The 72089-nt window shown below is 43.9% G+C and overlaps 1 protein-coding gene across 1 annotated transcript; it reads right to left on the bottom strand.

Annotated features, from left to right (window-relative positions):
• Positions 1-37506: 37506 nt before the first annotated feature.
• On the bottom strand, positions 37507-62721 carry LOC148041027 (4-coumarate--CoA ligase-like 7). Its single transcript, XM_087675589.1, has 6 exons — positions 61492-62721; positions 38837-39026; positions 38526-38671; positions 38226-38293; positions 38036-38138; positions 37507-37834 (listed from the first exon to the last, which is right to left on the bottom strand). The coding sequence occupies exons 1-6, from the start codon at positions 62506-62508 to the stop codon at positions 37721-37723; spliced, it is 1638 nt and encodes a 545-aa protein (XP_087531715.1). The 5' UTR covers positions 62509-62721; the 3' UTR covers positions 37507-37720.
• Between the last annotated feature and the right edge of the window lie 9368 nt (positions 62722-72089).

Genomic DNA, 72089 nt, shown 5'->3' with positions numbered 1-72089 from the left:
TTTCCCAACATTCAGAGTTGCAAAATTACATAAAGCTTGTGAAGCATGTCAATTTGAAAAGTAGGCAAGACAACCATTTTCGTATGATAGAGATGTAAGCAAGAATATACTTAATATTGTTCTACATATAGATGTTTAGGGGTCTACCAAAAATGTATCTCTTAGTGGCGATAAGTATTTTATTACATTCATTGATGATTGCTCTAGAAAATTCCAGGTATACTTCATAAAGGAAAAGAATAAAGTGCTTAAGCACTTCAAAACTTTCAAGGCTATTATTGAAATAAAAACATGCTTGAAAGTTAAGTGCTTGAGGTTAGATGGAGGGGAGAGTACCTCTCTAATGAGTTTAGTGATTTTTGAAGTTTTCATGGTGGATAAAGCAACAATTTACATGCAAGTATACCCACAAGAAAATGGGGTTTCAAAAAAGAAAAAGTAGTTATATTGTAGAAGTTGCAAGGGCATTGATAGTAGCTAAGAAAAATATGCCCAAGAATTTTTTGTCTGCATGCATCAACTTGCCCGGTTCAAGTAAACACAAGCCACCAGCACACCTTAAGCCACTCCAACCATGACAATCCATTCTTAAAGTGGCATCCAATATGGCCATGGACACAAGGGAAGACTTGGCTACGTGCATCCGATGGTTGGATTTAACTTTCACACTATTTGCTCTAGAATTATTAACGTCTAGATTGAGGTCTACTTGACGACCCATAGTAAACGAGGTACCTTCCTTACTATGTTCTTGGGAAGAATACGAATTCATATATATTAAGACTTCCACTATTACAAATGATATGATTGGCAATGAAATCTTACGAGAAAAGGCTGTGAGGAGCCAATGCTTGATAACATCCTATAAGAAAAGTAAAATTTCCATGCCACCAGAAGAGCTTTCTAAACTCCAATGACTTGTTGAATCTGAGTCCAATTTCTTACGCAAGTTGTATAATTTGCACCTTTCATGGGCTCAAGAAGGTTAGAAAATCATGAATAATGCAAAGCAATGGCATGCCATCAAGACTTCCTAGTACAGATCCAATTAGCCTATCATCCCCTACACAAAAGAGGTATACCATAGTAGCAACTGACTATTTTACAAAATGTCGACAATAGGATAAAGCCAACATGCCCCCCTTCTTGAAGAAGGAGCATAGAAGATGTGGATTAAACATGGAGATCCGGGCATCCAACCAATTAAAATATCGTAGCATTTACAATCTGGAAGGAGCAGCGACATCCTAGGGGGCAGTGGCATAGATGATGGAGCGATGTAACCTTACCAAGTACCTAAAAAAACAGGAGCAAGAGCAAATGCATGCATTGTGGTGGGAGCAAGAGCAAGTGACTACCACCCTAGCTTGGTACCAAAACCAAGGGTTAGAGCAATTGAACAAAAAAGCAAAAGAATGGGCAGCTAGGAACAAAGATCAAATAAAAAACTTAGCTTACAAGCTGGTCCATTCCGAGAGTGAGCACCTCCTAGCAGAAAGCAAAGCTGCGACTATCGAGACATGAATGTTGGAGTAACAACGTGCATTCTTAAGCACAATATTGAACGTCATGTAGGTGGGAGGAGAAGAGACATTGAAGTAACTAATAAAAAAACTAGAACTAACAAGGAGGGCCCTGCAACATGGACTCCATGACAAGGCACCCAAGCCTAGTACCACATCTTGGGAGTAGGAGGCACCCAAACAAAGGAGGGAAGCAGATCCTATGTGAGCCAAAGCTATTGCCTAAGACAACAAGATTTCCATGGAAACAAACAAATAAGATAAAAAGAAGCAATAGTCAATGGGCTAGCAAGGCCAAGTTTTTGGTAAGGTTAAAATGTCATTAAGTTACTTTTATTGTTGTATTCCTTTTTTGCATATGATTGCTTTATGATTATGCTTCTGGTTCAATTGACAAGATCCAATCATAATATAATCATTGGATCCATGGGACCAAAAATGTTATTAGCGGTAGTTGCACTAGCCTTGAAGTCCAACAAGAATCTCAAAAGGTAAGATGAACCAAAGAGGGCAATGCTCCAAGGTTGAGAGCCATTGGTGGTGTGAAAGGTCAAGCATGTTATCACTTCACCACCTTAGGTAGAGGAGATTAGCAAGTCTCCAAGCAAGTAAATCTCTTGGCAACCTATGATAGTAATGGAGTTGGTTGTGAAGTGACCCTTCTTAGATGGGTGTTAAATTTTCATTAGAGTGATTGTAGAAATATCAAGGTCGATCTTGGTGGGTAGAAGCCTTACTATTTTACTTTGAGGCAAATTTAGAGACCACCTAACCATTTAAGTCTATGAACTCTAAGAGATCTGAACATTGTTGGTTGTGAAAAGGTATCTAGATCTATGCATTCTAAGAGATCTGTTGGTCATGAAAAGGTTTCTAAACAAATACTAAACATTGCATTTTCTAGCCTAGCTAGCGTGGGTACTTTACACACACACACTCACTCATTCACTCACTCACACGCGCACGTACATGTGCACACTCACAAACACACACACGCTCGCTCTCTCTCTCTCTCTCTCTCTCTCTCTCTCTCTCTCTCTCTCTCTCTCTCTCTCTCTCTCTCTCTCTCTCTCTCTCTCTCTCTCTCTCTCTCTCTCATGACTAGATGGGAGGAAGAAAACTTGGTGATCGTGAAGTCGCCAAATGAGGCAAGGTGGTAAGGATGAGAGAGGCTTGTAGGAGGAGTTTGATGGTCAATGGTCAAGAGAAGTAAGGAGGAAAATCAATTAAGTCAAGAGTTAATAGATTCAACTATTAACAAAGTAACGCAACGTGGCAATGTTTAAAAACACACATGCTAAGATAGAGAAAATGGATTACGAATCAAGTAGTTCTAGCTTAGTGAAGGCACATGACTTGGTAATCATAGAACCTCATAACTTAGATTAGTATGATTGATGGTCAATGAAGATAACGGGAATAGCGTAAATAATGTAAATTAAGATAACTAATTGGTAGATTATCTTAATTGGTAAATTAATGCTCAAGGACAAATGCAAGTAGTTATAATACAAGTAGAAGCAAAATGCTTCATGGAAGAAGAGATCATATAAATGCCAAGAGCAAGAGATTTGATATGTGGAAATGTCATATAGTCATAGCATGCATCATTATGTAGAAATCAGGTAGGTGATTCCATTCAACGTCAGTATTTTCGTTTACCAATCTATATCTATAGATTAATGGAACATTAGGGGTATAGTATCAATGCAAGTAATTGATGTTAGCAATAATTTAGATGTGCCAGTGATGATTAGTTTGATATGAATGTTCCATCAAGATGGGGGGGGAGGGGGGGACTTAATTGGTCTTGCATGTTTCTGCCTAAGTAAGTTAATATTAATATAGGCTTCACTTTAACACTTTTCTCTTTCTATGGTGGAGAGGTGTAGTAGCCTCTCTCTCTCTCTCTCTCTCTCTCTCTCTCTCTCTCTCTCTCTCTCTCTCTCTCTCTCTCTCTCTCTCTCTCTCTCTCTCTCTCTCTCTCTCTCTCTCTCTCTCTCTCTCTCTCTCTCTCTCTCTCTCTCTCTCTCTCTCTCTCTCTCTCTCTCTCTCTCTCTCTCTCTCTCTCTCTATATATATATATATATATATATATATATATATATATATATATATATACATGCATACATATATAGATACACAACATTGATGAAGGTAATGGGTGGAAATGTGGGGGATTTGTGATTAGAACCATAGCATTTCCCTTTAGGTTCTCAAAAAGGGTAGGGAGGGTGGGTGGCACGCACACACATGCACACAGAGATTGGAAAGAAAGTAGAAAGAAGAGAGTAGAAATAGGAATGGGAGGGAGGAGAGAGAGAGAGAGAGAGAGAGAGAGAGAGAGAGAGAGAGAAAGAGAGGATAACAAGGGAGAGTGATGGGATGGATATCTCCATGCGTGAGTGCACGTGCTCACATACACACACATACACAAAAACACACACACACACATGGATAGAGTAGAAAAAGATAGAGATATCCTCAACCTCCAAAGAAGAAAACATTAGGTGTCAAAAAAAAGTCTACTATTTTCCAGAAACTTCTAGAAGCTTTTAGACATTTTTGAAAGATTCTAAAAGGATTCCTAAAGAGATTTTAGAAAAACACTTACATCAACTACTACAACAATATTACTTACATCACTATTTGTATCAATAATACTTATGTCATCAATAATATCATCATATGTTATGTCATCTCATATCTAGAATCTTTCTTTTAACCACCTTAACTCTATTATAAATAAGGGTCTTGGGTAAACCCAACACCAACTTTGAGGCTCTTGTGAGATGTGCCCTCTCAAGTTCTAGTTTAAGCCTTGTATTGTTGAGATGGTAAGCTCAACATGCACGGACATTGATTATGGACCACTTAGTTAGAAGGTTTTGCACATCTACACTTAGCACATTGGTGGTCATTACGACTCTTACATAGCCACTAACTTAGTTATAGTGCCAATCAATTGGTATAGCCAGTTATGCACTATTTGACTTAGTAGGTCACTTTTCTTTGTCTTGTATCTTATATATACTTTACATACATTGTATTTGTGTAAAAAAGAAGAAAATAAAACTAGCAAGAAAACATTTTGGTCTATCTCTCTTTTTATGTTCTTGAGTAAGCTGACCCAAGCAAGTCCCCCCATGCATCTTGGGGCCAATCCCCTTGATGTAGGAGAGTTGTAGTGAGGCCACGGTGTTTCAGCCAAGAGGTTGCCTCCTATGTATGTGATAAGAGGTATTATACCTATATGTTATGGGATCTCCCTCTGAGGAGAAGGGAAGGTAAATGTTGGAGTGTGTCCTATTACAAATGCAAAATCGATGTTAGAGTTTAGTGTAGTGTGAGCCGTAGACGCTCCTAGCCGCGAGGCCATGTGGGGTATCTTCTATGTCCTGGAGGTCCGGCTAGTGCTAGAGAGCCAATGTCGGGCCCATTTTAGGTCATGATATTCCCACATTTTGAGTCTCTCTCTCTCTCTCTCTTTCCCGCCATAGCTCTCCCATGCAAGCTTCGATCCTTCTCACTTTTCAACTGGTATCAAAGCATGGTTGCTTGAGCATTCGAATTTGGTCCGTGACTCCTTCAGCATTCATTCGAATCCCTACACCATTGGTTCTCACTCTTGGCAGCCATATCCGACTCCCTCGAGCTCCAATCACTCCCCGACTTCCCAAGCGCCTACTTGGCCCATTTGGGCACCCTCAAGGCATTCCTTCAAAGGTATTGAAGCATTCTTTTGAGTTTTTATTTTAGTTTACAGGGTACAGCAGGAAAGGGCAGCCATAGCTCCAACCATTGGAGCTCCCCCATTTCATATCTTGGCTCCTACATGGTTAGGTTGTATAGGCCTTCTTTAGGCCCTACTTGAGCCCCCCTTCCACCCCATTAATGCCATGTGGACCAATAGCATACCCAACAACATCAGTCCTATTTGCACCAACTTGAAGACCTACAAAAATTCGTTTTTTTTCCTTCAGCCCTCCCTTGGCACTCATTGGTAGCTTGAAAACACTTCATTTGGCACTTGGGAACACCCCCTTGATGCTCAGCATTGGTGGTTTATCATTGGCATTGATTTGTGGACTGATTTACCTCAATCTAGGACTATTTTCCACGGTCCACAGGTAGCCACAAATAGTGTTACATCACTTTATGTTTATGCTTGGATAGCATTGACATTTGATGCCTAGTTGGTTTCGAATGGTCCCCAAATGTTAGGGGAATGCATGCCTATTGATTGGTCATCATTTGGAGCTGATTTAGTGGTCTCAAGTACTCATTTTTACACACTAAATCACTACGTACACTCTAGGGATGAAGCTTATTTAGTCACTTTATGCTCTGCCTATTGGTCATTCACGGGTGCTTCCCAGTTGTTTCATATGACTATTGGGTGCAAATGAAGGTTGGAAAATGCTTTGGATGGTTCTGGAATGTATTTTGAGCCTTTTTTGAGCTCTGTATTGGTTGAAATTTACTTGACATTGGTCTACATTGGCATGATTTGTGACAGAGGTTATACCTATGGTCTATGTATGACCTGTGGGTATATGCTTGATGCTTATGTTACCTACACATGCTAGCTACATTGTTTGGACTTGAATGCTACTGAAGCTTCATTTGGGCTTGACTTTGGATATTCTGGAGCTTATTTTGGTTCTTCTTTGGCTTTTCAGAGATTGATTGGTATTGTCTTCATGACATTAGATGCTATCATCGGATACTTGACCGCTCATATGTTCTAGACGTCTGACTGATGTATGATCTTGGATACTTCATCACTGGTGCTCTTACATGGTTTGTTTGAGCTTATTTTCTTGACACTTATAGCTTTTGTGCCAATGGGAGTGTCTTTGTACACTTATCAGACTAAGTAGTGCGGGTTATGCATATTGAGCTTTTGGATACTTGAGACTAGGATCTCCTTGTGGATGATGTATGATTGATATGCCTTGGTCCGTGTAGATTTACTTGGGTGATTTGGCTTTGTATTCACTGAGCAGACACTAACATGTATCAGGTCTTGGCAATGGTATGTACATTTTGCCTTGTTTATTGGGGACTTTATTGACAAACTTTGTCTAACATGCTTGGGTGTTGGCTCATGTTAGGTTGATAGTTACATGCTTGTTTATGCCTGCTTGATGCTGGTTTTACATTGACAATCAGTGATTGACTTTGAATATTGGGCTTTGCCTATTGTCAGCTCTCATTGTACACTGCTGTCATAAATTACAACAAGCATATATCTCTAGACTATCATGTATTTTTCATGCTGAATCATCCTGGCTTGATGTACTTTTGATGGTGCTTGGTGGGTAGCATCATTATATACTCATTTCTCACCATTTTTCCTTGGTTTTGGTGGTTTTTTTGTCATTTTCTACAGTTTACAGCAAACGGATTTGAACTGTCTGGGCAGTTTTAGCTTGCAGTATGGCATCTTCTTCCACACTGATAGTGCTATCTTCAACATCACTAAGCTTGATGGCATGAATTATGCCTATTGGAATAGCTAAGTTTGGCAGGTACTAATGGAAAAATTGCGAATAAAGCCACTAAGGTTGAGTGAAGAGTAGCATGAAACTATAACTAATGACGAATGGATGGAGCTTGATGAGTTATGCAAGTCCACCCTTATCTTGTCTCTCACTGAACAAGTGCATTACAATGTGGTTGAGGAAGCATAGAGTGTTTGGCAACTTTGGGATAAGATCAAGGACCTCTATGACAAGAAGAGTCCTACAAGTCAAATGTATTGGTTGAAACAACTTATGGATCTTCGCATGAAAGAGAATGTGACCATGTCAGCTCATCTGAGCCACTTTCATGCTATTCTTAAGAACTTGGTTTCACATGGCATTGATTTCAAAGAGGATTTCACTCCGTTGTTTTGGCTTTGAACTCTTAATGAGTCTTGGGATGTATTCCGCACTGCCTTATGGGCTTCTGCCACTACTCTGAAGCTATCTGATGTTGAGAGTTATCTTCTGCAGGAAGAGATAAACCGTAAGAATTTGGATGCCTCTCATGTGTCCCATGCTTTGATAGTTAGAGGTCGACATGATGGAAATGAAAATAATGACCATGGTAATGGTTGTGGACAGGATTCGCAAAAATCTCAATCCAAGTCACATGGCAAGTCGCGCAGTAAGTCTCATGGGAGAAATGCAAATCTGATTTTTCATCATTGTGGGAAGAAAGGCCACATATGGCCACCATGTCATGAATTGCGTAATGAAAGGTGCAAAGAAAAGGGAAAAGAGAAAGTGTAGGAAAATTCTTCTGATTGTAGCATAGTATTGCTAGGTCAAGTGTTAAAATTGAAGAGATCAATGTTATGCAGCCTGAGGATTATATCCTTGGAGCAGCTTCATCTAATGCTTTGCAGATGACAAAGATACACTCTATGTATGCACAATGTTGGCTCTTAGACTCAAGTGTGTCCTTTCATGTGATATCTTGCCGTTGAGAGTGTTTCCATTCATACCATTCTGTTTCAGGTTGTGTACTCTTGGGTGGTGACATGTCTCTTGAGATTATTGGCATTGGTGATGTTAGGCTGCAGTTTCCTTCTGGCAACAATTTTGTTATGCACAATGTACACCATGTACTTGCATTGACACGCAATCTCATGTCCGCTAGACAGCTTGATGACACAGGATATCATGTATCTTTTGGAGACTCTACATGGAAGATTACTCATGCCAGGCTTGTGCTTGCGAGAGGTGCCAAGGCTGGCAGCCTCTACCCATTAGTTGTTTCAAAATCTACAGTTGATCATGCTTTTTCTGTGGGGTCTTTACCTCATGTATCTCTTTGGCATGCTCGTTTGGGGTGCATGTCCATTAAGGAAATGAAAATACTTTCTAGTTTTTGCAGTACTTACCGCCCCTTGCCTATTCTCATTTTGATTATTGTGATCATTTTCTTTATGGCAAGCAGACTAGGTCTACACATAAGAAGTCTAGTATGACATGCATGAGTGAGCCCTTGGCTTTGGTTCATTCTGATATCTATGGAACCATGACCTATCAATTTATGGGTGGTGGAAAGTATTTTGTTACTTTCATAGATGATTTTTCACGTAAAGTATGGGCTTATCCCATAAAGCATAAGTTCAATGTATTGGCAATTTTCCAAAGATGACTTGCTTTGGCAGAAAACCAATCTGAGCATAGGCTAAAATTCCTAAGGGCAGATAATGGGGGTGAGTATGTCTCACATGATTTTGAGTAGTTATGTGATGAGAGGGGTATCAACAAGCATTAGTTGACAGCCCCCAACACCCCTCCCTAGAATGGTAGGCGGCTGAGTAGATGAATAGGACAATCCAAGAGAGGATTGGTATCATGCTTAGCCATGCAGGCCTACCCCAGCACTTTTGGACTGAGGAAGTTATGATTGTCATACATATCATTAATAGATCGCCCTATAGTGCCATTGATTTCTAGGTTGCAGAGGATGTATGGGTAGGAAAGCCTCCCTTTTTGCACATTTATGTGTCTTTGGATGTGAGGCATTTTGCCATGTGTCCAAGGATAAGAGTAACAAGTTGGATCCAAAGAGTATTAAATGTATATTCCTTGGCTATGGAGATGTAGGGAGAGATGGGTTATCATCTATGGGATCCGTAGGTGCGAAAAGTCATCCACAGCCATGATGTAGTCTTCCATGAAGACAAGATGCATAGGCAGCCTGAGAAGATAGTGAAGATATGTAGGGTTGTATTTCAAGAGGAGCCATGAGCTCCCGTACAGTTAGCTGGACAGCTAGCAGCAGTAGGAGGTACTCATGGCCAAGGTATTGGATAGAATGTTGGGCAGGAAACAGAGCATGTAGTGTGGCTTTCTACTAGAGATAGATGTCCCCTTGATAAATTTCAGCCCTCGATGCATTATGTCTTGGTTACAGATGCGAGAGAGCCTTTCACTTATGATGAGGCTATGCATTAGTTTGAGATAAACTCCTTGCATAAGAAAGAAACTTGGGATTTGGTTTCCTTGCCTAGTGGCAAGAAGGCTCTACCATGCAAATGGGTGTACAAGTTGAAGAGTACCCCTAGACACCCCAAGACAGCTTATAAGGCAAGACTTGTTGCTAAGGGTTTTAAACAAGAGCATGGAGTTGACTTTTATGAAGTATTTTCTCATGTGGTTAAGATGACCACCCTCCACTTTGTTTTGGCCTTAGTCACACATCTTGACTTGAACTTGTATCAGATGGATGTCAAGACAACATTTTTACATGGGGATTTGCATGATGAGATTTACATGGAGCATCCTAAGGGCTTTGCAGAGCCTGAGAGGGAGTACCTAGTCTGTAGGTTGAAGAAAAATATGTATGGCTTGAAGCAGGCACCTAGGGAATGGTACCATAATTTTGATGCTTTTATGCAGTCACAAGGCTATAGCCGTAGTGCTATGGATCTGTACTTGTACATGAAGAAAGTCTGTGATGAATCTTTGCTTATTTTGATACTCTATGTGGATGACATGCTATTAGCAGGGAAAGCTCATGATGAGATAAATGCTCTTAAGGGTCAACACAAGAAGAGCTTTGAGATGAAGGATTTGGGACAAGCCTCTCACATACTTGGTATACACATTAGACACAAACATGCATCACGGACTCCTTTACTTGTCACAAAGGGAGTACATTCATAAAGTCCTTGAACGCTTTTGCATGCAGGACGTGAAACCTATTGGCTGTCCATTGCCTTCTTATGTGAAGGTATCAAAGGCCGATTGTCCTCCACAGACAGACGAGAGCAAAGGGCCGAGATGGCCAAGATTCCCTATGCATCTGTAGTGGGTAGTCTTATGTATACCATGATAGCCACTTGTCCAGATATTGCATTTGCAGTTGGTGTTGTGGCGCGCTATATGGCTACACCTGACAAGAAGCATTGGGATGCCATGGAGGGTATCATGAGATACCTGAAGGACATTGCAGATATGTGCATATACTATGGTAGCCAGGATACGGGAGTCATGGGGTACACTGACTCTGATTATGCATGACATGCTGATTGTAGGAAGTCCATTTCTGAGCTATGCCGGAGGTGCTGCCTCTTGGATGTCCATGGTACAGAAGTGCATGGCTCTTTCTACCACTGAGGTCGAGTATGTTGCAACCATTAAGGCTTGCAAGGAGGCCATATGGTTAGGTGGTTTGGTTCATGACCTTGGTATTGATGGTATCCCTACATTGCATTTAGATTCTATGAGTGCTATTCAGTTGCCAAGAATCTGGTCTTCCATGTGAAGACGAAACACATTGAGGTGAGGTATCACTTTATACGTGGGGTTTTTTAGGACAAGTCTGTTGACCTTGTCAAGATCTTGACTGACTAGAATCTTGTAGATCTGCTCACCAAAAGTCTCTCTATGGAGCGCTTTGCCTCCCTCAGGAGATTGATGGGTGTGGGATGAGATGATGTCTTTCCTCATCTTGTTGTACATGTGTACATGTTGTATTGTCTTTTTCACTCCTCACTAGGGCATATTTGCCTTCAAGTGGGAGGTTGTTGAGTGTAGAGGCGCCTCCACCTAGCCGCTTGTGTATTACTATACTGACAATACATGTGCCTGCACACTGTAGGTGGCAACCTCCCATCACCGTCACTTTATTCTTTATTCTTTTAGTGACATATGAATAAATAAAAGGCCGGTCACACATTGTGACTGTTTGAGTTTTCACATTTTGAGTCTCTCTCTCTCTCTCTCTCTCTCTCTCTCTCTCTCTCTCTCTCTCTCTCTCTCTCTCTCTCTCTCTCTCTCTCTCTCTCTCTCTCTCTCTCTCTCTCTCTCTCTCTCTCTCTCTCTCTCTCTCTCTCTCTCTCTCTCGTGCAAGCTTCGATCCTTCTCACCTTTCATGACCAAACCTACATTTCCCTTTCTCACATAAAGTGAGCAATCAACATCAGAAACATAAAATCCAATGTTGATAAGATACTCTCTGATCTTGTTAGACCATGCTCTAGGTGATTGTCTCAACCCATAGAGCAACTTCTTTAATTTGCATACATATGTGGGATATTGTAAATTGTCATAACCTGTTGGCTTCTCCATATACACATCTTCTTGCAATTCACCATGTAAAAAATTCTTTATATCCACTTTTTGCCTGTAAACTCCAACCTTTCGATGTTGCCAAAGCAATTACATATCTAATAGTTGCCATTCTAGTAAATGGATTGAAGGTCTCTTCATAGTCTATGCCATATGTTTGAGCATAGCCTTTTACAACTAGCCTAGCCTTATACATGCTAATAGAACCATTTGTATTATGCTTAATTTTGTAGACCCACTTAAAGCCAATGGCTTTCTTGCCTTTAGGAAATGGTACTACATCCCAAGTCTTATTGGCCTCTAATGTAGCCATCTCCTCATCCATTACTCTGCATCCCAATAACCATGACCAATAACATCTTCAAAAAAAGTGGGTTTAATATTTTCAACCATCTTTACCATATAAGCATAATTGTGAGATGCATAATATTTAAAACTAAATATTTTGATAGGATATATGACCCTACTAGACCTACGTACCATTGGATCACTTGGTGGAGCCTTTACATTACCTTGTGCTCTTTATACACCTGGTGTCCTGATTGAAGGAATACCACGCTCATCACCCAAACTCTCTAAAGCACTAGAATATCTATCAAACCCCAAATGACTAGCAAATGCATCATTACCATTTGATACTTTCTTCCTCCCTTTGTCTTTATCTGCAACACTAGTAGATGCACCTAAAATTTTGGGATTTCTTCTTAGTCTCCCAAATCAAGGAGTAATTGTAGATGTAGTACTAGATGATGTTTTTGATCCACTAAGTCTCCATTATTCTTGCTTTTCTTTTTGCATATAACTATCATAATCATGATCATTATCCAATGCATTATCACCAGATGCATATCAACTATTAATCTTATCAAATATAACATCCTTGCTCACTTTGAACTTACCTGTGACATAGTTATAATAGCATTATCCTTTTTTCTCTAGAGAGTATACAATGAAAATACATTTTTTACCTTTGGATCAAGCTTTTTTTGCAGCTCATTTGGCACATAGACATGTGCAATACAACCAAACAATTTCAAGTATGACATATTAGGCTTCTTGCCTAAAAAGAATTTTTTGGAGGTTAACCCATAAACTGTAGCTGTGGGAGTTCTCTTCATAATATAGACAGTAGTATTTTAAAAAAATTAGATTAAAAATATTTTGAAAATTTCTTTTTAGCTATCAATACCCATTTAACTCTTGCAATATTCCTATTTTTTCTTTCTGCAATCCCATTTTCCTGCAAAGTAAACTTGCAAGTAAACTGTCTCTTTATCCCGTGAGACCTCAAAAAAGCCATTGAAGTTATTAGAGAGGTTCTCTTTCCCTCCATTTGACCTTAAGTACTTAATTTTCATACGTGTTTATGTTTCAACAATAGCCTTGAAAGTTTTGAAGTGCTCAAATACATCACTCTTTTCCTTCATGAAATATATCCACAACTTTCTTAAATAATCATTAATAAATATGACACAATATTTATTGCCACCAAGAGATATGTTTTGTATAGGTTTCCGAACATCTATATGCACAACATCGAGTATATTTTTACTCACTTCTCTATCATGCAAAAAATATTGGCTTGCTTGCTTAGTAAACTAATATGCATTATATACTTTATGAAATTTCACAACTCTAAAAGTAGCCAACCTTGTAACCAACCCTTTGGACTACATTAATTTGTTGGCAACCACTCCTTTGTCTTTAGCATACATAGTAACATTCATAATAGGAATTCCAGCATCTAAAGTGAACATGTAGCCAACTCTACTTCCTTTTGCAACCAATCTACACTTCTCATTAAAGTCTTTCACAAAATAACCTTTTGCATTAAATCAAACCCACAATCCTTGCTCTACCATTTGGCTAGAAAACATTAGATTCTATATGATAGATGGCACATATAATACATCTTATAGACTTTTAGTGACCATCATGCAAGGACAAGGTAAATTTTCCAATATGTGAAACTGGGTGGCATGAGTTGGCACATAACTTGGATTTTTTTAATCATGTATCTCTTCAAACCATTCAACATGGCTAATCATATGATTAGCTACACCTGAATCAACATACCATGCATCATCATGTATCCCATTTCTTGTAACAACATTCATCATATATGTTGCATAACAAACATACTCTCATTTTTATCTTCATTCTATCATAAAGACAATGCATACTTTCCTTGTTGTAATTTACCATTGCAAATATTATCCTTCTTAGCATAACACTGGGCTACAACATGACTTGTTTTGCCATAATAATGACAAACAATACTAGAATTACTAGAACATTTGTTATGTTATCCACCTCCTTCTCTAGAGCTCCTCCTATCTCTAAAGTTTCCATGGCCTCCAAGAACCTGCATTTTACTGAGCTACCAATTTAACCTATTTTGCTTCACCAATATGTCCCATACCATAGCCTCTTAAAGAAAATCCGCCACATCTCTTTCGTGAACTTGAGTAAAATGCTAAGAATTGTTCACCACTTCTTTTAGATGATTCACCTTGTATTTGATCTCTTCAATGATCATGAGAGAGACCAACTCATCAAAAGTTGAAAACGGATTCTATATATACATAGAAGTGGTAAACAATTTCTAGACCTTTTTATTATTAAGTCTACCCAAAGTAGATGAAATCAAATCCTCATCATCAAGCATTGTATCAATAGCTGCTAAGACATATACAATGCTTCTTACTTTCCAAACATACTCATTTGCAGTCATCTTTCCTTTCTTTGAAGTATCCAATATATTCTTGAAGATTGTCCTAGCTACATTTGAAGTCTCTACATTTCTTTTATGCCCTAACATAGTGTTATCCAATGACTACAGATAGCCAATGCATTAACTTTTTATCTTTTGTATTCCATTCCTTCCACACCTTTAATTCTTATGTAGTCACATGATTACATAGCTTTGGCTCATTTTCTTCACTGAAATAAACTAATAGAGACCTTTTGCAATAAGGAAGTTTATCACACGGAACTTCCATAATGGATAGTTGTTCTTGTCCATCTTCTCAATGATGGGGTTTCCATTGTGCTCTACCATTATCACAAAATTAGTCCAAAATAGCAACCAAGTCTTTTGCACCCTTTTATAACAAGTGCACAACAATATACCAAGCAACCTCTTTCATTGACTGCTCAATAATACATATAATCTATAACATGTTTATAGATAAAACTTGTGTTTACTTCCTGCATCTCTTAGAACTTATAGATTCAAAATCTATAACTTGTATACCCACTTTCGATTGACACAACCAAAATCATAGTATACCTTGAAATTGTAATCCATAACCTTAGGGTCTAAAATGAGGCCCAAAACGACCATTTGCAAAATATACAATGCTCTTCTCATGCACCAAATCTCATATCAATATGAGATTTTTTCTTTGCCCTGTGTTATCGTGTTTCCCACAGCACAGAGGAGCGGAAAACGGAAAAAAAGGAAATAGCAAAAAAGGCGCAAGATAAAAGCAGAAAAATGCGCCTTCACCGGCAACCAGACCCTGAAAATTTTAAATGTTCGGGCACGACCCTCAAAAAGTTTCAGTGTCGCCCCGAGGCAACAAAAGAGTAAAAGGCGCACCATTAAATATGGAAGCGCTCCCGAATCCTGGTAAAAGAGCGCCAGGCTCGCTCCTATGAAAATTGTACGCATTAGTTGGGAATAGGATGAAATTAGAGTGGTGGGAAATGGGAAAAAGGGCCTAGGCTACGGCCAGCCATGTAAAAAAGGGAAAAAGGGGATGACTGCCCAAAAGGGATTTAGGGTTTTGTATATAAAGTTGAAAAAGTGAATGAGAATGTCATTCTTTTGGTGTGTGGCAAAAAGAGTCTTCTTCTTCCTCTCTTCTTCTCTCCTTCTTGCTTGTGTGTGCTCTTAAGAGAGGGAGTGTGAGAGTGTGAGGGAGTGAGTGCGTGTGGGAGTGAGGGATCAAGAGGGTGAAGCTCTTCACCATCTCCTCTCCTCTTCTTCTCTTCTCTTCTCTTCTCTTGCGCGCGCGGCTATGGAGGATGGAGCTTGGAGATGGAGGGGGCTTGAGGATGCTTGAGCTAGCATCGAGAATCATGGAGCTTCCGGAGTGCAAGAGAGAGGAGGGTACTCGATCAAGCATCAAGGTAAGCTCATACACTCGTAGGATCAACGGCGCATCGGCTAAGTAAGAGATAGCCATTAGAGATCACTTGGAACACTTGAAACAATAAGCGGTCCATGGGTCTTGGCGGTTGAGCGAAAGCTCCTACATTTTGGTTCCATTACTGGGACCAACGGATTCAAGCTTGAGCACTTGCGTGCCTCATATCGAGCATCGAAGTAGGGGATTCATCCCCGAAACGGAGCTTGAGATAGGTAGGAAGTTTGGGTGTTTTTGATCTTCAAAACAAGTAAGTATTTTGGGATATTTTGGTTGTTTGATGATTGGAAAGCATGGAGAATCTATTTCAGTTTTTTGCCTTCGATCTTTGTTGCATATGGCGTAGGTTAGAGTTAGGAAATTGAACCGGAAAAGGGTAGGGTTTACTGTTTCAAAATAGGGCAAAACAGGGCAAAAATCGTGTAAAATATGTAAAATGCTCGCTAGTGATGCCTAAGATCGGCAAGTGAGTGATTGGGGGCATCAACGCCACATTTGGGAGGGCATATAAGAGCCAGGAGGCCAAGGGAGAGGTCATTTGTGTCATTTCACAGAGAGAGAGAGAGATAGAGAGCTCCAGCCCGTATCGATTCAATCGCATCACCGACGCACTTACCGGCCCGTTCAGGTATACAAACCTCTCCCTCTACTTTCCTAGATAGGATCTGGAAGTGCATGACCATGGCGCCAGCTTACATTTGGTGAAATAATCAAAATCGCGTTCGTACGGGTTACGCGCGCCACAGTCGGCCCGTCCGAGTGACCCTTCCGAGTCTCAAATTCGGCCCTCGGCCAAATCCCAAATTCGGCCCTCGACCAAGCACTGTTCGGCCCGTCCAAATCACCCTATCCGAATTCGCCATTTGACCCATCCGAGTCAAAATCATCCGAGTCAAACCCGAAAATTCGGCCCTCAGCCCTGTGCCTCGGCCCGTCCGAGTGACCTACTCGAATCCCGCAATTCGGACCAATTGTTCTGAGTGCAACCTTTTATCAAATTTGTCAAAAATTTAACCTAACCCAGCAGCGCAAACTGTCGAAACCCTTCGGGCGCTCAGAACCTGATTCTGGCACACGTGATAGGAGAAATTGTAGTGCGCAACCGCTTAGCGGCTAGAAGTGGACAGTTGCGAGACCCAAGGACTTAGACGTGAGCCACTGAGCCATAAAACCTGATCTACCGAAAACGAACAAGGCAACATATGAGGAAACCCTAAACCCTAACAAAATGGCCAAAAAATGGACCTACAAGCCTATCAGGCCTAAATAAGCATGAGTGTGTAAGACGCTGAGGAATTGCTTGTTGCGCTCACATTGAATTTTCGCACTTGAAGTACACTTAAGAAAGCTGAAAGCCTGATTGGGCACAAGTGCACGAGAAACGACACACTCACCGAGTGACCATAAATTGAGGTCTATATTCAATAACCAAAGGAACTCACTCAGATAAAATACTCAAGGAACCCACCAATAGGAGAGGACCCAAGATATTGACAAACCATCAAAGCACAGAGTAGGACCAAGCAAGGAATGCCAACAACGAGGATCTGTCAAGTCTATTCAACCTGATCGATAGCGTAGTGGAGCGCAAGAATTCGACCATGACGAAAGAAAGCTCAGACCATCACTCTAATGAGGAGCTCGATTTGAGTGTATTTCTAGATGCTATCCAGTAGAAGCAGCTGGTGAGCAGTTACGACGCGCAGGCTAGGTACGAGCACCGCGACAGGATAGCAGACGCAATCATTGCAAATCTAGAGGAGGAGAGAAGGCTAGCCCGTAAGGCATTGCTGGGAATAGCTGAGTATAATAGGGATCAGCAGGCTAGGAGCCAAAGGCAAAGCATGGAGCTGCATGAGGTGCAGCGAGTGCTAAACTTGGCTGGCCGAAACCGAATGGACCATGAGAGAGCGCTAGAGGGAGACTTGACGTTGAGCGAGCTCCTCATGAAACGGCTGCTCGATAACACCACAGTAGAGCAGAGTGCCACCGCACTAGCGACGTCGCTACTTACAAGATTAGGGGCAAACCAAGGCTCAAAGAGCTAGGCCAAAATACCGATTGTTGCCAAGCAACTCAATAAATACCAACCTCATGACAACCCCTACAGCTTTGTTGAGCAGTTTGAGGAAGTCTGCGAAGCCAACGGCCTCAACGACCAAACTCAATGCTCGCAAGCATTCGGGCTTTGCCTAGGTAATAAGGGTAGGACGTGGTATACGAGCCTAGATGCTGCAGAGCGAGCCAACTTCAATGACCTTAAGGATCTCTTCATCAAGCGATTTGCTGAGCCCGATTACTCCAATAACCTGCTTGTACGCTTGATGAATGTCAAGCAGAAAGAGAAGGAGGACATCCGCGACTACGTGACCCATGTGAGGAGTCTCTTTAAGAGAATCCCTCTAGGCAAGCGACCAACTGATAGAGCAGTTTCGACTGTATTCATCAGCGGAATTCAAGACGAGGAGTTGTATAAGACTCTGGCACGCAATTCAAGCTTGCAATGAGACGCGGTGGCTAGAGTATTTGAGGAAGCCATCCAAGTCGATGATCAGCTGAAAGAGCGAAGCTCTAGGAGCTCAAATCTAGAGGAGACCAACTTGCGAAGCTCAGAGAGAACGTTACCCCCTAGCGAGTGGTCAATCCCATCGTCCCAAGATAAGGGGAAGGCCACCAAGACAGACCAAGGCTTGGCTGAGGTCAAAATGGAATTAGCCAAGTTACAAGACATGTTGAGACGACCAATGCGTCTGCACATCCAATGTGTGTACTGTGGCGGAAGCCACTTGCCGGTTGAGTGTCAAGACCCTAGGTCATGGCCTTGTGCTAACCGCAGTAGGTTCGGCCATGATGTCACGCATTGTAAATTACCAAGAAGACTTCCATACTCGCAACCCTATGGCCAGCCTTATCTAGCTAACAGGCCGCAGCCATTCTCCGGAAGGGGAGCCCCATTGGCTCTTCCCGCACCTAACGATATGAAACCAACCATCCCTAGAATGGACATAAATCCTACATGCATTCCTAGACCGCCTGGTCCTTACGTGACCCACCCACTGAGCGATACTCCAGTACACTACGTGGAGGAGCCAAACAATGAAGAGACCTACATATACCCTTACGTCTCGCATGACGATGAGGGCAACATGGTCCTCATGGATTATCGACCCGTGCCGGTGATGGCGTTAGGACAAGGACGAGGTAGAGGCCTAGGAGGGCAGCCGCAGGATCCAGTCACTTGTTGGAATTGTGGTTACCCCGGTCATGTCTCATCACGCTGCCCTGAAAGAGAGCAGCAAAACAGAGACAAGGCTGACCAAAGGTGTGTAGAGTGCGGAATCACCCATCTTTTCATAGATTGCCCAAAGCAGAAGCCATCCTCTAGCTCAGCCAACTTTCCATCTGTCCCATTGGGGCCATTTGGTGTAGAAAACCCCGATGGGGAGGCCACACCTATTCCATTGTGGGTCATGACCCGAGCCTAAATGAAGCAAGCCGGCATCTCTCTGCCAGGACCTAGCAATCTTGACGCAACCTCCATAGGGAAGAAAAGCTGCAAACAGAAAAAGAGGAGATCGGAAGCTAAAGTCGCACTAAAGACCGAGAGTGCTACGACTCTCCCTGCAGAAAAGAAGGTTTAGGGAAGTACCCGCATCCGAAGCGATAGTTAGAGGCCATAGAGAAGGTGAAGGAATGGGTAAAGGAGACTCAAGAGCATCTCAAAGACGTTGAGCCCATCATAGGGGACGAGATCGATGATCTCTCCAATGTAAGCACACCAATATCACCACCTCAACCTAAGTCGGCAGAAGCAACTGCGCCACAAGTAGTGCCGCTAAGACCAAGCCTTGACAAGACAGAGGTGCAGATCAGCTGCCACAGCCATTGGCCTGGACAACCTAGGTTAAGGGAAGGACGAGTATCCAACGATCTCCTGACCATGCTAGTGACAGCTTGGGAGATCTTCTTAAGCAGCATCCTACCCTATGGCAAGATCTTAAGCAATGGGCCGAAGGGTCACAAGAGCGGGTCACGGCAAACCCTCAAAACCATGATGCAGAAACGCAATTACCAAGTTTGACGCTACACTCCATACCTAAATCCTTGCACGTCAATGCCTTTTGGGAAGGCTCTGAGATGCACGCAGTCTTACCGATCCTAGCCCTAGGCGACACGACAAGAAAGGGGATTGTAGACACGGGAGCTGGGGTTAGTGTGCTTAGCCATGCAGTGCTTTAGACTTGGGGAAACCCGCCTGTCGAAGCTACTAGGTTTAATGTCACGCTAGCAAACGGTATGAGGGTGAAGCCATTCGGGGTACTAAAGAATTGGCCAGTGAAGATCGCAGGTTTCCAATTCTCTCTCGACTTTATAGTCATAAAGGGAGTGGACTACGATGTCCTATTAGGCCAACCCTGGATGCCCAACACTAGAGTCATCGAAGATTGGGGTAATGCCTTGATCTTCCTTGGCAATAGAACGGACGCCGTAAGAATAGAGATGGACACTTGGTCGACCTAGATGCCATCTCTGCTATGCTCAAGGGGAACACTCAGGTCAGGAAGCCCTATTTGCCCTTGACCAAGTATATCCCATGCCCAGAGGATGAGTAGGATTGGATGCACATTCTTGCTACAATCGACCTACCATTCTCAGATTAGGAGGCATATGAGCAGATCATCAAAACGATCGGCAAGTCTAACGAAGCACTCTCTACACCAGTCTGCATGATGGCAGGAAGCAGTTGGGGGAAGCTTGAGCCTGTCTCCTTCCAAGTACCATCCAACAAAAGGGAACTCCAGGGGACACTGGAATACCTAACGAACTAGCTAGCTGGCAATCTAGCTACAAATTTCAAACCACTCCAGGATCTCTTAGAGGAATCCAAGTGGTAATGGACTAGAGTGCACGATTTAAACCTCATGTATAAATGGGCCCTAGTCCCCGACCAACGGCATGAGATATACCAAACCCTAGGAGACAACGAGCAGTTGGACGATAAAGATTCTAGCGATGAATACAAAGACTGCCAATCCTTCAGTGATGAGAGCAAGGGTGAAGTGGATACCATAGAATACAACACTGAAGGACAAGAAATTGAGCAGATACGAGCAAACACCAAGCCGCAGAAAAGGCAAGCCCTTAGAGTAGAGCGAGGAATCATGCACATGGAATGTGATCGCGCTTGGTTGGAATGCATAGGAGCCATAGACCTTGAGCAAGCAGGCCTAGCCCAGCCAGGAACGACATCAATACTTAGGACCGAATCGCCATCTGAACTGCGGCCACCAGGGAAGACCACCTCTTCTAGCAAAGATGGAGGGTTTGACTCTAAATCGGAAGTTACTTCGGATAGTGATCCAGAGATCCCTAGGCCGCCCATGACCAGACGCACCAAGGGGGACCTACCCGTCCACCTGAGGCGCAGACGGTTAAGGCAGGAAAAGGCAAAGCAACCCAGGGATACACGATCAGAAGAACAGCAAAAGCCGCAGGACCTCCCTAAATGCTTTACGAAATTCAAAAAAGGGGATAGGGTAGTAGTTCCGTTAGGTGCCAAACATCAAGGGCAGACGAGCAAACCAATCGAAGGACCAGCCAAGGTCAAGGAGGTAGACCTAGCCCAGCAAGGGGAAACACCCCGATCAATATTCATTGCCGACGATCGGACTGGTGAAGAAGAAACAAGTCTTGTTGCTCTCTTGCGAGAGTATATAGATGTGTTTTTCTGGTTCTTAGAGGAGCTACATGGGGTAGATCCGAGTGTTGTGACTCACAACATACCCATGACATCTAACGCAACGCCGGTCAAGCAGCGACCGTACCCTATGAATCCAAAACACGCTCATGCTGTCAAAGAGGAAATTGACAAGCTGATGAGAGCTGGATTCATTTACGAAATTGAGCACACAGACTGGGTATCACCCATAGTCATTGTAATGAAGAAGAACGGAAAAATCCGAGTGTGCGTCAATTACAAGAAAGTGAACGCTGCTACTAAGAGAGACAACTATCCATTGCTGTACACCGAGCACATGCTTGAGAGGGTGGCAGGCAAGGAAGCCTACAGTTTTCTAGATGGCTTCTCAGGATACAACCAGGTGCAAGTGCATCCTGTAGACAGGCACAAGACCGCTTTTGCCACTGAGTGGGGCGTCTTTGCATACATAGTCATGCCCTTCGGGTTGACCAATGCCCCCGCCACTTTTCCACGTCTCATGTGCACTATTTTTAAGGACATGCTTCACAAGGAGTAAGAAGTCTTTGTCGACGACCTGTGTGTCCATTCGACCTAGATCAAACACTTAGATAGGCTCCACACAATCTTTGAACGGTGTCGCCTATATCATCTCTCCTTGAACCCCTTAAAGTGTTAGTTTTGGGTAAAGCATGGATGCATCTTAGGACACGTGGTGTCGAAGAACGGCATTGCCACTGACTTCTCGAAGGTCAGGATTATTGTTGACCTTCCACCCCCAATTAATTACAAGGGAGTTCAATGCTTCTTAGGCCATACAGGATACTATTGGCGGCTTGTACTGAACTACGCGCTAATCGCCAGACCATTGTACAAGCTGCTGATTATCTTCGAGTGGACCGAGGCATGCCAACGGGCGTATGAAGAATTGAAAAAGGCTCTAACAACAACACCAATTCTACGAGCCCCAGATTAGACCATTACCTTCCACGTGCACATCGATGCTTCTAAGTTTGCCGTGGGGGCAGTGTTGTGCCAACCTGGTGAGCACAATTTAGATTATCCAATGAGCTTTGCTAGTAGACAACTCACTGAAATGGAGATGAACTACTCGACAACGGAAAGGGAGGGATTAGCCATGGTGTTCGCTGTGAAGAAATTCCGGCATTATCTATTGGCCACACCCTTCACCTTTTTCGTGGACCATCAAGCCCTACTCTATTTAGTAAACAAACCTTGTGCTACAGGGCGCATAGCTCGATGGCTCCTCCTACTTCTAGAATTCGACTTCTCCGTGGTAGTACGAAAGGGAAAATAGCATTACATGGTCGATCACATGTCACGCATCCCCACAGGAGAAGCCGTTGGACAAGGCATCGTTGACGAGTTACCCGACGCCCACCTATTCCACCTGTCCAACAAGAGAGATTTATTTAAGGCTGATCTAACGCCATATTGGGTGGACGACATAGTCCAAGTGCTCGAGCACGGAGTACCCAAGCGACCAATAGAAAAAGCCCGACTTAGGCGCTTGATCTTGAAGATTCAGCCCTACTAGCTAATTGTAGGCCAACTCTATAGGTTGGGGCAAGACGGATTGCTTCATAGATGCGTGTGTGAGCATGAGATGCACGATGTGCTCTCAGAGGCACACAACAACATCGCAGGAGGACACTTTAGTGGAGACACAATGGCACGGAAGGTGTTGCAGTCTCAACTATGGTGGCCCACACTTTTCCGCGATGCCAAGTGATTCGTCAAGCATTGTGATGAGTGCCAACGAACAAAAGTCCCGATTTATAAGGATCAAATGGAGCTTACCCCAATTATTGCTCGCCAACCCTTCGAAAAATGGGAAATCGACTTCATAGGGCCCATCAGTCCTGCGGCGCAATACTCACAAGCCAAGTACATCGTTGTGGCCACAGATTACCTCACAAAATGGGAAAAGGAAAGAACCACACGAAAAAACAACGCTAGGACAACTGCCAAGTTCTTATGGGAGCAAGTGATCTCGCACTTCGACTGCCCCATCGAACTAGTTAGCGACCAAGGCACACACTTCATCAATGAAGTGATAGCACATCTCCTATCCACCTTTCTCATTATCCATCGCAAATCCTCGCCATATTACCCTCAGGCGAATGGCTAGGCAGAATCAACTAACAATATTCTTATCAATATCTTGACTAAAGTAGTCTCAGCCTCACGCAGTGACTGGGACAACAAGCTTATGGCAGCCTTGTGGGCCTACCATACAGCATATAAAATGGTTGTCGGCCAAACCCCCTTTAGGCTAACCTATGGAACTGAGGAAATTCTACCATTAGAATTCTTCATTCCTAGCCTAAGAATAGCACTTCAAGAACGATGGGAAGGGAAGGAGGCATGGACGCAACGCCTCGTCGAGCTTGAATGCCTATCAAAGACTCGTCTTCTAGCCACCCACGCGCTTATCTATGAGAAAGCCTGACGCAAGAGCTGGTTTGACAAGCATGTCAAATAGCGCAAGTTTGAACAAGGTGACCTAGTGCTCCTTTACTCAGTTAAGGGGCATAAGCAAAAAATGAAATTCAGAGGTCTCGAACCCTTCAAGGTTCGTGCGATCAGCTGAACCGGCAATGTCAAGCTTGAGACACTAGACGGTGAGGAAATAGGCTTCTTCAATGGCAGTCGTGTCAAGAAGTACTACCCTCCCACGCATCCTTTGTATGAGCTGCCATTGTTAGAACCTCTGGTCAAAGTACGAGTAGCCACAATCACTGAAATCCATGAAGAGGATGAGGAAGTTGTAGAACCCGCTTATCTCCGTATCACAGTCACTGCCAAGCAAACATGCGCTTTCAACGCCTTAAGCGACGAGGGAGCAGACTTCAACATCTTAACCCACAGTCATTGGATCGCAAACTGCTACTTCAACCCACAACTGCCAAATTAAACCCATACGGAGCCCACTCATACGCACTTCTTAGCAAGAGCAGAGTCACCGTTTCTATCGAGTCTGAGACTGTTCCAATGTTTTTTTACGTATTACCAAGTGCCACGGATGCAGGCACGGAGACACTATTGGGGCGAACCTTCAAATATCAGACTCACTACAATATTGATTATGAGTCGCAGCGCATCCACCTAGCAATAGGCAACGTGCGCATTGTCATAGCTTTCAGCTAGGGCTGCACGACACCATCACCATCCGAAAAGCCACCGATAGAATCAACCATAGGCAAGACTAAGGAGGGGGATAGTGCATGGCCGCCACTCCCCGACTCCCATAAATCACAACCCACTACAGCCGAAGCTAACACCCCACAGCCTCGCCTTCAATGGGTGCCTAAACAGCCGCAACCACCGCCTAGGAGTCGACACTCCTATCCTCAGAAGACCCAAAACTCTAAACCTAGGAGACCAAAACACATTCACAAGAAGCGCCGCGTGATCAAGCTAAGATGGGTCCCTAAAGCCCTCTTGCATGCCCAAAGCTACTACGAGGGAAATACCTGGCTGTGGATCCCAAAGGTCCCCACGGCCAAAGGCACTATTCAGACACCACCCTCAAGCTTGATTAGCCCACGTCCCCCAATGCCTCAAAACCATAAGCCGCAATGCTCTCCACAGCCCCAGCCATCTGACTCATCTACGCTTTGGGCCAAAAAAGTCGCAAAAGGCCTATCGGCCCAAACAACAGCCACCGTCACAGGAGGCATTGTCTGACCTAGTCAATCCGACTCCCCAAAGAAAACCTAAATGTAGCAATCCATCTGTTGTGACGGACCCTAACCCACCCATATTCCACACAACCAAATTGCGGGCTCAAGGAAACTCCCAACCGCCCATTTTCGTTGTCAAAAGTGCTTATTCTGTCAAACCTCAACCACCTGTCGGCCTTATGCCCTCCTACGAACGAAAATCCTTCCTAGTGCTAGCCGCTGACCTTGCGGAGGACACTGGGGATGACGTGGTGGAATGCATTAAACGACTCGATGCCACCTTCATGTCGCTAGCCCTCAGCTACAACCGCTTGGACTTAGGTCTATCAGAAGAACCCTTTGCAACAGAAGTGCGCAATATGCCTTGCTCCTGGGAGACATTTGAATTTACATTTGCAAAAGCTTCTCACTCCGCTGCTGAATTGATTCGCAGCGAGATCTCCAAGGAGCAAGCCATCAAACAGTGCCTTATCACGTCATACGATCCATGAACCACTTCTGCTATCACCGACCAAGAAATCGCGGAGTTATCACACCTTGCTGACACTGGATCACCTTTCTTGAGGTAGTGGTACGCTCTTAGGCTGCAATGGGAAGTTGAAGGATATCGCATAATGACCAACGCCAAGCCATCAAAATAGCAGAGTATGACTCCACTTACGTCGTGCCCACCTCGTACAGAGTGTTAACCACTCTTCGGGGCTGACCCATGGACGAGCACATAAAGGGGCATCCCTACCTTGATCGCCTCTTAACAGGGGAAGAACTCCACATTGTGAGTCAGGTCAACTCTGGTGACTTCCTCACAGATGTTCTCACATACATCACGCACGTGGGAATTCGACCCTTTGATTTAGACCGCACCGCTCAACTGGAATACAATCCAAATTTCTATACTTGGCTCCTTCACAAGTAACTCCCATCCCAACATGCCGAAAGCCCTTAACCTTTTGACCTTCAATCCTAGGAAGGCTTCTTTTCAAGATGGAAGGGAAGGGGGTAAGGTGGAATGAGGTGGAATGAATCAGATGAGAAAGGAATCAAAGGGGATAAATCAAAGTAAAATTAGCAACAAGCATAAATAGGTAGTATGAAAAAACGGACGGGGTAGGAAAATGGGCAAGAAAACTTTGAAATAAAGGGCAAAAAGTCCAAGTCTAAAAAGGAAAATCTACATGGCTTCCTAAGGAATTCATTCAAAAAGCATAGAGTTTTTCTTTTTCCACAATCAGCGAATTAACATGTGGAAAATACTAATGAAAGTTACGATTTATGGCAGGAGCATAAAATGTCGCAGCAAGACCATGCCCATCGACTCCCATTCACAGACGAGGAAAGGGAGCAATACCGCATCCATCTAGAGAACTGCGCCTTCAGCCAGCTCAAATTTTGAACCATCCACAACATAGAAGTCGTGGTGGACAAGGAGGAAGCAGCCAGGAGGGTGGTGGAACAATGCAGCCTCACAAAGTATCCTGAAAAGTTCTCGCAGGAGCCGTACCACCTAAAGTATGTGGAGTTCCTCAAAACATACAACCTAGACCAAGAATGCGGTATTGTAACAATGGGCAGAGGAGAAGGCGCAAAGCGGGTACATGTCCGGTTACATCCAGCCTTGGTGGAGAAGGCTTTGGAATTGGTACCAAAGATGGAGAGGAAACAAAAAAGGGATGTTTATGCCATGCTGAAAATGAAGAAGGAAGATGTGCTTACAAATGACGGCATAAGCATCCAGGATATCCCTGACGCAAAAGCCAGGATGCAGGCCAAGCTGATACATGTGCTCTTCTCCAGCCAGCGTTACAATTCCTTAATGCATCGAATTAGCGTGCCGGTGCTGGAGAATGTAGTAGCCCATACCCTAGATGAAGTAGATTGGAATGGGTACGTGCGAAAAACGATTGATTAGGCGGCCAAAGCATTGGCCCTAGGAAGTGTACCAGGAGAATCTCCGGCTTCTAAAGTTACGGAAAGAAAGAAAGCCTCCTCCAAAGTCTCCTTCATCGGGTATGGAGGTGTCTTGACTGCACTCATCCAAGAGGCAGTGAAGGAAGCACAGGAGGCGGAAGAAGGAGAAGGAGAAACGCCAGAGAGGTCGCCTCCTCACTAGGACAAGGATAGGTCCACCGATAGAACTGAGACAGAAGGAGAAGGGGAGGGACTGACTAGCAAAGAGACAACTAGGAAACCCAAGAAGAAGACGACGCAGAGAAAGAAGAAGGATGACAAAGGCAGAAAGAAGGAAAGAGAAGACTTGGAAAGGGCAAAGAAAGAGTCCCTAAAAGAAGCCAAGGAGAGAGAGAGGACGAAAAGACAGGAGGAGGAGAAGGAAAAAGAAGAATTGCAGAAAGCAAAGAAGGCGTCGAAACAAGAAGCAGAGGAGAAGAAAAGGAAGGAAAAAGAAGAAAGAGGGAAAAAGAAGGAAGAGCATAGAAAAGCGGAGGAGGAAAGGAAGAGAAAGGCGAATGAGGAAGAGGAAGAGCTGTGAAGGAAGGAGGAAGAGGACCTAGCGGAAGCCACACGCCAGTCCATCAAGCAACAGAGCCGAGCAGATGAACTGGGAAACCTGAGCCCGCATAGAGAAGAGGGGCCAGGGTCTAGCACACAAGTGTGAGAGTTTGTGCCACCTCCATTCCCTGAGGGCAAGGGCAAGGCCCCGATTCATCCAATCCCTACCCTCCTGGTGCCTTCCGCTGAACCCACCACCATCACCCCTAGCATCCCGACCAGTGCCGACGTGCCAAACTTCGTAGTGTGGATGTAGTACTTCATCAACAAGGAGATGGGCCATGGACAGAGCACAGAAGCCACGGCCACAGGACAAAAAAGGCCAGCTACGGATGCAGAATCGAAGCAAGAGCCCAAAAGGCAGAAGGTAGAAGCCTCAACCTCGCCCATCCACACAACGATGATGCCATCGACTAATTACGACGAATACATCGCCAAGATGCTCTCCCAATTGGAGAAAGCTAAGGAGGAATGCAAGATAACCGTGGCTAAGTTGGCAACAGCTGAGAAGGAATCAGTGGCCACCTTCCAACTGGATAAAACGAGAATGATAGCCATGCAGCAGAGGGAGATAGTAGATCTCAAACAAGAAATGAAGGCTAAGGATGAGAGGGAGGAGCATTGGAGACAAGAGCTAAAAAACGAGACACATGAACTAGTCAAAATGCAAAGAGAGCACAAGCTCCTAATATTGCAATATCAGGAGCTCGCTACGAAATCTGCTCAGGTGGATGCGCTTGTGGGGGCAAAGTTGAATGACAGGGACAAGGAGAGAAAACAAGGCATAAAGGAGCAACAAGAGGAGATCGAGCACCTGACAGATCAACTAACCTCTGAAAAAGAAGAGCAAGAAAGGCTGGTTAGGGAGTTGGAAGACTATGAGCAGAAACTCGTGATGCTAACCCTAAAGCAAGGAGAGAGCTTGGAAGTGATGAACAAAAGAGCAGAGGAGTGGGCTGCACACAATGAAAAGAGGGTGAAGACACTGGCCCGGCGCCTTGCTCTAGCAGAGAAGGAGAAAATCATCGCAGAGAGCAAGGCAGAAGCAGCCCAAATGGCCTTCAACACTCAACAGAAGGCCTTCCTCGACACCATCCTGGACGCCACCCACGCAGCTCAAGGAGAGTCATTGGAGGTGATGCAGAGAAAGCTTGGCATGGCACGAAGAGCCTTACACGCTAGATTGCAGATGCCACCCTTACCTACGGAGCTTAGGCTGAGCTTGGATGAGCAACGAAAATATCTATTGCTGGCCGGCCTAACCCCCGAGGAAATCGACGCCCTCGGATTCGAGGAGGAAGCAGCACAGGGAGAACGGCAGGGGGAGGAAGCAGAACTGGAAATCGACATGAACCGATTCAGGAAGGATGTAGTCCCACAACCCCCCTCGTCGCAGTCTCAAGAGCCACCACAAGAGGACCCATCTACGGAAAGAAAAGCCGCCTCTAGGGAAAGACACAGGAAGCTAGCGGAGGAAGCCAAGAAACAGTTGAGAGCCAAACCAACCGTGCTACCATCCGCACCCCTCCCACCATGCCCTGATGATCTCCCCGCGGGATTCCACGCAGAACTAGTGTTGTGGGAGATACAGGAACAAGGAAATGATCCATTCACCTTTAGTTTCCTCCTACCCAACAGTCTGCGAAGGGTCCTGCCGCTCAAGGTGATGGAAGAGGTAATCGCGGTCGGTGGCCGATTGGGGCAAAGATGGCTAGAAGAGCGAGAAAAGACCCCTACCTCTTGGGGCACAGAAGCGGCTGACTACTGGAAGAATAAAGTTTTTGAAGTCCCACACACTGTACAGGGCTACAAAAGCTAACCCCTATGGAGGAGGCGAGTATGCGACATCAACATGCTCTCCTGGATGGCGTTTTGTAATACCCTGCCCTTCGAGCGGAACAACCCTATATACATGGCATACCCTCGAAGGGTAGGGGTGCATTTTGATACCACCCTCCACGGGCGGTACGACTTCCCTATTATTTATAACTCCACTGTAGTATCCTTCGAGCATGCCCTTCTCTTTACCGCCCAAAGCCTAGATGAGTCTATGACGTGCTTTCTTGCGGATTTCTCCTCATGCCTTGACCCCGCTTTTGTAACAACCTGTAATTATCTTAGGTTACTTAGGCTACTCCTTAAGCAGGACCCGACTCCACAAGAGTGCGGCCTACCTCCCCTATTCTTTGACCCTAACGCTATAGACAACTGCGCCATGGCTCGTCTTATGATGAGGGCTAGTCTCCTTCCCTCTTTTTGCCTAGCCCTCCTAGAAGATATGAATGATAGCCAATTTACTAGGTGCAATCACCCTTTCCTCTCCACCACTTCTCTTCGTGTCCGTATGAATCTGAAATATTACATGCAAAATCGCCAGTTTTTGAGCAAATCTATCTGACCCCCTTCCCCTCCTCATTCCAATGAAGACAATTAGGCCTGGTTATCATTTCAAAAAAAAAAAAAAAGAGAAATGCACCACAGACACTGCACCTAGGGCCTTCCCTATTCCCCCTCCCCACTTCACACTTAGGGCACATCAAGGGCAAGACTTCCAGACCTATCACCCTAAGACTTGCACCGCACCTCCAACGACACACGAACTGGGTCCTCAAGTGTGGGACATTACCAAGGGCTAGACCCATCTCCCACTTCCACTGCCACGGCCACCACACACTACACGAAGAGGCAGACACACCCCTTAGGAGGGCACAACTTTTCTTACAGGTTATGTTCGAGTTTCAAGAACTGGCTACTCCGTTGAAGAGGATCACCCATGGCATCCTTTAATGACCAAGACTTTTTCCATGTGCCGGTGTCCAGCCACCTGCCTGCTGATGGCTACCATGATTGAACCAAGTCAAGATAGATCTGCCATTGGCAGAGATCTTGGAACCTCATCTTCCAAAGATGCATGCCCAACACCTCAAGATCTACAGATCACTTATTGATTCCACAAGCCTGAAGAATTTCAATGCAAAGTTAAAGATCTTCAACGCAGTACTGAAGACCTTCAACTCAAAGACAGATCTTCAACTCAACGACACAGATTTTCAATGCGGAGACAAACCATATCTTTGTCAAGACCGAGTTTGGGGGGGCTTCTCCAGGATGAATCCCTCCAATACCATCCTCCTAAGGGATTGCTTATTGCTTCAAGCGTTTCTGATGCTCAAGGGACGACCGGCTACATAACAGACGCCACAACTGTGTGAAAGATGCCGAGCATCTTCATGAAGCCTAAAGCACACCGGAATCTCTCCTGGTCATCATCACTAAACTCCATCAACTCTCATTCACACAACCACCTTGGAAGCGATGTCACCCACCCACTAGTTCTGTCTAGCAGGAAACCTAACTAGCCACTACTTCCCATCGCAGTGCCATGGGACTGGCACTTGGCTAGGAGGGGGTAATGTTACCGTGTTTCCCACAGCACAGAGGAGCGGAAAACGGAAAAAAAGGAAATAGCAAAAAACGCGCAGGATAAAAGCGAAAAAAGGTGCCTTGACCGGTAACCAGATCCTAAAAAATTTAAATATTCGGGCACGACCCTCAGAAAGTCTCAGTGTCGCCCCGATGCAACAAAAGAGTAAAAGGTGCACCATTAAATATGGAAGCACTCCCGAATCCTTGTAAAAGAGCACCAGGCTCGCTCCTGTGCAAATTGTATGCATTAGTTGGGAATAGGATGAAATTAGAGTGGTGGGAAATGGGAAAAAGGGCCTAGGCTACGGTTGGCCATGTAAAAAAGGGAAAAAGGGGATGACCACCCAAAAGGGATTTAGGGTTTTGTATATAAAGTTGAAAAAGTGAATGAGAAGGTCATTCTTTTGGTGTGTGGCAAAAAGAGTCTTCTTCTTCCTCTCTTCTTCTCTCCTTCTTGCTTGTGTGTGCTCTTGAGAGAGGAAGTGGAGAGTGTGAGGGAGTGAGTGCATGTGGGAGTGAGGGATCAAGAGGGTGAAGCTCTTCACCATCTCCTCTCCTCTTCTTCTCTTCTCTTCTCTTCTCTTGCGCGCGCAGCTATGGAGGATGGAGCTTGGAGATGGAGGGGGCTTGAGGATGCTTGAGCTAGCATCGAGAATCGTGGAGCTTCCGAAGTGAAAGAGAGAGGAGGGTACTCGATCAAGCATCAAGGTAAGCTCACTACACTCGTAGTATCAACGGCGCGTCGGCTAGGTGAGAGATAGCCATTAGAGCTTGCTTGGAATGCTTGAAACAATAAGCGGTCCGTGGGTCTTGGCGGTTGAGCGAAAGCTCCCACACCCTGCTTCCAATGTCTCCATAAGCATTATCCAAGAAAACAAGTGGAAGAATGGGAGAGCTTCTTATCCATTTCTTAACGCTTAGTGGGTCTTTAAAGCACGTTTAGAACCCGTCGATTGCTTGTTGCTTAAAATCGACCCAATTGCCTATGCTGCCTTCGACGAAATCCAAATTTTCCTTGAAATTCCGATTTTCTTGGCAATCTTTGAGCACTTTTCTAGGGCAAAAATCCACCGCTCAGGGAACTCCAACAGTCACAATGTGTGACCGGCCTTCCCTTTATTCATCTGTCACTAAAAGAATAAAGAATAAAGTGACAGTGATGGGTGCCCAGCCGCTTGCAGTGTGCAAGCACGAGTACTGTCAGTGTAGTAATACACTGGCGGCTAGGCGGAGGCGCCTTTACCCCCAACAGGTCATCATAGTCATCTATATGGATGACTTGATTATTACATAAAATATGACAGTGACAATGGAATTGCTAAAGTCAAGGACATTTTGAAGAAGTTTGAGATTAAGCAATATGGTTTGGATATATTGTCCAAGTATGATATATGATAGTGTGTAAGCCTCTTTCGGTGTCATTGGAGCAAAATGTAAAGTTGAGTGTTGATGTTGGGGATAAGATAGAAGGCCCTACTATGTTCAGGAGGATAGTTGGGAGTTTGATTTATATGATTATCATAAGGCTAGACTTGAGTTATGCTAGTAGTCTTGTCAATCAATTTATTTAGATGCCTAAAAAGCCTTTTTTGGATGTAGTTAGATACATATTGAGGTATGTGAAGTCCACTTTGCATTATGGACTTTTTTATGAGGTAGGTAAGAATAGATAGGTGTTTGGATATACACATGAAAATTTGGCTAGTAGCATGTCGAATAAAAGATCTATCAGTAGATTCATGTTTTTTCTTGGTAGTGCAGCAATTACGTGAAGTAGAAAAAAGCAACCTACAACTACTTTATCAAGTACCAGAGGCTAAGTACAAAGGTATTCCTATGGCAGCATGTGAGATTGTATGGTTGCAAAAGTTATTGGGTGATTTGGATATACACGAAGATAGTCCACTTGTCATTGTGACAGCATGAGCAGCACACAGTTAGCTAGGAATCAAGTGTTCCATGCTAGGATAAAACACATTGAGATGCATTACCATTTTGTGAGAAAGAAGGTGCTTATAGGAGAGATTGCCTTAGTATATGTTAGCACAGAGAATCAAATAGCTAACATTTTCAAAAGGCATTGAATGTAGAGAAGCTTCGAAAATTTTGAAACTTGTTTGGAGTTGTAGAGATACAGTTAAGCTTGAGGGGGGAATGTTGAGATGGCAAGCTCAACATGTGCAGACATTGATGATGGACAACCTAGTTAGAAAGGTATGTATGTCTATATTTAGCATGTATCTTATCTATACTTTGTGTACATTGTATTGTGTAAAGAAGGAAAAACCAACAACAAAACATTTTGGCCTTCATCTCTCTTTTTGTGTTCTTAAGTGAGTTTCCTCTTGTGTGTATGGTGTGTGTTTGGTGTAGTAGCTCAAGCAAGTATTCCCACCATCATGCGATTTATAACATGTATCTCTAATTATTGTAGTGTATCATATCTAGTCTAGTATTGCATCAAGATCTTATCTTGTATAATGAATATAGTATTCCTATAAACATAATTATATGAATTTGCTACTAGAAAATATATTGTTGTATTCCATCTTCTTCCAATAAAGAATCAAGTTCTTTTGCATTGTCCTCTTCAAGTTATTCTCTTGTAAGCTATGAGGCGGCAATCCTTGTCCTTGCCAAGTTCTTGTCACCTTTATAACATTAGGTCCCCCACATGCATACATACACACATACATGAACCAAGCAAAATCTTGAGTCCCCCATGAGAGAGAACCTTGGGTTCCCCATGAGAGAGAGAGAGAGAGAGAGAGAGAGAGAGAGTGTGTGTGTGTGTGTGTGTGTGTGTGTGTGGAGAAAAAAGAGATGCATAAAGAGATAAAGAGAGAAATGGGAGAGGGGAACGAAAAGAGACTAAAGAGCATCACACCCAATAAAAGAAAACATTAGATCCCCGTCACATTAAAACTTTGGCTCCAAGCATACTAAAACCTCACTCCCACGGCTAAGTGCAACACACACAATACTCATGTGCCCTAGTTGTCCCCACAAAAAGTGAGTCCATTGAACAAAACCCTCTCCAAGGAAAAATATATATATCCCCCGATTGAAAACTTACGCATGTTACCCACACCAAAATCTTAAGCCATGCACGTTAGTCCCCCCAATTGAAATCTTTTAGATTTCACCAACCTTGAAAACTTAGGGTGACCGTAAGATCCTAAACTTCCTCCAATTCTATTACCTTACAAACAAATGCACATGGGCATGTGTATGAATATAGTTATGCAACTTACTCCCCAAGCAAAACCTTACCCCCTCCTTAAAACACACACACACCCACCCCTATATAAACTAAAGCAAAGGAAGCAAAGTTTCTATGTGGTAGCTTGCCTTGAAGAAACCTAGGGTTTCTTATGTGATAGTCTAAAGAATACATAACACTTTATAATATTATAAGTATACAACAATGCTTCGAGTATGTGGTGAATACAATGCTATATTTCTAAGGAATTTTAAACATTTGATGTATATTTATTAAAATCGTCCCTCATCACCTCTATTGTAAGTTGGGGATGTGTCTAACAAGTATTTGCTCAAGTAATAATGTGGCATTGTAGATGATGCAAAGTTTTGCATTTAATTCCTTCACCACAACTCACATATCAAATACCCAACCTATCTCGGAGCATCATTCACTTGCCTAATACCTCCTTACACTCAACCATTGATGGTTATTATGATTATTTAAATGCTAATACTCCACAACTAATGATTATCATTGATTGTCAACAAGCCGAACAAGTCTTTGAGAGCAACCAATTGGTCTTCCCTAACCTAGTATGCTCATGATACATCTACTTGATAGATATTTATGTTGTAAACTAATGAGATAGTGTTGTTGTTGCCCCTATTCAAAAACTTGTCTATAAAGGACCCCTTTGTACAATCATCTTTGAAAAGCACTATGGAAAAGAACAATGCAATAGCTCATGCCCCTTGTTGAAGGATGAGAAATCCAACCAGACTCAATTGTCAAAATTCCTTTTCAATCCACAAACACAAAGATTCAAAATTCCTTTTCAATCTACAAACACAAAGATTTATGTCTTTTCAACTAAAATCTATTATCCCATTGCTACAAAAAGAGGAGAAAAATAGAGCAAGTCCCATTATGTGATCAAAAGTTACCTTTGGTGTTCCAACATGAAAGCATACTCTATTACTAGAACTCTTTTTTGTCTTTTTAGGTGCACATGAATATGAAACTACCTTACTTGAAATGATTTCACACTTTTTTATAGGATACCATTTAAAGTTCAATTTCTTGTAAAGTATCATGCTAATATAAGAGTATTTGAAAAAGATGGGTTTGCTTCATTCTAAAGCTGGATAGAACTTTGCAGCAATTAAAAGTCGAAGGCGAGAACAGTTTTAACGAGGTAGGAGCAATCACAAGATTCCTTGAAGGCATATCCCGCAATACAAGAGAGGCTCAAATGGGCAGTTAATTAGATAAAGAGCACAGCAAGTGGCCAAAGGATAAAGTTAGATGGAGGAACTACACCACAATGCAACATCTATTGACAACATTTGATTGCTGCTTTGAATGTTGCCAATGGCCTATCTATTAGATGGATGTTAAGGTGATGTCACAAGAAATATTTAGTATAAGTTGCATGTGGCACCTTGTTTAAGCTTCATATGTGCTATAAAAAGGGCTAAGTTTACATATTAGAAATTAGAATGTTAAAAGTCCACAAGGAAGACAAGGGACCAGAGGGGAAGAGAGTGCAAGGGAGACCAGAAAGCATAGAGAGAGACCAGATGTGGAAGTTGGAACCACAAGTGTATCAATTGAGCCCATTAGATTTGATTATGTAGAGGGGACCAAAGGTACTAAATATAAACACACTATACTTGGTGCAACAAAAAGTCATGCCCACCACCCTACAAGAGTTCATGGACAAGTGAATGGAGAGAGACATGTAGCAACTGCCTGAGGCCCCTCGTGTCTGCAAGCTCCATAAGGCAATCTAAATACAGGAAGATTACATAATTTCCAGCCAACAAGAAGATGCATCAGGTTGTATCCCAACACATAAAGCCCATTTGCAGCGGGGTAGATATCAACGTAAACATGTCAGTGTGAGCGAAGCACATCATCTTGATCAAGTATTACACTAGAGGCTTGCTTCAAGGTGGATCCTGAGATGACAGATAGAGGGCCATTATCTTACTGTCTAGGGCTAGACATACTTGGCATGCTTAAGAAGTTCCCAATGACAAATTCCAACCCCTTCAACCCCGTTGAGCTTGGGTTTCACCTCAACAGCGATGGAGATATTTAGCCACATATAGACCGTACCAGCCTCTGATTGGAAGCCTCGTGTATGAGAACGTCCACAGTCGTCTGGATGTGAGCATGCCTGTCTGCCCAACCCATGTACCTCAGGCAGGCAACCAATGACAGTACTGAAATACCTTGGCCATACTATCAATCATGGGCTCGGTTATACAGCTACAGCTGCAAACGCAAGTAGTTTTAGACAAATCGCCACTATAATTCCCACATTGTGAATTACGACAACATCATGAGCTTATGCGAGGGCGGGGAGGGACACCATACCTAGCTAGGTGCAATTCAGGGCAAGGGACGAGAACCCTGACCGCACCTAGCTAGGTATGTTGTGCCTCTGAGTAGAAGCTCGTGATGTTGACCTGGCCCAACAACCCCCTCTGCCCCAACCGCACCTAGCTAGGTATGCGGTGCCTCCTGAACAGCTCATTATGTCGAAGACTGTAGGGAAAATCAAGGTTAAATTTTCCCACATGGGAAAATCACAGAGAACTATGTTGCTATTCCATTGATCTTCTGGATATGGTCTTTCCACTATCATTGCTCTGTTGACACTTCCCTTCCGAGTCCCCAGACACATTCTAAGTTTCGGGATTCATAATTTCTCAACAAAGAGTCCCATGTTGTCTTGGCTCTGGTTTCATGCCTCACGTCACCAAGGCTGAGGCATTTCAGCACATAACCATCCTTTTGAATTCAAAAGCTCCTGCTCCGACTCTTCTTCAAGTATGCGCTATTCACTGGTTACTAGTCCATTTTCTCCAGGGACTTAAATAATTCCGTTGTTCTCTTTGGACTGATTTTTTGTGAATCCTCATCTAGTGTGCATAGGAAAGTACTCATGTTTAGAGGTGTTGTTACATCACGTTGTGTATAAATGGATTCTACTCCTAAGTGATTCATTGCATGCATGTCCTTCACGTCGGTAATTCGATTGGGGCATGTCTGTCCATCCTACACCAAGGTTGCTATCAACATTGTACACAGTCAGGCCTTCTTCATTAAGTTAGGGCAACATTTCTCCATCCAATTTCAGCAACACAAACTTGGAAGAAAGTGGATCTATGTTGCATTTATGCAAACAAACAGAATCATTCGGAAAATAGTCCTAGACTCGTTTTATGGGAGATCAGAGCCCAAGTGGCCCTTGCAAAAGGTTCACATACACATGGAGGCTTGAGACACTTAAAAGAGTTTTAGGAAGAAATCTTAGTGCATTAGCACAAAGATCAATCAATAAGTAGGGTGAATATATAAATTCAGGTTAATTACAACGATGCTGGCAATTAGATTGGAATTTCAAAGTAATTACAACTTGGAAACTGCTCCTTGAGTGAGCTCCCGCCGCAGGATCTTTCCTGAGCTTGATTTGGGAATGACGTCCACAAACTTGACTTTCCTAATCTTCTTGTAAGGTGCTACCTGTCACATAGCAATGTCAACAGGGTTGTTAATAGATTTAGCATTTTATCTGACAACCCAGGTCTTCTGCAGACATAACAGGAGAAAACATACATGAAAATTGATACTCAGAGGTAAATGAAAATAAGATGCTTTCTGGTTCCTTGGGGCCAACCACAGACACACAGAGAGAGAGAGAGAGAGGGAGAGAGAGATCAGTACCTGGGCTGCAACAAATTTGATAATGTCATGCTCTGTTAGAGAGCTTCCTGCAGACCGGACAACAAATGCCAATGGGATCTCTCCACATTCATCATCAGGAAACCTGCAGCTCAAACAATTAGGAAGAGAAATCTCAAAGTGCAAGATGTAACATATCAAACTTGTACTGGAAGGCTCAGCATTTGCTTACGGTACAACAGCTGCATCTAAGATCTCAGCATGTGACACCAACAAAGCCTCCAGCTCAGCGGGTGCAACCTGCAGACGGCCAAAATTGGAAGAATAAAACATGCTTTCCCTAAAGATAAAAAGCTATCTGGCAAGCCACAAATGCTAAAGACTTGCAATCTTATGTCTTGTGTCGTTTGCTTTTCAAAACGAGTAATTGGTGTGGAACTCTAGAAGACTCCATTGCTCCTCAATCAGTCCACAGCAGTTCTGAATGGAAAGTGAAAGAAAATGAACAGCAAAGGAATTCTTTCAATCTTACCTGCAGACCCTTGTACTTGATAAGCTCCTTCAATCGATCCATGATGTAGAGGTTGCCATCATCATCAATGTAAACAAGATCTCCCGTATGCAACCATCCATCTTTGTCGAGGGTTGCAGCAGTGGCTTCAGGATTATTCAAATAGCCTACAGAAAGTCATCTGAAATACTTAGGTTGATCATGACAGGACCGCTAGGAAGTGGCATGATAACAACATTCACTCTGCAGATGCTTAAGTGTGGTTAATCAATAAGCAGATGAGGTACAATGATAACTTTGTGAATCATGATTGAAAGGCCATGTTTACATACCATCCATAATATTGAATCCTCGGACCCATAGCTCCCCTTGCTTGTTTGGTGGGAGGCGTTTTCCAGAGCTTGGATCAACCACAACAGCTTCCATCCCAGATACAAGGGGTCCAACTGTGGCATAATTCTTCTTGGGTGTCTTTAGAATGGCAATGGATATAATTCCAGTAGTTTCTGTCATGCCATAGCCCTGTCCAAAATAGCAATGGATCAGTTCAGAACTTTCTGCAACTCATAAGCAATCCCTGCATGCACCCAATCATGGCAGTAAAGCTCCTATTTTGACCAGACAAGCACATAAGCTAGGAGATTTAAAAAATGCACCACCAGTTTTGCTGAAGAAAAACAAAAAAAAAAAAAAAAAAAAAATCAAACAAAGAATACCGGGATCAAAACAGAAAACAAGCATTACTATTGCTGTGCAGTTCTGTAAGAAAGCATAACCCACTTGGAAGACTCTTGGATTTACGGCTTATTACACTATTGTGAGGAGGTTCTAAAATTTTGTCTAATTAAACCTTCATAACAAGATCACATTCAGTTTTGGATAAGTGGCAACTCTACATAAATGTGCACTAGTCTAGACTAGTATTCAATCCAACACTCCACAATAATATCAATCCATGCTTTGTATAGAGCATCATCATCCATATCAATCCTCTTAGGCTCCCTAAATTCTGAAGCAACATCATCCATCTGATCCCTCTGAGAATAAGCAAAGCAATAGAGGCAAAAGAACACAACTGTTGAACATTGAGAAGAATGAACAGTGAAAGAGAGAAATGTTGAGAAACCACTTCTTTAGTTCACACACTTCATTTAGGGTTTCGCCCTTATAGCCCCAAAAAGGGCTGGTGTCCACATTTTGGTCACTTTTTCAGTGGGCGCCCACACAATGGTGTGCCACCCTAGGTAGTTTATGCCTATAAATAGGCAATCACTTCATTCATTCTCATCTCACTCTTCAGTCATTCTTCACCTCTCTTCCGCCGTCATCACACACCCTTCCCTTCTCTCACCAGCCCCTTCCATTGCCCTTACACGCTTTAGGACATTGCGGTTCGTGGCTCGTGGCTGCCTTCACACTTCCTCTTCTGCTTTAGGCACCCTATTTCAAAATCAAGCTTTGCGTTTGGAGCATCTTCCACCGGCATCACCATCATCTCCTTGGCGTCAACACCCTTTTCCATGAGGCTCCACCTTCACTTGCATTTTTCAGGATGGAGATCTCCTCATTGCCTGGGGTCATCATCTCCAGCTTGGAGTCAATATCCTAGCCTCTGGCAACAGTCTACATCACCGAGCGTCGGCGATTTCATTACTCATCTATCATAGGGGCTGTTGGTGTTAGAGATTGTCATCCCCTGGACAGGCATTTTCATCAGTTACACTGTGTACATATGTATTTTTCCAGCCGGGCAGTCATTCAATAGTGTTTTGGTGTGTGGAGCAGGTTTATCATCTGTCACTGCCACATCAGCAGTGCCACATCAGCAGCCAGCTATGCAGGATCCAGTCGGCGGACTGCCACACGGCAGTTCAGTCAGACAGTCTAGTACAGTCGGACAGTGTGCAGTACAGTCAGCTGCATTTAATGCAGCCGACCTGACAGTTTTTTGGCATTTTCAGCAGGCTATAAATAGCATGATACCAGCACACTCTTTGATACTTGCAGCTGCAGATTTCAGGTCAGAGATCAGGCAGATTGCAGCAGACTTCGAGGTGTACAGCAAGGAGACATTGTCGAGGTCGAGCTACACAAACATACGCACTGCGCCCGTGTACATATCTGCATTCCTTTGTATTCAGCATACTTCATACAACAGATCTCCTTGTTCTTCTCTCTCTCTCTCTCTCTCTCTCTCTCTCTCTCTCTCTCTCTCTCTCTCTTCTCTTTGTGTTCACCCTACTCTCTCAGTCTTGGTCCCACACTTCCGCATTGCTGCACTTTGACAGTTGGGACCTGCGTTTTTGCAACCCGGCTCATTCTCCATCATCTAGCGTTGTCATTATCCACCTTGCGTCAGCATCTAGGTTGCTCTCCCTGCGTTTGACAGCTCCAACACTCTAGGATTTGCATTTTGCTGCCCAAGTCACTCCTCGGCATCAGAGGACTGTGGTTAGCTCCCTCGACAGTTAGCGATCATCTTCCACATTTCCAACAGTATCAGAGAACTGCGGTTCGCTCCCTTGACAGCTGCCCTTCACCTTCAAGTGATTACTGCAATAGCCCACTACTCGGAAGACAACATCTCACTTCCTTCACTGTGCAGATTCCCCATAGTGCTGCCGTCTGATTCATACAAGACAGTGCACTTATCTTTTGAGCTTAGGCTCTGCTCCATCAACTTTTCTTCTCATAGCATGATTCAGTGCATTATCACCATGTTCTTCTTGTGTTTTTTAGTTCTCAACTCTCTCAATGTTTGCCATACACACTCAGTGTTACTCCTTGCAAACCCTATTGTCTCTTTGCACTGTCGCTTATTTTGACATGGTATCAGAGCATACCTGTTATTTTTTGACAAGAAAACTCAAGAACTTAGAGAATGAATAAACAAGACATGGAAACTATGACTCAAGACATGAGAGTGAGTACAAACCACAGAAGTGATGGCACAATGATAACCAGCCATGCCTCCAAACTTTCCCTCTCCAAGTGGATGTGACACGATACTGTAGCGAGAGGGGAGAGGACAAATATAAAGGCAGTGGGGAGCCACCCTAGGCAAACAAGGTGGCCAGCTGATGGTGCCTATGGGTGGGCATGCAGCCAAGGAGGATCATAGTCACCATACAGAAGATTAGAAAATGTCACAACTAATGTACAAACCCCCCAACCTAGCCATGCGGTAGGAAAGTCTTCCCTACCTGATAGAACCACCATCCAAGTTACTACAAGGGGTCAAGGGTCAATGGAGCAGCCACCATCCGAACACCATTGGCTATGCCACTACATAGACCGATCTACATGACCACCACTAGAACAGCATAAAACCACCTCATCTAAGCAGCATGGAGATGTGGCTACCAATGCTACTAGAGAGCATCCACCAAGAAAACTTGATGAAGCACATTGGAAACCACTACCCTTGGAAAAACCTCTAGAAGCACCAGAGATGTGGATTGGATCCACAAAGCTCAAAACACGGTCCAAGCAAAATGTGAAGAACCTAGAGCTTAGAAACAAAATCCAAGGATCCTCCATGCTCAAAAAGTCAGAAAATCTCAAGCCAATTAGATAGAACAATCATCAGGGATAACAATGACATACAATAAAGAATTGAGAGAGTAAGAGATACATGTGACACACATAGTCAATTCGCCTGAACAACACAAGCGTTCCATAGTTCAAGCACAGTTTGCGTGTGTGCGCGCGCGCACACACACACACACACAAAGTTAATAGAAGATAGAGAGAGAGGTCAGCAGTAAAGTGAGTTTGGTGTTAGAAAACATGAAAACCAACACAGGATGACTATCTCTGGAACTGAAAGCAAAGATGCAAGTGATCAGATCAGGGCAGCAAAAATGCAGATGTTACTGCTAGAGGTCGATCAGCTCCTATATAGTTGGTCAGCTCTGGCAGGGCAGCCAGTTAGTGTGCACCCATTTTTTGTTATTTTTGTGGAGCATATGGGCCCAATTTTTTGTACAACCTTATTTTGGATTTGCTGTATATATGGCCTATAGTTGTCTGGTTCAGCCAGTCAGTCTGTGCGAGGTTCTCTGAGAAAGAAACTGCCACTCCCTTGTAAGTGTACTGACCTCACTTATTTAGCTCTCTCTCTCTCTCTCTCTCTCTCTCTCTCTCTCGCTGTGGACTTCCCGGATCAGCATTGCATTGGACTCTTTCTCTTGGAGCTATGCCGACATCAATTCAAGTGCCCCAACCCCAAACTTTGGCACGCACCCTAACTCAATAAACTAAACTAAACGTTGGCTTACTAGCATTGACTTCACATCATACGTGAAATGTCTACCAAATGGGAGTGAGGTAAGCCTTCCTGAATGGTGCTCTTCAAGAGGAGATTCATATTGAGCAGCCATCAAGTTGCATTGTTCCAGAATTGTAATGTGCCCATTACTTAGTTTATTTTAAGGTGCGTATACGTGGTGTTGTACATCCACACATGGGGGAAAAAAAAAACTGCAGAATCTCTACAGGATTTACAGGAAGCAGGATTAGTTTTCTATAATAGTCTGAAATCTCTAGTATCATGCTTAGATGACTTAATTTCCACTTTAGATGGATTCAAACATATAATGTGACTTATTTTGAAGGGAATAAGTCGTCCAAGACAAAAGATGGATAAAAATAACACGATTTATAAAAATCATCATTCTCGACTAATTTTGATGGATTTTCGCAATTCTTCCCGCGTTGATTTGTCGACCAGATGTGTTCCGATCGTTTTAAGTATCCGAACATCTATATTTGGAGTTCATACGACGAAGTTATGATCCAAACAAGTTGTAGGGCAGAAAAAACAAAATCTTTGTCATCAATGATGTCATCAAAAAACGCCAAAAAGCAAACGCCCTCTCTTTACCACCCCCCCCCCTTGCAAAAACTATAAATTGAGGGCTTGGGGATGACCACAGAGAGCAACAAGAGCAATCTTGACGAGAACAAGATGCTGATCGAGAAGGAGGAGACTCTGTCCGAGATATGCTGAAGGTCTCTCATCCTCTTCTACTCTAACCCAAGAAGAGAGGACACTGAATAACTCTATCATATTCTATCATACCTCTACTCTCATCTCTATTCCGTCGTGGCCCTGAAGAGAATGACCCTACTAACATAAAAGCAACAGTTGGAGTTGCGAGCGCGGGAGTCACTAACGGATTTACAAGTGCGGATAACAACTCTTTACCAATCGCGATACCACAGGTTTTTCTAAAAAAGTTCTATCCAAATAAGATAAGTCTCTTGAGAAATACTGACTTAAGGCCTAGAAACTTGGTTACAAGAACTGGGAAGTTAGAGATCCCAAAATCTAGATGCTCCTAGTTAAATTCCAAGGGGAAGATTTTCATTATGGGAAACTCAAGTGTCGATAGTTACTAGAATTAAGCATCACTTGAAAGTTTTGTGATTAATTGAAGTCATAACTACTTGCAGACATCAATCTTATTTGTGATTTTCTAGATTAGATCTTGATTGAATTAAGTATTGGAACAGATAAGAATTGAGGAGCCCTATACCTCTCCCAAGGATAGGTGCTGAATCCCCATACCAAGAGGGGATGTTTTTACCGCCGCAGAAGCATGGACCAGCTCCGATGGCGAGAGGTCTCCCAGCAAGGATCATATTAAGTAGGAGGTGGAAGGGTGCCAGGGGGGCTTTGGCTAGTAAATTCTTTTTCGCACCTAGGAACTACTTGGTCCCCTATATGACCGGAGTTCTACTTGGGACACCTATGAATGCTAGCTATAGGTGGATTTGATCTTGGTGACGTGCAGATACGCCGGATGAGGCAGCACGTGACGCGCAGATGCGCCGGATGAGGCAGCACGTAAAATTGTAATTTTTCTCTCGTATGGACGGAAGAACACACATTATGGAATATAATCAATGAACTTATTTTATTCTAATTGTATGTCCGTGTATAAATTACGTAAACAAACAACTGTGCATATAAAGATATTAAAAGCTATTTTTATATGTTTCACGTAATGTGATAGGTAATTAGATAACTAAGTACTTCCATAGAGGGAAGCGAGTGGATGGATTCCCGATGAATCCAGTCCCATGGTAGGGTGGTCTCGGTTAGCGGAGAGGTTTCCCCAAAAACAAACACTAGGAAGAAACTCTAGGAAGGGCCAATTCGTTGACTTACTTAGGGTTTGGTCTCAGAACCCAAATTGTAAATTATCTTAGAGGAAAGGTACAGCGGCTATGCCAGAGCACTGCAAGGGATTTTATAAATCCTTAGCCTGCTACTGGAAAAAAGCGTTGTACTCCATGAACCAAGGGTAATGGCAGTTGCTCCTTCCGGACAAGAAGCCTCTCAAGGACACCTCCGGATGTGAGTTAGTTATTGATAGGTGACTGTTAGGTCAATTACGAACCTTTAGGTCAATCCTCCATGGGTAACGGCAGGACGCTTCCCTTGCGAGATAGACCTAGGATTAACTAGCTAGAAAAAATCCGATCATTCTGGTTAGAGTACGGATGGCGACGGCTGGAAGATAAACTCTAGATGACTACTAAAACGTTACTCCTCACGTAATCAAAGGCGGGTACGTCATAAGTGGTATCAGAGCGAAAAGCAATCAGAAACTTGGTATTGCACCCTGAGATATGAGTTGTTTTTTTTTATGGCCAAGGCAAAAACATCGAGGTTGAAGCAAAAATATGGGTCGAGTCCATGGAAGATTATTTCATTACTGTTAGAATTACCCCAGTTAATCAAGCAATGATCGGTAAGCTAAAAAGCTAACAGGAGAAGCCCAAATTTGGTGGAAACAATGGTATAAAGACTAAGGAATCTCCGAAGCATCTGTGAGTTGGGATGTATTAAAGGATACAGTGCAAGGCCGGTATCTTCTGCCAACATACCGCACACAAAAGACGAATGAATTATTTGATCTAAAGCAACTTGGAATGACACTGGAAGCCTATTACTCGAAGTTTGTAACACTTCTCAAGTATGCACCGTCTATGGACATTGCGCAACAAGTATCCAAGTTTTGCCACAGTTTAGATGATCCCCTAAACACACAGCTTGAAGCAATGCGTCCATCCAACCTCCAAGATGCATCGATAAGAGTAAGACCGATTGTACAGGAACTCCGGTCCAAACCAAGAAACGATAAGCCTTGGAATAATAAGTTTCAAAACAAAAATATAACTAGGGCCTATGTAAAAAGAGCCCAAGGTCAAATCCAATTTGCTAATAGCAAGAAAGCTAAGACGTCAACAGTGGAGACTGGTAGTAATAAGGATACTTTCAGGTGCTATTATTGTAACGAACCTGGCTACATCCAAAGGCGATGCTCAAAACTCTGGCAGAATGAACACCAAAGCAAGTTTCGTAACAACCAGAGCCAAACAGCCACAGCTAGAGGAAGAGTTGCTGGAATAACCCTCAAGGAAGTAGAAGATGATGAAAGTCCCACCTTGGAAACTAACAAGGAAAAAGCAAGAATTCACGCCTCTCTCAACAAGAAGGGACCAAATCGACAATTCTTAGTAATTCAAACACCATCAATCTATAACGGTAAACCCTTTAAAATTTTGATTGATTGTGGAAGCACACATTCATTCATATTACCAAGGTGTGCTAGAAAACTAGGTATAGACACAATGCATGCACTTGGACTCATAGTTGAGTTAGCTAATGGAAAAGAAGTTTCCTCAACACAACAAACAAGTAAGGTGGAGTTTAATTTGGGTGGCAATCAGACCAACATGAAATTCAGAGTGATGAACCTAGGAACCTATGAGTGCCTGTTAGGAATGGACTGGTTAATTCCCAATGACGCTCATATTCATTGTGAAAAGGGCCAAATCACATTCTTGAATCTTATAGGACAACAAGTGACTACACAAGGAGAAGCAGGAAAATCGAAGATTCAATTAGCGAAAGCTTCTCGAATTGCTAAAGGTTTAAGAAAAGGCTCACATGTATACCTAATCAAATTAAATAAAACTGAGCAAGATAAAGAAGCCGAAGATGAACCGTCGTGGCTTAAGGAATATGCTGACATATTCCCTGAAGAATTAATTGAACTTCCACCACAAAGAGAAGTCGACCCACGAAATTAAGCTAGTATCAGGAGCTGCACCAGTTGCAAAACGACCATATCGAATGTCCATTCCAAAAGCCATAGAACTAAGGGAACAACTCAAACAGCTCTTAGATCACCCAGTAACTCACCCTGGGGAGCTCCGGTGTTATTTCAAAAAAAGAAGGATGGGACTCTCCATCTCTGCATTGATTATCGAGGGCTAAATCAGGTAACAATCAAAAATAAGTATCCAATTCCAAGGATCGATGAACTACTTGATCGATTACAAGGAGCGAAGATTTTCTCCAAGATTGATCTCAGATTAGGGTATTACCAGATCAGAATCAAGCAAGAACATATCAAAAAACTCCTTTTAGCACAAGGTACGGTCATTACGAGTTTATCGTAATGTCATTTGGATTAACCAATGCCCCCGCTACCTTCAACAGATTAATGCAAGATATATTTAGACCTTATCTTGATGATTTCGTCCTTGTATTCTTTGATGACATCTTAACGTATTCCAAGGATGAAGGAAGTCACGAGTCACAACTGCGGACAGTTCTTGAGACAATGCGGACTCACAAGTTGTATGCTAAGAAGAAGAAGTGTGTGTTCTTCAAGAAGCAAATCTAGTATTTAGGGTTTATAGTTTCAGCAAAGGGAATTTCAGTAGATCCAGCCAAGGTCAAGGATGTACCAAACTGGCCACCTCTAACCAATGTATATGAAGTTCGTAGCTTTTTGGGTTTAACAGGATGGTATCGGGTCTTTATCAAGAATTATGCCTTAATTGCTACACCCCTCACCGACCTACTCAAGAAGCAGGTTGCCATTAAATGGACCCAAGTTGAACAGTCTAGCTTTGACCGGCTCAAGCTAAGTTTAGTCACAGCCCCGATCCTCAAACTACCTGATCTTAGCAAAGAATTCGAAGTGGTGACTGATGCGAGCTCTCTTGCTTTGGGATGCGTACTCATGCAAGAAGAACATCCAGTAGCATATTCCTCCAAAAAATTGAAGCCTCGCAAGAGAAATTATACTACTCATGACTTGGAATTACTTGCAATTATCCACGCTCTTAAGTTATGGAGACATAATCTACTCGGGAAGAAATTCTCATTGGTAACGGACCATAAAAGTCTTAAATGGATCTTCACTCAACCAGATCTAAATATGAGGCAACGTCGATGGATCGAAATCTTGCAAGAGTATGATTTTGAGATCAAGTATAGACTAGGCAAAGAGAATGTAATTGCAGATGCTTTAAGCCCCAAATCGTTTCTCAATGCACTTATCTTAGAAGAACCTCTTAGAGCTCAAACACTAAATACAATGATATCAATGCCTAGCAATCCTATCATTGAGCTAGCCAAGGAGAAGACGAATAATGATCCCAAATATCAACAAATGCTGAAGAAAATTCAGAATAAAGAACAAGACTCTAAGCTTAAGATAAAGTATCTTAACTTCTCCGTTGACGAAGGGCTTGCCTATTTCACGACAAGATTATATATTCCTTCAAGTCAAGATCTTAAGAAGAAGATACTATGGGAAGCTCATGATTCCCCATTTTCAGGACATCCTGGCTATGCCAAAACTCTCAATGCAGTTAGAAAAAACTATCATTGGGAAAAGCTCAAAAGTGACGTACTTAAATACGTAATCGAATGCTTTAGTTGCCAACGAATAAAAGCCGAACGAGTTAAGCTACCAGGAAAGCTACAACCACTTGATATTCCTCAGATGAAATGGGAATTCATTAGTATGGATTTTGTAGTTGGATTACCCTCAGTTCAAGGTGGATACAACTCGATAATGGTAATTGTGGACATGTTGACTAAGGTTACCCACCTTATTCTAGTCAAAACCAGCTATAAAGCCTCAGATATTGCCAGGTTATTTGTCAAAGAAATCTTTAGACTTCATGGACTACCAAAGAGAATTATCAGCAATCGTGATTCTCTATTCACTTTAAATTTTTGGAAGGGATTATTTGAAGCTCTCGGTACACAGCTTCGTTTTAGTACAGCTTATCACCCTCAAACTGATGGACAGACAGAGCGTGTAAATTAGGTCATTGAAGACATACTTAGGGCATATTGTTACAAAGAACCTAGACGGTGGATACAATATCTACCTTTGGTGGAATTTGCTTACAATGCGTCCTATCATCAAAGCATCCAAATGACCCCATTTCAAGCTCTATATGGGCAAGAATACCTAACCCCGCTAAACTTCTCCGACCCTACCTTGAAGGTTAAAGCTTCTAAAAAGATGCTTGAAGAAATGGACAAACAAGTCGAAACCATCAAGCAAGACATACAAGCTGCCAAGGATCGGCAGAAAGCCTATGCTGACCTAGGGAGAAAAGAGCGAATCTTCCAAGAAGGGGACAAGGTTTTTATCCATGTACGCCCAAAGAGGAGTTCCTTATCCTTGGGAAAATTCAAGAAGCTAAGCCCAAGATACTGTGCAGTGTAGACCTTACAAAATCATAAAGACTCTTTGACCAAATGCTTATAAGCTGCAACTTCCTGAAACCCTAAAAGTTCATTATGTATTCCATGTCAGTCTCTTAAAGCCCTATGTACCTAATCCTGATCATATTCTTGATGATCAACAAATTGTAATGCCAAGCCAAGATTTACTTGAACTTCAACCTGATAGAATCTTGGATGTAAAAGAAAGAATCCTTAGGAATAGGATCCTTAGAGAATATCTCATCCAGTGGAAGGATTATCCTAAAGAGAATGCCACTTGGGTCGATGAGGTAATCCTTATGAAAGAATACCCCCAGTTTCTCTCGAGATGAGGACATCTCGATTTCTCTAAGGAGGGAAGAATGTAATGTCCCCATTACTTAGTTTATTTTAAGGTACGTATACATGGTGTTGTACGTCCACATATGGGGAAAAAAAAAATTTGCAGAATCTCTACAGGATTTACAGGAAGCAGGATTAGTTTTCTAGAATAGTCTGAAATCTCTAGTATCATGTTTAGATGACTTTATTTCCACTTTAGATGGATTCAAATATATACTGTGACTTATTTTGAAGGGAATAAGTCGTCCAAGACAAAAGATTGATAAAAATAATGTGATTTATAAAAATCATCATTTTCGCCTAATTTTAATGGATTTTCACAATTCTTCCCGCAATGGCTTGTCAACTAGATGCGTTCCAATTGTTTTAAGTACCCAAACGTCTATATTTGGAGTTCATACGATGAAGTTATGATCCAAACAAGTTGCAAGGCAGAAAAAACGAAATCTTTGTCATCAATGATGTCATCAAAAATGCCAAAAAGCAGGCGCCCTCTCTTTACCTCTCCCTCCCCCCCTTGCAAAAACTATAAATTGAGGGCTTGGAGATAACCACAGAGAGCAAAAAAAGCAATCTTGACGAGGGCGAGACGCTGATCGAGAAGGAGGAGCAACAAGGGCAATCTTGACGAGGACGAGACGCTAATCGAGAAGGAGGAGACTCTGTCCGGGATACGCTAAAGATCTCTCATTCTTTTCTACTTTGACCTAAGAAGAGAAGACACTAAAGAACTCTATCCTATTCTATCATACCTCTACTTTCATCTCTATTCCATCGTGGCCCTGAAGAGAAAGAATTCAAAAGTAGAAATCGTGAATGACCCTACTAACGTGAAAACAACAGTTGGAGTTGCGAGCACGGGAGTCACTAACGGAGTTACAGGCGCGGATAACAACTCTTTACCAATTGCGATACCACAGGTTTTTCTAAAAAAGTTCTATCCAAATAAAATAAGTCTCTTGAGAAATACTGACTTAAGGCCTAGAAACTTGGTTACAAGAACTGGAAAGTTAGAGATCCCAAAATCTAGATACCCCTAGTTAAATTCCAAGGGGAGTTCTACTTGGGATACCTATGAATGCTAGCTATAGGTGGATTTGATCTTGGTGACGTGCAGATGCGCCAGATGAGGCAGCACGTGAAATTGTAATTTTTCTCCTGTATGAGCGGGAGAACACACATTATGGAATATTGTTAACCTCAACACGAGGAAAGCAAAAGGAAATAAAAAAGACGCAGGGCAAAGGCGGAAAAAAGGCAGCCCAACTGAAGAAAGAATAGGAGAAAATGCCAAAAGCGCAAGGGCAACCTTAAAAGTCCAAGGCAAATACAAAAGGGGAAAGGCGCATTTTAAAATAAAAAGGCGCACCCTGAAATCTTGTAAAAGAGCGCCGGGCTCTCACCCGTGCAATTTGTAAATGTAGATGGGCGGTGGAAAGGAAGCTAGGAAGATAGAATGACAATGGGAAAAAGGGCCTAGGCTATGGCCGGCCATGTAAAAAGGGGAAAAGGAGATGACCGCCTAAAAGGGATTTAGGGTTTTGCATATAAAGTTGAAAAGTGAATGAGAAGCTCATTCTTGTGTGTGGCCAAAAGTAGCTCTCCTCTTCTTCTTCTTCTTCTTGTTCTTGCTCGCTTAAGCTTGTGCTTAAGAGAGAAAGTGTGAGAGTGTGAGGGAGTGAGTGTGTGAGGGTGAGGGACCGAGGAGGAGAAGCTCTCCATCTTCTCCTCTCTTCTTCTCTTCTCTTGTCTTGCTCGCGGCAATGGAGCTTGGAGGGTGGAGCTTGAAGATGGAGCTTGCTTGAAGCTTGCACTTGGATCGTGGAGCTACCGGGGTGCGTGGGAGAGGAGGTAACTCGAACGGCATGGAGGTAAGCTCACTACACCCGTAGATATGGATGGCGCGTCAACTATGTGAGAGGTAGCCATTAGTGCTCGGCTTGGAACGCTTGAATCAATAAGCGGTCCGTGGGTCTTGGCGGTTGAGCGAAAGCTCCCAAATTTTGGTTCCGTTGCTGGGACAAACGGATTCAAGCCTTGAGCGCTTGCGCACTTCGAATCGAGCATTGGAGTAGGGTTTTCCCCGAACCGGTGCTTGAGATAGGTAAGAAGCGAGGGGGTTAAAGATGGTATTCGATCTCCTCGGCAAGTAGGTTTGTTGTTTTTCTTGAGATTTATATTGTGAGATGGAGTAGTGTAGGTATTTACTTTGTGATTTGGATGCATTAGGGTAGGAAAAAACAAAGAAAAACAAAGAAAATAAGCATTAAGGTTACTGTTGCAAAACAGGGCAGAAACAGGGCAAGAATCGTGCAAAAGTGGTAAAAAACTTACTTGTGATGCCTAAGGTCGGTAAGTGAGTTATTGGGGGTGCCAATACCATACCCAGAAGAGGGTATAAGGGCCAGAAGTGGCAAGAAAGGCCACAGTGTGCATTGCAGGGTTTCAACAGAGCAGGAGAGAAGAGGAAAGCTTGGCGAGGAAATCCGCTTCAATCTTAGCGTCAGGGAGATCTTTGGCTAGCCCAGGTAATTCTACACCTCCCCCTACAGTAGTAGGACCAATCTGGAGTTGCTCGACAAGGGGGAAGACCCCCAGCGCCTTGCACGACGAATTTTGCGAGCTTCGGCGAAAAAACACGCGCTGCGTTCGACGCGTCCGAGTCACGTCGACTCTGGTCCGAGGCCTAGACTCGGCTCTCGGACCATCCGGTCCACTCGGTCAAACCCTAGTCAGCCTCGGACCGTCCGAGGAAAAACCCGTCCGAGACTCAAATTCGGCCCTCGGCCCAAGTGCCTCGGCCCGCCCGAGTGACCGTGTCTAAATTCGTCCGAATTGTCCGAACTTAGCCCTCGGCCCATGCGCCTCGGCCCGTCCAAGTGACCCATTCGGACCCTGCAATTCGGACCTGCTATGCCGAATTTAGATTTTCTCAAATTTTAACCTGAAGACAGTGAAATTAACCGAGAAACCATATAGAGCCGAAACCATATCATGGATCCATTGCCGGGCTAAAACTTAGAGCAAGTGGTTCAAATTTGGCTATAAACGGTCCTTCAAATTGTGCATGGCTTTTACCATAACAGCCCTGCGGGTCGGGGGGGACTCCCCCCCCCCCCCCCCGGACCCCCGCAGAGGGCTCTGCCCCCTCCGCACCTCCCCCGAGCAGGTTGGAGAGAAAACGCGCGTTGTGACAGGTCCTTCAAATTGGACCCTAGTGTAGCAATGGCTCTACACGAGCATGGAGCCTCACTTGCAATAGAGCAACCAAAAACCCATACCCGAACAGAGAGAAACAGAGACCCTAGAATATCAATGGGCCAATCTAGCCATCAAGGGCAAAAAGGCCACACCACGAGAACACAAAGACATTGTGTTCATACCATGTCTAGTCAGAGGGAAATGCAACATCAGCAAGCTACAAATGCCAAGATGACTAGACATGACACCCTTGACGAGAGATGTACCTTAAATAGCACTGCACTGACGATCCAAGACAGCAGTGGAGAATCCACATCTGGTCGTACAGTCGAGAACTCAAAGGCATCTGTCAGAAGGCTTAAATTTACAAGCCAAGACCCGGAAGATGAAGACATAGTACCACATGCTTATCTTAGGGTCAAACTCACCGCGAAAGGAGAGCATACTATCGATGCTCTGATTGATGAAGGAGCAGATTTTAACATCTTGACCTATGAATCATGGACCCTACTAAGCCAACCAGAGCTCACACCGACTAGTGCAACTCTTAGCCCTTATGGGGGACACCCACAAGCACTCATAGGGAAGTGCAAAATCCTTGCGACAATTGAAACGGAAAGCTTGCCTATCCTATTTTATGTTCCTCCAAATAGTGCTAGCTACCGGAAAGAAACCCTCCTAGGAAGACCTTTCAAAAGGGCGACCAAGTGTGAGGCCGACTATGTAGCACAGAGGATACACCTGACACTACCGGGTGTGAGGATAGTCACAACCTTTAGCAAAGGTGACCTCATCAAACCTCGAGGGAAAGGCAAGCAAGGTGCTGACATAATAGTCAAGCTTGATGACGAGAACAAGGACTTGTTGGAAGAGTTAATACAAGCACAGGTCGAACAACGAGAGCCAGTGAGTGAGGCCAGGCCTGAAAAAAGAAGGTCAAGAGACAATGCCAAGGACGGGCTTTGGACTTAATAATATCGTAGAAGACCCCAAAAGAAGCCCAAGCCTTATAGACGCAGGCATCGATGGAGGGTCAGCACAACGCCGCGATGGATACCCAAAGCGTCGCTACGTGCTCAAGGGTACTACGCAGGTAACCGATGGATTTGGATATCAAAATCCCCTACTACACCACCTCTTTCAGCTGAAGGCCAGAGTGCATCAAAAGCAACGAAGCACAGGAGGAAATCTAAGAGAAACTCTAGGTCTCGAGGCAAGAAAGCAGACATGAGTGTTCGAAAGAAAGAGCCTCAACCTAGCATGCTTAATAAGCAGATGTCATATGTAGCCAGAGCGTGCACAAACGCCATTAGTGCCCAAAGAGCCTTTGATTCCCCAAGAGGATAAGGGGCACCAGAGGCACCATGCTACTTGTGAGATGGCTAATTGCTCAACCAAACAAATGGCACAATCGCCTAATAGCCTTGAGCAAATCATCCGGCCAGTGCCAAGTCCACCTAAGAGTCCTAGATCTCCTATATCCTCTTTTGCCACACGGACACAGGAAGCACAACAGCAGTCGTCAAGGGCGACTGCTCAATCCCAATCTCCATCTCCATCTAAGCTTCCAGATGTCCAAGAGGTGGGACATGACACCATCTGCAGCTCTCGGCCCAAGGATATGCCTTGGGCAACCTAAGGTGACTAGATCGACTCATGCTCGATCTACACAGGTGAATGTTCAAATGGAAATAAAAGACACGACCACTTCTGGTTGCCTTAGGGACTTGACACCGCAATCCACCAAGGGTAGCCAACCCATTAAACTAGTTGCTACTACTTCCAATCAAGGACCACAGCAGTCACAGCCCTTGGCCGTGACAATGCCCCTTGTGGAACGTGTCCTTAATAGTTTACCTGTGGAGGAGGTGTCGCAACCAACTTCCTTGACAACTCCAGCACTTTCCAAGTGCCTAGAGCCTAAGCTGGAGGAGTTAAACACAAGGGAGCTAGCTGAAGAGCTAGACTCCCTGAAAAGGGAGGCAGTTGTACCCTCACAGCTTGGTAAGGCTATTCAGCAGGCCACGGCTATGTCCCAGAAGGACACACTAGAGAGAGAGAATGATGAGGCCCAACCAAGCACGTCAACGGTTGACCTAGTCCAGGGTCCTGAGTCGTTGTTAGATGCACCTGCGTTGACCAAGAAAAAGAGGAGAAAGCAGAGAAAACAACAACAGTTGCAGGTGGTTGTGGACCCCAAGAACATTGAGACAAAGAGTGCCGGAGAGCCGATGAATAAAGCATCGAGTCCATCCACCAATGAACCCATTAATGCCTCTCCTAGTAGCGGTGAACCCTCAGATACATCCGTGCGCTCTGAAAAATCAAAGCAACTGTTACCATCAATAGTTGCTTGCGACACTCAATCCACCGACAACGGAACTCGCATTGACCAATCAAGAGTGGATACAACGTCGTCACAACAGGGTGACAAATCTATACCAGTCACATCTGAGAAGAACCATGACAAAATAGCAGCAAAACCTCAGGAGAAACGTGAGAATCCCAAGAGCATAAGAAATCCTAGCATTGACCAACCTTGCTCATCTAGGCCTGAGCCCCCAGCCATGCTAAAGCCTAAGGAAACTCTTAGAACCTTGCATGAGATACCAACCGAGCAAGCCCTCGTTGAACATAGAAGTGTCACAGAATGCTTAACTGAGTTGGATGCTAAGCTCAAAGTGGTCGCACGTGTCTACGTCCTTGCGGACATGGGCACAATCCCCAAGGAGCAGCTTGGAGATTACTTGCCCTTTCCTCTATCCTGGGAAGAGCAAGAACATCTTAACGAGCACTACGACAGGCTCTTGCATCAACGCATGCGACTCATCTCTGACAAGGAGGCTGACGAACTACGCTTAACCGTCACGTTCAATGAAGTGCTCTGCCGACCGAATCTCGTAGACATAGAGCAACTAAAGCGACTGTCAACAAGCCAGAGTCAATTTGAGCAGCGTTGGTGCGAAAGCCGCGTTGTAATGGCCAAACTAGGGGCTCAGATCATGACAGTCTCAGAGGAGCGATTGGCCAAATGGCGGTCTCAAAGAGACCCAACCTATGTGGCACCAACTTCCCTTCGAGTGCTGACTGCCATTCGGGGTATGGACTTAGCTGGAGCTAGCCAAGAGAACGCTCTGATTGATAAGGTTCTCACTGAGGAGGAGTTACATATACCCAGTAGACTCGGACAAGGTTCCATGCTACTCGATGTCGCAAAATATCTATCAGTATTAAGTAAGCTGCCACGAATACTAGATGCGTGTGCCACGCTCCAGTACAACCCCGAGTTCTACACTTGGTTCTTATCCTCGTGAAGTGACATGGATTCATAAATATGTATATAAATAAACACTGATTTTTGTGTCACCGTGTATAAACAATGTCAACACACACAAGCAATGATAGTCAAGCGCAAGGAGAAGAGTTGAGTCGGACAAACTAAACTCCTCAAGTCCTCCTCTCATCACGCATTTAAAAGCCATGTGACCATCCCCACCTCCAAGTGAAGGGCATGCAACCCACATTGCCGCTAAAGAAAGCCATGACCAACAACACTGATGGTGCAGACAGGGTGCAGCCCCTTTCTATACACCTTCATCCCTTTTTGGTCTATCCTTCCAAGGATGTGCCCTGTCCCACTCCATGACAACCAGTCCACACAACTTAGCATAGGCCAATATCCGCTAATGACTGGAGGCAAATCGAACATCAGCATGGGAGCCATCCCTCTACAACAAACACTGCATGCCTCACCCCTCCCCTCCTTGTCATATGCGCTTGATAGCCCACACTAAAATCCCTTCCTACGAACAGTCGTATCCTGTATCAAGGTCTAACCCTGGGGTTGCATCTTGCAAGCTTCCAAACGAAACACATGGAGAACCATGGACACCTGGCATGCAAAGACGCTCTTCACAGACGACGGGAGCATGTGGCACGCGCCCCTCCACCGGAGCGCTATGTGCCCACCCTCAAGAGGATACGCCAAGAAGCGAGGCCCTAAGCGACACCGCCCCGGACGAAGGCCGAAGAATCCGCGGGCCAGGAAAGCAGACGGTCAGATAGGCACACAAAATGTGGCAACACCAGTTGCATAGACCCCCAACGCACGCTCGGACACCAGATGCTCAAGGGTAGAAAGGGCAGCTCGGGAGAGGGAAGAATTTAATGAACTGTTCAAGGACATTTTGGAAACGGTCGCGGCCCGGGACTACACCATTCATGTCCCGGCCGACATATTCCCTGCCCAGCCTTACGGGAGCCCTGCACTAACACCGCCCCGGTCGCCCGGCCACCCAGACTCGCCCCACCTCGTACAAATAGAGTAGCCCCATGTTGTATAAAGGGCTTATCAAATGCTAACTGGCCATGAATTTTTGTCTTTAAATGGTTAAGTGTTGACATGTTCCCGAATTTTACGAACTTTTCATATCTGCGTTTAATATATTTCACGTCTTTAGCAAAAGAAAAAGCTAATCAAGCGCAGGTGATAAATATCTAAGTCAACACCATAGAATTCAGATAAGTGATGTCTCCTTGCATTGCACTGCTTTATTATAGTTGCGGCATATACCATGCATGTACTCTCACGAAGCGACAAGTGGATACAGGATGAGACAGGTCTTTGGGCGAAAGTGTTCAATGCCCAATCACCGCAAAACCATCGACCCCACAAAGAGCCGCGACAAAGCCACGTTGCCGACCGCCCACATCGCATAGCCCAAAGCATATTCATGGGCTATGCTCTCCTTCTGGGTCAAGCTCTATAGTTGGCTCACGGCAATCGTTACCTCAATGGTACCAACATCGCATGTGTCGCAAGGAGGTTTGCAATATCTCAAGTGTATCTCTTCATCTCACCAACAGTTCCTCTAGCATCAAGGCTGGTGACACAATCATCTCTGTAATATCAATTCTTCATAGCCTTGAATCCCAACATTTCGCAATCCAAATGAAAGGCTAACAGTCTCAATGTATGGCATTAAATGTATTCACTTTTTCCACCAAAAAAAAAAACACACGATCACAGCACCGCACCTACGGATCCTCAAATTAGGTACGTCCAGTAACCTTAGTCGGTTGGCTCCGTCCCTAATCCCCTAGCCCTTTCTACATCCCCCACAATTGTTCAGGGCACATTAAGGGCAGGACATACCTAGGGCGCTCGTCTCGCCAATGGTTAGACCTATCACCCTGGACCACTTGCACAATTCTTTTGCGCTCCATCTCAATGCCATTACAATCAACAGTGGTAAGCGCGGCATGAAAGACAATGGAAAAGTACACCATACTTTTCAAGCACTACGAGTAGCCACTAGCTACCAAAAGCTAAGACATCACAAAGCTTAATTATGCTACATTGCCTTGACAAGACCATAATGATGTCTCGAACAATCTTCAAGTGTACTCCCCGTCTTTATCGACAAATTTTTCCATCAACTCAGCCCTTGCTTCACTGACCATTGCTATACAAGGAACCAGTCCGACAGTCTTCTAGCTAAGTAATACCTAAATATGCACGGGCACCCACATAATATCTGCACCGAAGTATATACACGGTTTGGGTCCTCAAGTGCAGGACAATACTCCAGGCTTGCTTAGAGTTCAACCTATCTCCCAACCTAATCAAAATATGTCTTGTGCACGATAAGAAGACTAACACTACCCCTTAGGGAGAGACCACATGAGAGGTTTTCAATTGCAGGTGTTGATGACTCCAACAAAAGTGTCGTTCGCTCTTCATCAATACCCAACTCTGAATGCTTATCCCTTACCAACCGACAAGCCCGCAAACAATCGTCATGTGCAGCATCCCCAACAAACCAACACTTGTGCTGGCCACTATCAATGCAATCTCCAACACAGCATAGCCCTACCACCAACTCCAACAACCTTCCACCAGCTACCTTGGCCACCAACAGGCTCCCAGGACCTTCTGCCACACTGCCAACAACACTCCTCCACGGAAACCACAAAAGTCCTTGTCACACACGTCTTCGGTGCATGCTAAACGCTTGCTACCTACGACGGTGAGTGCCATGGGACTGGCACTCATCTAGGAGGGGGGTAATGTTAACCCCAACACGAAGAAAGCAAAAGGAAATAAAAAAGACGTAGGGCAAAGACGGAAAAAAAGTAGCCCGACTGAAGAAAGAATAGGAGAAAAGGCCAAAAGCGCAAGGGCAACCTTAAAAGTCCCTTAAAAGTCCAAGGCAAATACAAAAGGGAAAATGCGCATTTTAAAATAAAAAGGCGCACCCTGAAATCTTGTAAAAGAGCGCCGGGCTCTCACCCGTGCAATTTGTAAATGTAGATGGGCAGTGGAAAGGAAGCTAGGAAGATAGAAGGACAATGGGAAAAAGGGCCTAGGCTATGGCCGGCCATGTAAAAAGGGGAAAAGGGGATGACCGCCCAAAAGGGATTTAGGGTTTTGTATATAAAGTTGAAAAGTGAATGAGAAGCTCATTCTTGTATGTGGCCAAAAGTAGCTCTCCTCTTCTTCTTCTTCTTCTTCTTCTTCTTCTTCTTCTTGCTCGCTTGAGCTTGTGCTTGAGAGAGGAAGTGTGCGAGTGTGAGGGAGTGAGTGTGTGAGGGTGAGGGACCGAGGAGGAGAAGCTCTCCATCTTCTCCTCTTTTCTTCTCTTCTCTTCTCTTCTCTTGTCTTGCTTGCAGCAATGGAGCTTGGAGGGTGGAGCTTGAAGATGGAGCTTGCTTGAAGCTTGCACTTGGATCGTGGAGCTACCGGGGTGCGCGGAAGAGGAGGTAACTCGAACGGCATGGAGGTAAGCTCACTACACCCGTAGATATGGATGGCGTGTTGGCTATGTGAGAGGTAGCCATTAGTGCTCGGCTTGGAACGCTTGAATCAATAGGCGGTCCGTGGGTCTTGGCGGTTGAGCGAAAGCTCCCACAAATATAATCAATGAACTTATTATATTCTGATTGTATGCCCGTGAATAAATTACGTAAACGAACAACTATGCATATAAAGATATTAATTAATAAAGCTATTTTTATATGTTTCACGTAATGTGGTAGGTAATTAGATAACTAAGAACTTCCATAGAGGAAAGCGGGTGGATGGATTCCCGACGAATCCAGTCCTATGGCAGGGTGGTCTCGATTAGCGGAGAGGTTTCTCCAAAAACAAACACTAGGAAGAAACTCTAGAAAGGGCCAATTCGTTGACTTACTTAGGGTTTGGTCTCAGAACCCAAATTGTAAATTATCTTAGGGAAAAGGTACGGCGGCTGTACCAAAGCACTACAAGGGATTTTATAAATCCTTAGCCTACTACTGGAAAAAAAACGTTGTACTCATGAACCAAGGGTAATGGCAGTTGCTCCTTTCGGACAAGAAGCCTCTCAAGGACACCTCTGGATGTGAGTTAGTTATTGATAGGTGACTGTTAGGTCAATTAGGAACCTTCAGGTCAGTCCTCTGTGGGTAACGGCAGGACGCTTCCCTTACGGGGTAGACCTAGGGTTAACTAGCCAGACAAAATCCGATCATTCTGGTTAGAGTACGGATGGTGACGGCTGGAAGATAAACTCTAGGCGACTACTAAAACGTTACTTGTCACGTAATCAAAGGCGGGTACGTCACAAGAATGTTTATCACTTACAAAAGGCCCTATATGACCTGGATCAGGCAATCCAAGCTTGTTATCAGCAGATTGACCTCTTCTTTCTGCAACATGGCTTTCACAGGTCGAAGTATGACCCCAACCTCTACTTCAGATTGGCAGTTGGTAACTTATGGCATCAATAATATTTAATGATCTGATTAATGCTGGAGTCGTACAAAAGCATATTGCTCTGATGCCAGATGTGCTGAGCTAGGATTTGAGATGACAGATCTTGGCCATTGTCCATGCAATTGTTACTGAGAGCATGGAGGCAGGAAATTCAAATAGGTGGGTGAAGTTTTGTCCTTGCAACCTTCTGGACCAGAGTTAGCAATGACAGATGCTGAGCCCATAGGCTTTCAACCAGGCAACCATGATGGGGGCACTTTACCTTCGGATAGTACCCTAGTCAGCATCATTCGCCACATCATGTGGACACATTGGTTCCATAGTAGTTATGCTTCATGCTTGGTTCACAGCAGATCTAGTGACCAATGGTGGTCACCATTTTTGTCCAGCCTCAAGCTAAAGCAGGAAGGCTCAGTTCAAGTGTCAATCCAAGTCTTGGTTTCAGTAGAGACCTATGGAAGGATCAGTTTCAGATGGCCAGTGCATTATGGCTGATTTAGATCAGTCAAAGGAAGCAATCTGGAAAATTCAATTTCATGGTGATCATTAGCTCACTCAGGACAAAGCAGTAAACATTCTCAATTTGTGGAGCTGCCACTTTTTTGTTTTGCCGATTCAAATGATCAATCATAATCTTGTTTGCACAGATCAATCCTGCTATGAGCTTAAGAAGTGAGGTCTTCATGTGGACCTGGGTGCTAACGTCCTTTTGTCATGGTTTAAAGATTGCAACATTGTTGAACTGGGCAGACCCCAGGTCACTACTACCTATATTCATAGCTGTGTAAACAACAGTAAACTGGGTACTTTGGTCTAGGTAATCAAATTGCACCATACTTCTACATCCTAAAGCAGTAGAGGCAGGAACCAAGTGTGCCATTGTAGGCCAATGAGCAGACATAGACAAAAATACCAACACAGTTTTAGCAATTCAGATGCCACTGCAAGATGACCAATTACTTCTCCATGTAGTGCATATGATAGCTACGATGCCAACAACATGATATGCATATGAACGATTTCCTTTAATTGATCAGACACCTCACATCTGCAGGCAGTCTTTATTTGTGCATGCAAATGCCGAGTAAAACTATGTTTTTGGGAGAAGTTAACATCAAGTCTTTGAAGCACCTCACCTGTCTAACATCTGGAACCTTCATGCGCTCAAAAATCTCCTCGAGAGTCTCCTTGCCAACGGGAGCTGCACCACTTGTCATCTCTATCACAGAGCTAAGGTCGTATTGTTTGATGACATTTTGCTTTGCCAACGCCAGCATGATGGGAGGCACCAAGGGAAGGTTTGTGATTCGATAAGATTCAATCGCTTCCAGCATCTGAAGGAAATCAAACTTGGGCATAGTGATGATGGAATTGCCCCTCTGAAGCTGACCAAACACAATTACTGACAAGCCATACACATGGAACATGGGGATGATACACAAAAAGGAAAGATCCCTCTCATCATGCAAATCCGCATCCGCGTTGATCATCAAAGCTGCAGCAATAAAGTTGCGATGAGACAGGACAACACCTTTGCTGGCCCCGGTTGTGCCAGAGGAGTAGAGTAACGCAGCACAGTCGGTTTGCTTGATGTTAACTGCGGGGATATGGTATGAGGCAGCTGCCCGGACAACATCTGTGAGCAATTTGACCTGCGGTTGAGCATCAACATGGTGTTTCTCCTCATTGATGAGGATGATGGGCCAGCCAGACTCTGTGACCTTGTGAAGGAGCTCTGGGACGGTGACGATGAGCTTGGCCTTCGAGTCGACGATCTGCTTGAGGATCTCGGCGGGGGTGTTGATGGGGTTAACGGTAGTGGCGATGGCGCCGAGGGCGATGATGGCGAAGAAGACGACAGGGAAGTGGATGGAATTGGGGGAGAGGATGAGAACTACGTCGTGCTGCCGGATGCCGAGGAAGGAGAGGGCGCGAGCGGTCTTGAGGATGTGGGAGCGGAGCTGCGAGAAGGTGAGGGAGAGGCCGGAGGAGGCGTCGGCGACGGCGAGGCGCTGGTGGAAGGGGCGGGAGGCGGTGATGCGGAAGAGGAAGGAGAGGATGTTGGCCTGGGGGGGGAGGCAGAGGGGGGACCGAGGGGAGCTGAAGATGAAGGACTCCGGGTCGAAGCAAGAAACCGAAGAGGGAGCAGCCATGGCGCTGGCGCTTGCTCTGGGTCTGGCTATGGCTGGTTCTTTCTCTGCTAAGAGTTAGAGTGATGAGGCACAGAGGGACGACTCTGAGTCTAGGGGACGCTGAGTCTCGCTCTGGCTCTGGGGATGGCTATGGCTGACTCGTACTCTCCCCAGAGTCAGAGTGACGAGACAGAGGGAGCACTAAAAGTCTCGGGAAGTAACTCTCGCTCTATAAGAGTCAGCGTGATGACTCGATGAGGCAGGCGTATGCTTTTGCAACTGTGGACTTTGGGCTCCAATTAAATTATTAATTCTTAATTCTTAATATATTATTTTTATTAGGATATTAGCAATTAATATTGTTTTTTCCAATGAAATCGACGTAGTACGAGGCTCTCTCGTCCACGGCATCAGCCTCGGCGCCGCCCGATGCTCTCACGTACGATCATTACTAGTTTGGGTAAAATTATTTATATATATTCATGAATAGTCACAACTCACATCTATAAATAAAGCTTTTTTGGTTTTGCCCCAGAATCTCGAAAAGATTCCCACAATAAAAAGGCAGGGTGGGCCCCACGTAAAGAGATCTAAAAAACCATGGCAACACCCGAATTGCAACTTTTTATTTATGGTTTCGTACACGAAAAAAAGCACCCTTTGGGCCTGCCGCCTCCCTCCCTCGAAGTTCCAAGCCTGCTTTTCGACGTTCCTGGATGCCCTTCATGAGTATTTTAGGAGACGTTCTTCATTTTACCTCTTGTGACGTGGAAGAAAAAGAACCCCTTCAAAATTTACTTTTTCAAAATTTTAAGAATAAATCAGTGCAATTTTGTAGCCAAAGGTATCTATAGATCCGGATTCCCCACATTTCAATCACTTACAAAATCAAGCTCTAAAACTATTATAGGTAACTACAACTACTACTTAAGGCTTAGAATCTCAAAATATCCAAGGTAATCAACCACTTTGACATGCCACTAGGAAACACAAAAGAAAAAAGACTCACTAAAGAATGAAGGTACCCAATATCATACAACTTGCATTGCTCAAACATCATATATCCTGCGTTTTTTAGCATCTTGCCAAATCTCAAAAACTCAATCCCATTCCACATCATCTAGCTTTGGTCCTGTAAGTGCAACATGCATGAGAGCATCCAATGTTTTGATCGACATTGATGTTCTTCTTGCATCCTTAATCATATTTTGTCGTGAGAAACCTCTTTCGCATACCACAGTGCTTGCTGGAATAACAATAGTAGCTTGCCATAGCTTCATCATATTAGGAAAGCTTTCTTGCCATTCTTTCATTAATGAAAATGCTCTCCATGCTTCTTTCATTGTAAACCCTTCACAATTCAAGCAAAGAGTCTCAGTAAACATAAACAACTCTCGTTCACAAGCTTTTCTATCAACCAAGGGATGTAATGGCTCATCTCCTTCCTCACATGGTTGAAGATGTTGTATCAACTTATCAAGCCATCTCTTGGCATTCTTCACTCTAATTTCATCATCTTGAGCATAAAAGCATGGGCTAAAAAGCTTTATAGCATTAAAGAGTGGAAGATCGAGAAAACGAGCATTTAGACTATCTATCAAACATTGCACATAGTTCATTGCTAGTTGCATGCAAGATTTCAAAGCACCATCAATGTGTGGTCTTATCATTGGAGTGTCTTGCTTTGCAACATCATTTTTCTTCCCATTAGATGTATCATCTTTGTCTGTACCTTTAGGAAGCGGCCTATATATCAAGTCATATCTATGTATATAGCCATCCTTATCAACCATTTCCAAGTATCCTTTTTTAGAACATTCCAAGAACTTAGATAAGTATGTGGTATCTTCTGCAAAATACATGCGTCTAAAAAAGCAATGCTTATTTAAAAATCAGAGGGAGAGCGGGGAGACCACAGCCCTTCGCTTCTTCATCTGACTCGCTTTTCATCTGACTCGCTTTTCGTCCAAGTAGGCTTTTCGTCTAACTCGCTTTTCGTCCAACCGGGGTCGTCAGCTCGCTTTTCGTCCGACTCGCTTTTCGTCCGAGTAGGTGCGAGTCCGAGTAGGTGCAAGTCCGAGTATGTCAGCTCTCTCGCTTTTCGTTTGAGTAGGTGCGAGTCCGAGTATGTGCGAGTTCGAGTAGGTGCGAGTCCGAGTCCGAGTAGGAGGAGTCCAGAGCATGTGGAGGAAGCGCTTCTGCTGCATCTTCTACCTCGAGTCGTGCATCTCTCTCTGAGTTGCGCGCTAAAGCGCTGCGGTCTCTTTTGGATGCCTGCACTGCGCGTCTTCTAGCTCGAGTCATCTCTCTCCTGTGAAACCCTATCGCAGAAAGAGCGATGGACCGAGATATCAATATAAACCCTGAAGCATTCTGGGCGTGGAACAACAATCAACCCTGTAAGGGCATGGCGGGGTCTCTACATAAATCTTTTGGGAACGTCATTGGCAACCCATTATTCAATGGTTTATCAGCTCAATACACACATCAAAATCACCATGGCATCTAGGGAAGGAGTCAAAGTGGAGGTGGAGGAGGCGAATGGGCCTTGGGAAATGGCCCAATCAACATGGGAGGCCCTTCGGACCCACTGGGAAGAAGCGGTGGAGGCAGCCCCTACCTCCAAAGGGAGAGCCTCAAAGAAGCTGAGAGGTCTGACAACCATGCATCTTCTGGACGTCAGCAGAGCTTTCCTCAACGAAGGGAACATCAGGCTGAGGGTGGACTATAAAAAGGGCAATCTGACACCAACGGCATCCCCAAAGCGGGCCAAACTCCCAGTAACTCAGAAACGGACTCCACCACCACAGCAGGTAACAAAGTACCTCTTTTGGTTCCAACAAGTGAGTTTAAAAAATGCAATTTGTCGTATCAATCTAGGGCTCTAATAGGATTATGTCATGGTGCCCGACCCCCAATGGAATTTCTAAGGACATGGGTACGAACCAACTGGGAACCAATTGGGGCTAAACCAATAGTCATGCATTATCTCCCAAATAGTTATTTCTTCTTCTTGTTTGAGAATGAACAAGCTGCCCTGACCATCTTGAGCTATGGGCACACCGTTATCTCTATTCAAATGGGCCCCGGAATTCGACCCTATAGGCCCAAAGCCTACTTGTATACCTATGTGGGCAGAGTTTCCCAATCTCCCACTGAATTTGTACCCATTCCTTAAGATGTTATCATCCCCAATAGGCAGACTTCTGGGACAAAGACCGTACACGGACATCAATCCTAGATGGCACCCCCAGCTGTTGATAGAAGTAGATCTCAGTAAAAAACTTGTAGAATCTTTGTTAATCTCTGACTTGGAGGGAAATTTTATAAAGGACCAGCTAGTCCTCTGTAAAAATCTCCCCAACGCATGTTTTAAATGTCTCAAGACACGGCATTTTATTAGAAATTGCCCAGAATGGAAAAATAAGGAAAATACAGAGCCCCAAAAGGAACAAACCCCTCCTCAAACTAAGAAAGCCTAGGATGATGGCTTTCAAACAGTAAATAGGAAGGGGAAAAACAAGAATCAGTAAGCCCATAAAAATAGTAACCCAACTAAGAGTAAAAACAATAATGCCAATAGATTTTCAGCACTTTTAATGAATATAGAGGAGGAGCCCACTAGTACATTTGAGAAAGGAGAATCTAGTAAAGATAAGGAGGGTAAACCCACGGAATCTGATAATGATGATGTGATTATTGAAGAGACTCAAATGGAGGCCAATGATGAAGGAAAAAATAGGGAGAACCCCATCATAGACCTCAACACTCAGGATGACACTGAACTGACTCAGGCTGAAGAGGAGGAGCTACCAGATGGGGGAGACATTCCCCTAAGTCCCCCTTTAGAGGAAAGCCCAAGAAAAGATGGAATGGCACAAAACTCTAAAAGAAGATACTCGAGAGTAGGGCAAAGTGCTAGTAATCCATTTGGTCAGGGTAAAGAAGCTAGTAAGAAGGGAAAATCTTAAAAGAACTAGATTTACTATGATGATGGACAAACTGAAAATTATTTCTTATAACACAAAAGGGCTGACATACCCTAAAAGGGCATTAATCATCAGGGAATGGCTTAAAACTGATGCCATTGCCCCTGATATAATATGCCTACAAGAGATTAAAGTCACTGAAACCCCCCTACTTAAGAACTTAAATAGAGTATCAAGAGAACACATATGGTTCTCAATCAAACACAAAAATAGGAGAGGGGGAGCCTGCATAGGAATCTCATCAAAGCTGAATGACAAATTGCTCAAAGTCACTCATGATGATAATGCTAACTGGGTTGCAGTGCACTTCAAGGATAAAGATGAGTTTGCAATTGTGTCTATCTATGCACCTAATTCCTTTATGGAGAGAGCTAGAGTTTGGGATACCTTACAGCTAATCAGTTGTCCCATCATTTTGGCTAGAGATTTCAACATGGTGGAAACCTCCAAAGATAGGTATTTGGAAAAAGGACATAGTATTTCAGGTAAGGAAAAAGATAAATGGTTGATCACTAAAGCATTTCATGGTCTTACTGATGTCAGTGAGGATTTGGGGTTCACTGGGGAAATAATCAAAGTGACTGTCACCTAAGAAAGGCTAGGCTTGACAGGTTTTATGTTTCAACAGGGCTGCTGGCCTCATATGTCAATTGTAGGTCCAAAGTCCTAGATAATATTGTGTTGTCAGACCATAAACCCATTCAACTTGTCCTTTCAAATTCTGGGCATACCATTAAGGCTGGGTGGTTTCATACAGACCCTAGGCTTTTCAAGAACCAGAATGTAAGAGACACTCTTTGCATGATATGGTCTCTATCCTTTCAACAAGAATGGAAGCCTGGACTAGAGCCATTAGAGACACCCAACAATACCTTAAAGAGGTTAAGCTACATCAAGTTAAAAGTACAAGGATTAGTAGAGCAAGAAAATATGCTGAATGTCAAACACTTGAAATAAGGGTTGACCAAAGGGAAACATATCTTCAGCCTCAACTGCTAAGGGTTAAACATGAAAATGCCCAGAACAATGGGGAGAACCTCCTTATTGCCAAGGAGTTCTTCTCCAAAATGTTTAGTACTCCTAGGGAGAACAGTTTGGATGACACTGCAGCTAAAGCCAAGATAGCAAGGGTAAGGAAGAAGGTAGTACCTTCTAGTTTAACTAGCATCCTAGAGGGGGACATCACAGAAATTGAACTAAAAGACACCATAGATTCTTTAGCAAATGGAAAGAGCCCAGGGCTTGACGGTCTACCCAATGAATTCTTTAAAGAATTCAAAGACATCCTTATTCATCCTTTACTAAAAGTCTGGAGAGAGTCTCTCAAGTATGGGGCTTTGCCACATATTATAAATGAAGGAGTAGTAAAACTAATACATAAAAGAGATGAGAAGGAAAGCCTAACTAATTGGAGACCCATTACTTGCTTGACCTCAGCTTACAAAGTATTTGCAAAAACTCTAGCTAGAAGATTATCAAACCATCTAGATAAGTGGATCAGAAAGGAACAAAAAGGTTTTATAAAAGGAAGATTTATACTTGATGCTATCATTGCCCTTTGGGAAGGCATTAAGCATGCTCAGAAAGAAAACCAGGATTTTGTCTTCTTCAAAATTGATTTTGATAAGGCATATGACAGGTTAGAATGGGATTTCATACTACAGTCCCTTCAAGATATGGGACGTAAGAGGTTTATTAAATTTGTTAGCACCCTATTTGGAAATGCATCCACAAGGATTGCAGTCAATGGACAAATGACAGACTCTTTTCCTCTTAGAAGATCCATTAGGCATGGCTGCCCCTTGGCTCCACTCCTGTTTGCCATTGCTGCAGACTCTCTAGGGTGGTTAATACAAGATGGAGTTGATAAAGGGAATATTCAAGGTATCAAACTTCCAAATAAAAAGGATATGGTACTTAATCAGTTTGTTGATGATACAAACAGCACGGTCAACAATGACCCTGCTTCCCTTGTTGTATTTTGGCAATGCCTACAAATTTTCTGTAGAGCTTCAGGGTCAGTCATAAATCCTCAAAAGACAGGAATTAAAACCCTGATAAGTCCCTCTCCCAGGTGGCTAATAGAAGCTGGTTGCAAAGAAATAGAATCTGGTAAAGTTTTCAGGTTGCTAGGTATTCTTATGGGCTTTGATGTGACTATGAAGCAAAGGTGGGACTGGGTGATAGATAAGATAAGCAAAAACTTTGAGAAATGGAAGGGTCGTCAGCTCAATATGGCAGGAAGAGTGCTTGTGCTGAAACACATTCTTATCCCTTCAACAATATATTTTCTTGCATGCTGGAAACCCTCAAAGACAGGGATGAAACAACTTGAGAGGTTGGGCAGAAATTTCTTATGGAGTGGGGATGGGGATAAATCCAAGGTACCTAAAGTGTCTTGGAAGATATGTACAACACCCAAAAAGTTGAGAGGGCTAGGTCTTCCTAATCTTCATAGCCTGGCTAAAAAGGTAGCGGCTAAGTGGATTGCAAGAAGCCTGAACAGAGAGGAGGAAGATTGGATAAACCTTCTGTATGCTACAACCAAACATTTCCAAGTGTCAATATGCTCCAAGTGTAAGGGACTTGATCCTCTAACAGTAGCAATAAGCCTTCTTAATATAAAAACCAAAAATTGTTCTCAACTAGCCAAAGGAATTTGGGAAGCCTGGTTCAAATACAAGGGTCTACAACACCAGCAACATGAAAAAAGCGGGAAAATAGAAAAATCTAAGAAGCAGAAAAAGGCATAGGGCAAGCATGGAGAAGGCACCCAGAAGAACAATAAGTCCGAAAAAAATCCAAAAGCATGGGAACAACTGCCAAAATTCCAAGGCGCAGCCGCCGAAGTCTAGAGGAGTTTAATGCAAGAAAGCGCACCTTTAAATGCAAAGGTGCTCTCAAATCCTTGTAAAAGAGGGCCGTGCTCCCTCCTGTGCAAATTATAAACTTAGAAGTGCGGTAGGACTAGCTAGGAAGTGAAAGAATGGAGAAAAAGGGCCTAGGCCATGGCCGGCCATGTAAAAATTTAGGATGACCGCCCGTGGGAAGTAGGGCATGTATATAAACTTGAAAAGTGAATGAGAAGCTCATTCTTGTGTGAGGCAAAAATCTTCTTCTTCTTCTTCTCTTCTTCTTGCCTTCTTACTTATGCTTGAGAGTGGGAGTGCGTGAGTGCGTGAGAGTGAGGGACTGAGGAGAAGAAGCTCCCCATCTCCTCTCTTCATCATCTTCTCTTCTCTACTCTTCTCTTGTCTCACGTAGCTATGGAGGATGGAGCTTGTTGGAGAGGGATTGAGGTTGCTTGAGCTTGCCTCACAAATCATGGAGCTACCGGCATGCACGGAAGAGGAGGGTACTCGATCGGGCATCAAGGTAAGCTCACTACACCCCATAGGTAGGGAGGGCACGTCGACTATATGAGAGGTAGCCATGGCTGCTCGGCTTGAAACGCTTGACCAATAAGTGGTCCATAGGTCTCGGGGGTTGAGCTTGTAACTCCCTTCATTTTGGTTCCATTGCCGGGACCGACGGAATCGAGCCTTGAGCGCCACACACTTCGAATCGAGCATAGAGGTAGGGTTTTCAGCCCGAACCAGTGCTTGAGATAGATAGGAGATTTAGGTGGTTTGATCTTCGGAACAAGTAAGTATTTTGGTTTGTTGTTGAGTGGGCAAGTAGGTAAATCAACCTCAGCCACTGTTTTTGATTTTTGTTGCGCTTGGACAGGATTAGGACCAAGGAAATAGGGAAAATAAAAGGGTTTTTTGTTGCTGAAAACAGGCTGAAAACTGGGAGAAAGTGGCATAAAATCAAAATCTTGAGTAGATGGGTGCAAGAGGGGCAACCATAAGGTTGAAGGAGACTTGAGCAGGGCAATAAGAGGCTCAAAAGGTTAGGGGAGGCCTCATTTCGTAGTCAAACATCGAGAGAGAGAGAGCTTGAGAGAGTGTGTGTGAGTGCAGGTAAAGAAGGGGTTCGATCCGGTCGTTTTGCTATCACCCAGTCATTCCAAGTATTCCTTGACCTTCTCTAAGTTGTGCTTGTTTGATCTAGAAAGTTGGAGCTTGTACCAGGACCCCCATGCGTAGCATTCTTCACTTGCGTCCTCGCAACTGTGCCACGACAAACGCAATCAGACCAGGCTGTAGGTGTCCAATTCCCAGAATCGAACACTCGGATTGTCCGACTCTCAGAGACGGACTGTCCAACTCTATCAGTCAGACCACTCGTCTGATTGGACACACCACCTTAAACCCCGACCACCCGGTCCGATCGAACCAACTATGCGATCGGACCGTTCGACTCTGCCAGTCGGACCTTGACACGTGGCAGTAGGACCCATTTTTAGACTCAGACCCACCCGTCCGATCAGACCACCGTCAGACAGTAGGACCAAGACTAGGATTGGACCACCCGGTCCAATCAGACAGTCCGAATTGGACAGTCAGACCACCCAGAATCGGATAGTCCGATTCTGGGAATCGGACCACCAAGGCAAAACATTTTAAATTGGTAAGTGAGTCACCTCCTCATGCCAAGGCCACTTCAAACACACCCCCAAACACCCCTAAGTACCTAACCCGGCTCTCAGAAGCCAAAATTTGGAGAAACCACACCTGGGAAACCTAGAGTCAACCTCTAGAGTCAACCTCTAGAGTCAACCTCTAGTAGCAGGCCATAGAACAGACAAGACTTAGAGCTGAAACTGACCCTCAGATTCTAATCTGGCCTTGCTAGGGTGTAGAGTGTGCAGCAAAGACCCTAGACAATACGAGAGGACAGCCAGGAAATGCGCTTAAAGTCATATTAGGCTATGAACGAAAGGGGGAAAAGAGAGAACTGCATTATTCATTTTACAAGTGTGAATAAAGTTGACAGTTGCTTTCAATAACAATGAACTCATGTAGAATCATAATAATTCAAAGAACCCACTAGTAGGAGCAGACCCTGAGATGTAGCTGGGTGCCATAAAGCCCCATTAATAGGACCCTGAAGACCCCGAAGAGTTCGAAGACGATAGGATTGAGGGCAAGTCGCTACTTGAGTTGATTGGACGGGTGGAGCGAGAGGCTGCGGAAATGTCAGGAGCAGACGTGGACCGAAAGGATGATCGGCTAGACTTGGGGAGTTCCCAATTGAATTGCAACGTATGGTCAACCAATATGACCGACTAACAAGGACCATGATCCACGGTAGACCAATCGAGGAAGTAGTTATGAGCCTTGAGGAAGAGAGGAAGGCAGCTAGGAAAGCACTGCAGAGCATCACAACGTATAACCACGAGCAAAGGACGAGGAAATTGTGGCAAGACTTAGAGGTGCACAAGACACGATGCATTCTAGCCTTAGTTGGCCATGACAGGGCCAAATGCAGAGAGGGAGAGGGAGCTAGAGGAAAACTTGACGCTGAGCGAGCTTATCACCAAGTGGCTCATAAACAACATAGCTACTGTAGAACAGAGTGCAACCGCACTAGCCACCTCTTTGCTCACAGGCTTAGGAGTCACACAGGGGGCGAAGAGCCACAACAAGATCCTTGCAGTGGCCAAGCAACTAGACAAATACTAGCCCAACAACGACCCCTATAGCTTCATGGAGTAGTTCGAGTAGG

This window comes from Lygodium microphyllum, chromosome 1, assembly GCF_053477565.2.
Source record: "Lygodium microphyllum isolate KBCC chromosome 1, Lygodium_microphyllum_v1.1.10, whole genome shotgun sequence".
Classification (NCBI taxonomy): Eukaryota; Viridiplantae; Streptophyta; class Polypodiopsida; order Schizaeales; family Lygodiaceae; genus Lygodium; species Lygodium microphyllum.
Note: the sequence above shows the minus strand (reverse complement) of the source record. Positions and strands in the feature narration are given on the sequence as shown.

What these genes read in the sequence shown, in the direction of transcription:
- LOC148041027 (XM_087675589.1), bottom strand. Translation starts at nt 62,508, where the DNA reads ATGGCTGCTCCCTCTTCGGTTTCTTGCTTCGACCCGGAGTCCTTCATC. An exon ending in AGGTTCCAGATGTTAGACAG is followed by an intron (nt 39,027 to 61,491) that starts GTGAGGTGCTTC and finishes TATTTTGGACAG; the next exon opens with GGCTATGGCATGACAGAAAC. An exon ending in TCAAATTTGTTGCAGCCCAG is followed by an intron (nt 37,835 to 38,035) that starts GTACTGATCTCT and finishes GCTATGTGACAG; the next exon opens with GTAGCACCTTACAAGAAGAT.